The 65,736-nt window shown below is 40.3% G+C and overlaps 3 protein-coding genes and 1 long non-coding RNA gene across 8 annotated transcripts in view; 2 read left to right on the top strand and 2 right to left on the bottom strand.

Moving 5' to 3' along the window:
- Nucleotides 1-6,184: 6,184 nt before the first annotated feature.
- Nucleotides 6,185-33,612, top strand: LOC127009681 (splicing factor U2AF 26 kDa subunit-like). 3 transcript variants are annotated; one of them, XM_050883000.1, is made up of 7 exons: nucleotides 6,185-6,291; nucleotides 8,068-8,155; nucleotides 12,952-13,018; nucleotides 14,739-14,887; nucleotides 17,412-17,545; nucleotides 19,192-19,284; nucleotides 28,221-33,612. In XM_050883000.1, the coding sequence occupies exons 1-7, from the start codon at nucleotides 6,248-6,250 to the stop codon at nucleotides 28,384-28,386; spliced, it is 741 nt and encodes a 246-aa protein (XP_050738957.1). In that variant the 5' UTR covers nucleotides 6,185-6,247; the 3' UTR covers nucleotides 28,387-33,612. The 3 variants fall into 3 exon arrangements, with proteins under 3 accessions (XP_050738957.1, XP_050738956.1, XP_050738958.1); XM_050882999.1 differs by lacking the exon at nucleotides 28,221-33,612 and adding an exon at nucleotides 19,754-20,005; XM_050883001.1 differs by lacking the exons at nucleotides 14,739-14,887; nucleotides 28,221-33,612 and adding exons at nucleotides 12,238-12,293; nucleotides 19,754-20,005.
- Nucleotides 21,076-28,213, bottom strand: LOC127009682 (uncharacterized). Its single transcript, XR_007762133.1, has 2 exons — nucleotides 23,893-28,213; nucleotides 21,076-23,142 (listed from the first exon to the last, which is right to left on the bottom strand). It is a non-coding gene; the product is annotated as an uncharacterized LOC127009682 (long non-coding RNA).
- A 7,035-nt stretch (nucleotides 33,613-40,647) lies between the features above and the next one.
- On the bottom strand, nucleotides 40,648-60,563 carry LOC127009679 (adipocyte plasma membrane-associated protein Hemomucin-like). 3 transcript variants are annotated; one of them, XM_050882995.1, is made up of 9 exons: nucleotides 60,402-60,463; nucleotides 58,718-58,801; nucleotides 57,391-57,524; nucleotides 54,030-54,247; nucleotides 49,913-50,029; nucleotides 45,764-45,932; nucleotides 44,154-44,288; nucleotides 42,292-42,565; nucleotides 40,648-41,172 (listed from the first exon to the last, which is right to left on the bottom strand). In XM_050882995.1, the coding sequence occupies exons 3-9, from the start codon at nucleotides 57,513-57,515 to the stop codon at nucleotides 40,744-40,746; spliced, it is 1,467 nt and encodes a 488-aa protein (XP_050738952.1). In that variant the 5' UTR covers nucleotides 57,516-57,524; nucleotides 58,718-58,801; nucleotides 60,402-60,463; the 3' UTR covers nucleotides 40,648-40,743. The 3 variants fall into 3 exon arrangements, with proteins under 3 accessions (XP_050738952.1, XP_050738951.1, XP_050738950.1); XM_050882994.1 differs by lacking the exon at nucleotides 58,718-58,801 and having other exon boundaries at nucleotides 60,402-60,563; XM_050882993.1 differs by lacking the exons at nucleotides 58,718-58,801; nucleotides 60,402-60,463 and adding an exon at nucleotides 60,036-60,325.
- A 4,721-nt stretch (nucleotides 60,564-65,284) lies between these two features.
- LOC127009680 (rho-related GTP-binding protein RhoU-like) overlaps nucleotides 65,285-65,736 on the top strand; it is a 78,768-nt gene continuing 78,316 nt past the window's right edge. The window contains exon 1 of the mRNA XM_050882998.1: nucleotides 65,285-65,736. This exon is cut by the window's right edge and continues 223 nt beyond it. Within this exon, the coding sequence (XP_050738955.1) occupies nucleotides 65,611-65,736 (126 nt within the window). The 5' untranslated portion in view covers nucleotides 65,285-65,610.

Here is a 65,736-nt window from a genome sequence, read left to right as displayed (position 1 = left end):
CCAGATATTTTGTTTCTGATGTGAGGACTAATTGGAAGGCTCCGGACAAATCAGCAAAACATGGCCTTTAAAGTGTTTTTGTCCCCCAGTCGTAACACCTTAATGGCCTCCCCGCCACACACAAGGCCACAGGGAACGAGGCCTCCGCTGTATGGGCGAGGCGAGGGGAGGCGTCTCGCAGGCCCGCGCTCTGGTCCACTCAAATATTAGCAGGGTATTAGTGGAAAGGAGGCGGCTCAGGAGTAAAAAACGAGAAGAAATATAAAAAAAAGAAATGTAAAAGCCCATTTGGGAAAAAAAGAAAGGTTGTAGGTTCAATTAGAGGAAGGTTGAAGGAGAAACGAGAGGAAAATAAGTAGTTGGGATTTTAATTAAAGGAGGTAGCTCAAAAAAGAAGAAATGCAAAAGTCCGCTTGGGGAGAAAGAAAGGTTGTAGATTTAATTAGAGGAAGATTGAAGCAGAAACGAGAGGAAAATAACTAGCAGGGATATTAGTGTACAGGAGGCAGCTCAAGGCTAAAACACGAGAAGAAATAGAAAAAGAAATGTAAAAGCCCACTAGGGAAAAAAAGAAAGGTTGTAGGTTTAATTAGAGGAAGGTTGAAGAAGAAACGAGAGGAAAATAACTAGCTGGGATTTTAATGTAAAGGATGCAGCTCAAGAGTAAAAAACGAGAAGAAATAAAATAAAGAAGAAATGTAAAAGCCCACTAGGGAAGAAAGAAAGGTTGTAGGTTTAATTAGAGGAAGGTTGAAGAAGAAACGAGAGGAAAATAACTAGCTGGGATTTTAGCGTAAAGGATGCAACTCATGGCTGAAAAAAACAACGAGAAGACATAAAAAAGAAGAAATGCAAATGACCCAACCTCTGCGTGGCTTGTTGATGTGATGCGTTTGCTTTTGTAACAGCTGCCAAACCTTGAGGCTGGATTTCTCCTTTCTTGGGATTCATTTTCCAGGAGTGTTGGCGTCGTGTCCTCATGTGTCCTTAAGATTATGCTAGCTCGGAAATTATGGTTCTTGATGTTGTTGGTTATCTTTTTCAATGTTGTAGATTACTTACAGTTATTCGTCTTTTGCTTTCAGAGTTTTCATAATTATTTCACAGCGGTATATCAATTTCCAATGAGTACAATGCGGTCTGTCTTTTGCTTTCAGAGTTTTCATAATTATTTCACAGCGGTATATCAATTTCCAATGAGTACAATGCGGTCTGTCTTTTGCTTTCAGAGTTTTCATAATTATTTCACAGCGGTATATCAATTTCCAATGAGTACAATGCGGTCTGTCTTTTGCTTTCAGAGTTTTCATAATTATTTCACAGCGGTACGTATATTAATTTCCAATGAGTACTATGCGGTCTTTGAATAAGGTGTCTTTTTGCTCCCAGAACTTTTTGGTCCTAGATCCTTGTCAGGCATATTATCTCCTGCCTCCTTATCCTCTCAACTTATGGAGCACTCGAGGTACTTCAAAAAGGTCAGTTTGTTTTGAGGAGCCTTCCAAAACCCACACAAACTTTGCTTTTACTGCTAACTTAATTAATCCTCTGCCTTTCCTTTGCTCCCAAATCTTCACTTGACATGTCTCTTGCCTTCTCCCTCCTTTAGGTAGTTATATATTATAGTAGTTGAGGTTCTCCAAGAGAGTCGGAATACATATAAATAGATTATCATTTTCATCTTCATCACTATCATTATCAGCCTGTATCATTCCACTGCATGATATGGCCTCTCTCAACGGTTTCCACTTTTTTTTTCTATCATATGCCTCTAGTTTCTAATTGTGAGGTAAAATTTGCGTCCGTATATGCCATGAACCTTCCCAAATCCCGCAGCACAAGATTGGATACAAGGACAAGCGCCGCCTCTACGCTACCATGGACAGACTTGGCTGCAGATTTGCTCGGCTCCCCCAAGCGCTTTCTCACTATGACTGGATGATTATATACTGAGAATGCTATTTTTTTTTTTTAATTCATGACCGGTTGCGATTATTGGGGATAAAGATAGGTCACGTAGCACAGAGGCGGAAATATGCTCGATCAAAATACGCCAAAGTTTTATATGGTGGGCGAAATTCGTGCTGGGGAATTTTCATGAAAGCTATTGCCAGTTAAGCTGTTCAAGCAAAGGGATAATCTCTTGAAACATAAAAAAAAAAGAAGAGAAGCACACCTGTCTCACATTGCACAAGTTTTCCTCCCTCCCTCCCCCCCCCCCCCCTCCCCTTGCTCCTCACCCCATTCAGAAATGCCAGAAGGATCAGCAATTAGTAGGTAGCCAGCACCTTTGTGGGCCCGGGTGCTGGCCTCTAATGCATGTGCATGAGGCCACTCGCAAGACGCACCAGAGTCTGAGGGATATGATTAAAAAAAAAAAAAAGGCATCGGTATCCTGTTTTCTTGGCGGAGTGTGTTCGATAAGTCCTGTACCCGAACTCTGCAACAGCGAATTCATACGCATTAAAAGGGACACGAATTGACATGTATTCAGAGGGATACGAATTGATATGTATGTTTTTTTTGTTGTTGTTTGTTTGTTTACGGTAAAGGAAACACCTAAAGGGCAATAAACAAAGGAGGAAAAAACGCTAATTCGCTGCTCCTGCAAAGCAAACAAAAGGAGGTCAATTCCGGTTGGAGAGCGTCTTGATACTCCCCTCTTGGAAGCGTTCATGTCGTAGGCAGGAGGAAATAAAAATGGATACGTGATTTTATATGTATTCAGAGGGATTCGTGAATTGAAGTGTTCAGCTGAATGATTAGATGAATAATAAATTATGGAAGTACATAATATTGATTGAATCTAAACAAACTTGAAACAGCGGTGGAAGAAAAAAGAGTGTCGGCCTTACAGATCGACTCAACCAAAGTAACAAAGTTCTGCTGCCCTCTCAATGTAGTAGTAAGTGAACAGCAAAGAAAACTAAGCGAAGGAGTGAACAGGTATAGGAAAACAGGTCGGGAATAAAACTCTACGGCAAACAATCACATGCTTTCGATTTTTTTCTCCAAACGATTTCAATCCGGCATACGTGCATTAATACCCTTTCAAAGCGATCTGAGAACTAATATAAACACGACACAGTCACTCTCCCTGAAGCGATGCCAGATGTGCAACTTAACTAGCCTGACATTTTACACTGCACTTGTCTGAGACGCGTTGTCGGTGATCTTTGATATCAGTTTCATCTCCCCATTTTCTCATAGCAGACGCTAGGCGGGGGTACCACTGCATCGCTTCATAAAACTTAATGATAAATCGGGTCCACATATTAGTTCTGAGGTCGGTATTGTTAGACGCATAATTCCACTCCTCTAATCAACTATTGCTAAAGGTCAAAAACAAGATAGTCGAATTCTAATGAGTGTTTATTTTAGAGGTCATGGTACACAAGAAGGGTCAAACTACCACCAAGGTCATTAAACTACCCCTGGAAATGCCCACAACTCCTAGGAAAGCCTTGTCAAGCGTGTGTGTTTACGTTCCAAAATGCTTAAGAACATGCCTCCGAGTCCTCATACAAAAGTCACAAGATTAGGTGTCCACATTTACATACATCTGATGAGATATTTTCATAATGTTATGTTATAATTCTAATTGTTACTTTTTCATTTATAAACCTTTAATTTAACGTCCATTCGTTGACCAAACATGCACGTACAGTAAAGGTATATCCATGGATCACACAAAAGAGCTATTTTCAAAGATTTTTTAAACGTCCTATTATTTTTTATCAATAGTTATGTGGCTAGTATGGGTATTATTCCATTTTTGAGACATATATAGTTGATTAGAAGTGTTGGATATTCACAGAGTTAATCCGGCGCATTACAAAATCAGTCATAAAAAGGGATATATGTGTGTGTGTGTGTGTGTGTGTGTGTGTGTGTGTGTGTGTGTGTGTGTGTGTGTGTGTGTGTGTGTGTGTGTGTGTGTGTAAACATTTTCATCATAACCAACAAACCACGCCTTGAAAAACAGGTCAAAAAAGATAAATCAGCCACATTACTGTTACTGAAGATTAATACGTTTAAAAAAATTACCATATGTTTAACTAAGGCCCTTTGAAAATTATATTAAAAAAAAGTTACACGTAAGAGCAAGTAGCAGAGAGTAAAAAAAGAAAACGGGAAGAGAAAGAAAGAAAGAGAAAAAAAGAAAGAAAGAGAAAGAAGGAAAGAAAAGGGAGCGGGAAGCAGGACCAAGGGGCTAGGAACGTGTAGACATAAATAATTTACAGCATGAAAAAAAAAAAATCCAGAGAGATGAAACTGCCAGAATATGAGCATTAAAGTATATAGCCGTGAGCGTTAGGAGAGGCAGGGAGGCGAGACGGGAGGGGGAAGCTGCGAAATAGAAGAAGAAGAAAGGCTATGTGTTAATTAATGGGTTTACTTTTTCCTCCACTCTTTCGTCCTTCTCTCATTCAGCCGTACATAGACAGGCCGAGTGGCGTGGAAAGATTGGGGAGAAAAAACGAGGCACCACTTACAACACCAGAGAGAGAGAGAGAGAGAGAGAGAGAGAGAGATTTTCATAAATGTTAAGACCGCACAAACTCGACCATATACAGAGAGCCTGTGTGATCTGAACATCTTTTTTTAACTCTCTCTCTCTCTCTCTCTCTCTCTCTCTCTCTCTGTGTGTGTGTGTGTGTGTGTGTGTGTGTGTGTGTAATTCACCACCATGGCCTGATCACGTGTTGGACTCGTAATCGCCAGCAGGTACCCTCCCGACATGAGCAAGTGCTCTTTATCGTCGATCTATGGGTACTGCCAGGACTTCACACACCACACACCCCATCCCCCTTGCTATACTCTGAAAATAGGCCGAGAGTCTACATCAGAAAAACAATTCACACCCTTCACACCCCTAGCAAAACTATCAGTGCATCATCCCCTTGTTACAGCAAACATGTGGCATCATGTGGAGGCTTCTATAGCTTCATGAGATAGAATTATGATGCACGTCTACAGTTCCTGAGAGACCTCATTGGCCACACTTGAAACTCGATAACTTTCCTGTGATCCTTCCAACGATAAGACATTGCTTTTGCATGTTTTGTTGTTCATGTTTTGAGGGGTAATATCGCTGCTGAGACAGACACACGGCTTCCGTAACGCTGCGCAACGACCGGGGCTGAGACTGATCGACACCAGCCGCAAGACCAGCAGAGGCAGTGTGGCCAAACTGTTCTGAACATCGCTGTCAGCAGCCATCGTGACCACAGGTGAGGGGTCCCAGCCTGGCGAGCTAGGACCGGCACCAGGACTAAAGTTTTGAGCACCTGGCAGAGAGTGTGCGTAGAGCCATAGCAGGGGCCACTTGTCTGTTATTAGTAAAGCATTTCATCTGTTCCCTCCTTTACTATAATTTCATATCCCGCGCCGCTCAGAGATAGTTCGCAAGTTACGACGATCTAGCTTCGTGAATGCGGCGGGTCGCAAATGAGGTAGTAAGCCAACAGGCACGCATAAGCGGGGGTCCTGTGGTGACGCCGCGGCGGGGTGCAGACAGTGTTGGCATTGCATTTAATCCCTGAATCTTAACTGGACTCATGGTTTATGGTTACGGAGGACTGATTAAGCCAATGATTAAACTATCCAGAAGAGAAAATAATAAGCCCGAGTGAAGTTAATAGTTAAAGATTTAGTGTGAGCATGACATTCAATTCCAGACCCTTAGTTAGTTTCATGGTTTGAATAGGCCTACAGTGGTTACGTAAGACCGGTCAGACGGCCCCAGTAAGAGGAAATAATCTCTTGAAGTTTAGGAAGTTTAGTGAGGAGAACCATCGGCTCTGCGCTGTCAGTGTTGTAGGAATTTGCTCGCATCCACAAAATAACTCGCAGAGAGGTTCAACTTGCATACTTTTTCTATGTTTCACTCACTGCTATCGTTAACTTGTCCTGTTTTGGCTCCGTTATACGCCACAAACATCAGAGAAACACTTTTAAACCAGAGAAGACTATGTAAGAAACGAACAGGGCAGATTTTAGGGAAGAATTACCCCACGTTGATGTTCACTCGGTTCTTGCTTATTTGCTCTGTTGGTCTGGTGTGTTGTTATCTTGCGGGGAATAACAACTATAAAAAAGATCACAAGTGGACAAACTACAACAAAACCAGGCAAATTAATAGGGTTTCTCGCTGTGTGATCCCCAGTTGACATGCGCGGTGGACAGCAGAGCGACTTATTTCCGCAAGGAGGTATTTCTCGCAACGCCGGGAGTGTTTGTAAACATGGCCGAGTACCTGGCATCGATTTTTGGCACCGAGAAAGACAAGTAAGCAATATTGTGACAGGTGGGCGGCGCTTATAGTTTTGTTGACTTAGAAGTGATGGCGTTGGGGTGTCTTCGTCCCGTGACCACACCAGGGCGTCGAGTCATGACCCAGGACAGCCGGCAGGGGAGGACAAGACAGAGAGGGCGTGCAGGGGAAGCCTTGCCTACTCTGCCCCATTGCTAATTTTTGCATTTATTACACTTCCTATTATTTCACTTCCCATTATTTCTGTCTTTCGTGTGAGTTATTTGTTCGTTCTATCCATCTTCCTTCCTTCCTTCCTTTATTTTACACGGCTTTCACTTTTACTTCTGTTTGTGAATGTATGATTTATTGTGTTTTTTCCTTGTTTTTCTTTTCTTCTCCTCATTTTTTATTTATTTATTCTCAATTTCATGTACAGGTATTATATTCTCTTGTTTTATCATATCCCTCCCCAGCACAAGCTCCCCATACTTACCAATAATATAGACTCGCCTATAAAATCCATGCGGTTTACATATGATCTACATCGATCCTGTTGCCTGCCTCTATATTCATCTGTGTTTAGTGTTTGTCATATCAGTTCTTGAAAGCTACTGTGGATGTAGCATTAACTATGTTTTCTGGGAGTTAGTTCCATGTACCGGTATTGACAACTCTCTGTATGTGAAAGTGTGTTGTGTTTGTGTTTTGTTGCATCTCTTGTTTGTATATTTGTTTGGAGTGGCCACTTCAGGTTGTGTTTGTAGTCTGGAAAGTGAGTGTTTATTATTGTTTTCAATGTCACTCATTATTTTGAAAACTTCTATCAAGTCCCCTCTCCCTCTCCTATCTTCAACTTGGGAATGTCAAGTCCTTTTAGCTGCTCTTCATATGGGAGGTTCTGAAGTGATGGTACAATCTTGGTGGCTCTTCTTTGAACTTTTTCTGTTCTGTTGATGTTGACTCTACTTTGGGGCTCCACACTTGCACAGTGCATTCTAGGTGGGGACGTATGTATGTCCTGTATACACTAGCTAAACCTTTCTCTTTCCAGTGCTTGAAAGTATGTTTGAGTAGGCCTAACATGCTGTTCGCTTTTGATGTTATTTTTTCAATGTGGTGTGTAAATTTTAGATTGTCTTTGAGCAGAACACCCAGATCCATTTCTTCTGTCACTTGTTCTATGTGAACTTCTTCCATCTTGTATGGGTGTTTGTCCTTTTGATGGCCAATATGCATCACTTTACATTTTGGGATGTTACATCTTAGCAGCCATGTTTTGTGTCACAGAGTGAAGGAGAAGGAGGAGAATTCCTGAGCAACACAAATATCAGTGATTGTGGCCGCACCAATCAACCCTTTGTACATTTAGTTCATTGTCACTCACTAACGACAATTCTCAGTCACTAATAAGATGTCATTGACAAAATCATAGTGTAGAAGACTGAGCCCCTGCATAGTTGGCAGAAGACACTTTTTTTTAGAGAACATACAAAAGCACTCTTTACAAAGTGATATTAGAAAATAGGGAGGATAAAGTGTTTTTACAAATATGTTGGACAACAGCTGAGCATCAGGTTGTGTGATCATGTTATATGAGTTTTTTTACGTTAAACGTGATCTTTCATCACATTCCCACCTCGTCACTAAATGTGCTTGTGAAAACTAAGAATCCACAATGCACATAAATTTTGGAAATGGATTTTACTCTCATTGTATTTATGGAGAAATTGCTAGTGTTGCAATTTCATACCAGACTAGGTTACCCTTTGTGTACATTGATTTCTAATGTGCTGTTTTACTGTTTCCAGAGTAAACTGCAGCTTCTACTTCAAGATTGGAGCTTGCCGTCATGGAGACCGATGTTCCAGAATACATAATAAACCTACATTTAGTCAGGTATGATATTAAGACCCACATTGAGTAGCTGAGTGTAATAATTGAAGGATTGTCATTGTGTCATTTAGTGAAAGGAATTTCTCAATTGCAACAACTTTCTGCTGTGTGATTACCATTTAAGCATGATGTTATTATTATCATGTCATAAGTTTTTAAAACAGCATATCAATACAGCAATATATATTGCAAGACATCAGGAATATCCTTGTAGTAGTTTCATTCAGAACACGTGTGTTGACGGAATAGATTATTTTATATCAAAAGTCTTTAATAACTTCTTGCTAGATGGTAGATATATGATTAAACCACTTGCTAGCATGGATGTTACCATGTTAGATTGTTTTCATATATGATAGAGAAGGAAACTTAGATGCAGAGCTATAGACCATGTTTTACCAAGCTTCTATAATCACATCTTAACTGTTAGTTGGAATTAATTAACTACTGGGATCATCGTTCTCCACTAGGCTTGGAATGCAGGTCATACTCACCAATAATGTTAGGATTCTTCTGGTTTGCCTTGTTCTTCAAGGCTGTTTACAGTTTATATTGATAATGGACACATACGTATTAGTAAATAAAACTTTGCCCACTTGTTCTTTTTCATTGCAATATACAGGATGTTGAACTCCTATGAGTGAGTTGCATACAAAGATTGTACTTTAAGAAAATGGTTGCAGTTTCTCATAGACACCAGTTTCTTGTAAATAACATATGTTTCATTCAACCAATATCATATCTTAGTACTATATCTATCATCTTTTCTTGATTGCATGGATATCACTGTGTGCATGATGCTCAAAGACAACTGAATGGGATCTAGACTATTCAACCTACTATTGAATATTTGGGCTAGAAATAATTTTTGTGAAACCATAAATTCCAGTGTTTGCCATCTGTGTGCTGCAGAATAGGTATAGACTTCCTATCACAACATTAAGTTCATGCATGCAGGGTGCTCATTAACACTGTTCTGCATCATAAAGTGCAAGGAAAGAAAGGAGGGTGGTGGTGACTGAAACAGTAAAAAGGTTGGGGCTCATGAGGTCAAGCATTGACAACTTCAAGAGCATAAACCTTACAGTAGTAACTAGAATACCATTCATTTTATTTCCAGGTGTGCTCCTTAAGGGAAACATAATATCATCAATTCTTCTATTTCTCACTATGCAATGCTGACACTTTTGAAACTGGCTTATCCTTAATGTTAAATTAGTGGTTAGAAAAATTGTGTTCTGTTGATATCTATTTAAGTTTTCCAGGCCAGTACTTTTTACTATCCTTCATATCCTGGAAATCTCTACATCTGGCAACTCTCGTTTTTTCAATATTTTTGGATATGAGATCCCATACTGTTGGTCACCTTTTAAAGCTGCCCCCTGCCTCTTACCTTTTCAGTTTTCAGTGGTAGTTCTCATTTAACTCATTGTTGTGATGACTAGTTTGTGTTATGGGTTGCTTTCCACCAAGTGGGAGCAGCATAGCACAGTTTGAAGGTGCTGCTTTACAGAGAGAATAGGAAAAACAAGCATTTATAGTGTGCATGAGTATATTGGTGTTCAGTTTGTGTGAAATAGTATTGCCCTTGGTAAAGTAGTGAAATGGGGTCTGGATGGTTGTGGGTGGATGATGCCACTAGAAGTGTGATTGAAGTTGCAAAGATAAAGTAGCTAACTAACCTCCCATGACATGAACTATATGATATATGATTCTGGCTAAATTATTGTTGTTCTTTGATGTTCGTTTTTCCTTTGCATACATAATATGTGCTGCTATTACCAGGTGATTCAATTCTGTAAACACATTTAAGTAATTTGTATTGTTGAATTGGAGGGACATGATTTTGGTAAATGGTGCCATGCTGTAGTCAAACCCTTTCACCAAGTCCATTGAGGAGTTGGTTTCCGAGAGTCCTTTCCTCCCCTCTGCTGTGCCACACAGCCCCAACACTCATTTTTTCCTCACATATGTTACCTATAGGTAACATATGAGAGGAAGAGATAGGTGTAGGGACTGTGTGGCAGAGCAGAGTGGATTAAAGGACCCACGAAATCCAATGCCTCAATGGACTCAGTGAAATGGTTTGACCATAGACTGTTTTGTTGTAATGCTGGGGATGCTTCTCTAATGATGGAATGCAGGGTCTGGAGTATATATTCTGAATCATATGGATAAAATAAACATAGTCTGTGTCCTGCCAGTCCTAACATTTGGTTCAGAATGATATCTTAACTGGAAATGATGCTGCTAGCATAACTGATACCTTTACTTGTACTATATACCTCCACATTTTGCAGGGCTTGTTCTTACTGATATAAAATGTATTCTTTTATTTCTCTTTTATTACAAGTAAAAAAGCAGACATAGGGTTAAACTGTTTTTCATTTTAGTAATGACAAAACAGCTACTTCTCCAAAGAAAATAAAGGAAGATGTCAAAAAGAGGTTGTCAAATTTGATTCCAGAGATATCTTGATGCTTTCCTTTAGAAAAAAGTTTCAGTCATTGGAAGTTGGAACTACAGCTTTTATCCTTCAAATGAGTAATATTCATGGGAGAAAAGGCAAAATACAGTATTCATTTGGCAATTATATCTTGTATTTGGACCCAGCCATAACATAATAGTAGTAATTCTTCAACCGAAAAAATACATTGGTAAATGTTACTCATCCATGGTGCCTGCTTTCTAAATTTGAACTGTGTCTGATATAGTGGATTCTGAAGGTGCAGAATATTATTAACCCTTTCCTTGCGCGCGGCGTGGACACGACTATCCCCTAAGGCACAGTCGGGCACCCCAATGGGGGGTCTCTTTTAACTTCTGTATCTCAAAAACTATATTCATCACAGCTAAAAACCAAAAACACCACTGGAAAGAGGAGGTCCAGATCTATAGGAGTCGGTTATGTATGCCTCTCTTGCGAACGTACATGCACGTTCATGGAGTGTTGAATGTTAACACTTACGTCGGTGCGTGTGGGATGATCAGCCATATTGAGGTAACTGCGGACATCTCTCCTTCAGAGCATTGCCAACTGCAATATTTACAACTATTTGGTCAAAGAATCAGTCAGGTGATAGGTGAAGCTATGCAAAAATGCTGCTACATTGGGCAAGAACATCCACCAGTTACTCGTCCGTAGATTTGCCGCGATGGGCTGATATGATTTTCCACCAAATTTAGTGGGTGAAGAACCCACTCAATTGGCAATCCTGTGTTGTGAGAATTAGTGCTGGAACACTCTCATATGCGGGAGATTTGAGTGCAGGTGGAGCTCGCAGCGAGCGTTTAGCACCACCAGCAAATACGCCTAACGCTCGCTGTGAGCGTTTAGCAATGAACGGGTCAATGATGATCTCATGATTTTTTGCTTGATTTTACTTGGCAGTACACACAATATAAATTTTTCCATTATACTTGCAGTAATGCAGACATGGCAAGTTCAATATTCTCTTCTACTTTTCATTTTGGGGGGCAGTAGTTTTGTAGGTTTCTTAAAAAAAATTCCATGACTGCTTCCTCAGGTGTAAAATAGAAGTAGAGATATCAGACAAGGAAAAATGCCAAGATGTGAGGGAGTAGGTCAGAGGCATGATGAAAGGGGCAGGTGAGCAGTGAACCATTGGCAGATCATGAAGATCATAATTTGAGTTATTGTATTGTGGTGTGTGTTAGAATGGGGTAGTGTTACGATGATCAAAAGTTCAATGATTAATCCTTTAACTGGTATCCTATGCAATAAGTTCCTATTATTTGTACCATTTGAACCCATGATTCACATAGAGTGAATTAACTAAACCTTCAGATACTTGGTGTGTAGTTGTTGGCAGTTTAATTTTGTGAATGGTAACTCTGCAACTAAGTTTAGTCGTTTTTGTATATCATTGATGAAGAACATTGTTTAGTAATGACCTAATACCATTATTTTTGTAATGGAAGGCAAAGTCACTTACCTTTCTAAAAGTGTAAGAAATGCTTCATGTAGTCATGTAGTTTGTACACTGATTATATTGCTTCAGTAGCACCAAACATCTTTGTAACTATGCAAATCTCCAGTATTTACATGATGTGTTTGTTTACAGTGTGTTCCGGATATGCATTATGCAATATTCTACCTTCTTCCAGGAGATAGGCAAAGGTAACACACATACCCCATCCTGCTCCTCCTGCTGATGCTTCACCCTTAAGAGGTCTCCTTGGAGCCCCAGGACTGACTGAGGCCTTCACATTTGTTATATTTGATTATAAGACCTATGTTTATTTTCACATTGCAGATGACTGTCTGAAAGTATTTAAACTCCTTATGACTTACATTTTCATGATAGCAATAGGATGCTTGGCATAACCAAACAAATATTAACAGTTTCTTTGTTGTTGATATTATATATATATATATATATATATATATATATATATATATATATATATATATATATATATATATATATATATATATATATATATATATATAATATATATATATATATATATGCACACAACATTATTGTTAAGAATAATCTTGATACAGTTTCCCATCCATTGTTTTGCAAAGGTATATGGGTGTCAGTACATTTGGATAAAATTTTATAGTCACATAACTTCTATTATAGTTTTCATGCAATCCCCATCATCATTGAAATGTGAGTAAAATTGACAACAGATTCATAAAAGTATTCAAGCTGTATTTAACATGATTGGGGTCACATTTGAAAGGTACAGAATGCCATGTTATTTGACATTTTTAGTTGATGTGTTTCCTTTCATATGTTTATGTACTTACTGAATACATTTTACAGACTGTGCTTATCCTCAACTTGTACTGCAATCCCCAAAACTCAGCCAAGTCTGCAGACGGCTCCCACTGTGAGTATCTAGTTCAAAGCCTTAGAGATCCAATATGAGAAATAGGAAATAGAGAAAACCTCTAAGTCAATCATTGTTCTTGTGGTTCTCTTCTTGTTTCTGGTCTTCTCTTTTGACTTCTTTTTTTTATACTTCCTCTTTGTCTTGCCTCTAGACTTTTTGTCTTGCCTCTTATTACATTATCTAGTGAGGCTTCAAGTCTTCTCAATCCAGCAGCAAACCACGTTATCCACCACATGTACCACCAGTGGTACATTAATGATAAGAAAAAAGAAAAACATAATTTCAGTGATTGAATTATAAACACAGTAGAAACACATAACAGATTAATGAAATGCAAGTTTAATGATGAAAGTATCCAAAACTTTGATAATGAAAGACTTTCATTCCTACCAAAACAATGTTTTTTATCTAACAAAGAAACACTAGACGAATAAAAAAGCAATATCCTTTGAAATTCAATGAAATATTCTTTTATAATGTTGCAAAAGCAATTAGTCTAAAGAGATATAACAAATGATGAATGTTTTCGTTATTACACACCAGAGTACAGAAAAAGAACCTTTCATTTAACAAAAAAGTCTCCTATTTATGGCCACACATAAAAAGCAGTATCCTTGAAAACTCATGTAGATATTCCCTTTTTTTATGTAAAGCAACCATTCTTAAATTATATAACATTTTCCAGGCATATAATAGATAGTATTCTTGAAAAATGAGCTTTATATTCTTTACTTTTGATCTTACATAAGTACGCCCTTGGGATCCCAAAAGGTAAAATTCACGCCTTTCATATATTTATTTCAAGTCATTGTGTGGTTCAGTGAGTTCCCTTAACCCCTTTGGGACACAAAAAATAATCGACTGTGTTGGCCAGAACGCAAAAAAACGCCGATTTTCGTGTGCGCTTTCTGATGGTATATTCGGAATTTCAATTATTTCCATACTTCGCTTAGAAATCAAGGAATCAAAAAATCAAAAAATCAAAAAATAACTGAACAAAAGTTGTAGATATGAGCAAACCAAACACAGAAATGCATAGTAATTAAAAAAAAAAAAAAAATCACTCACCTACAGGAGGTTGGAGCGAATTTCTGGCGGTCACGTGTACATGCGCTCGGCTTCCTCTGTCACAAGGCAAACGACAGGAGAGGAAGTTTACAGAAGACACAGGTCATGTCAGGTGTGATGGTGGGGATGAGGGGAAGGGAGGGGGGCAGAGCGCATACCAGGGAGAAGGGTCACTGGAAAATTCCAGGCCGCCCGCCCCTCAGCCACTCCTTGTTTCCCAGCCGGCCACGTGACTCAAGGGCTCGCCTAACATCACCACTTGTGTTTAATGTTTTTTTTTCTCTTCCTAACAACACAACATGGACAAGCGCCGGTGGAAGTGGATGGCTGGGGAGAGGGTGGGGTCTCGCTTCCACCCTCCACCTGTGTGGCTAGGCGTATTTTTGTATGTCTACTGCGTGGAGGTTGCCAGAGAGTGTTTATCTGAGTAGGGAAGTGGTCAAGGACACTGAGAAAGCGAGGGAAATTTAAAGAAAATGGGCCGTCTGCAGGTGGGACGAGCGTCCTGCAACGGTAAACCACCGTTTGGCCGCAGGCGGGACGGGCGTCCCTAAGGGGTTAAGTGAATTTTTTTGTCACACTTGAAATCCCCACACATTATTTTAACATAGGTTACCTATGAAGCATTCAATGTTTTTTCTCTCCACAGCAACAGTAAGCGATGAGGAGATGCAGGAGCACTATGACAATTTCTTTGAGGAGGTGTTTGTTGAGTGTGAGGACCGTTACGGCGAGATTGAAGAAATGAATGTGTGTGACAACCTTGGTGACCATCTGGTTGGCAATGTTTATATCAAGGTAGGAGCTTCAGTCTCCTTGGTGTTTAAGACTTTCAGTATGGTGTTGGAAAGTACTGCTAGGAATCCAAAGGCCCCAAAATGTAGAGCTAGTGTTCAAGCTGAGGCTGAGAGTGTATTTACCTATTTGTAGTCTACTGGGCCAAAGCTAAGCTCTAATAGTCCCATCTCCATATCTACATTCATCCAGCCTTTCCTTCATTTGTTGGACACTGTTCACCTCCACTACCTCTTCCCACAAGCTGATCCATGTGTTAACACTTCTATATGGAAAACTATACTTTTTTTAAGTCACTCAAACAGGTTCCTTTGTTAAGTTTCTTCCTACGTCCTCTCAGCCCCTGCGTTCTCACAGTTAAAAAGAGATCATCTCTATCCACCTCATCAAACTTATTTATCATCTTCTACTGCGTGATCAGATCTCCTCTCTCCCTTCTTTGTTCCAGTGTCGTTAAATCTATCGCCTTCAGTCTGTCTTCATACGTCATAATCAAGAGTTCTGGGACCATTTTAGTTGCAATTCTCTGTATCCTTTCCATTTTTCTGATGTCCTCCTTTTTGTGAGGCAACCACACAACTGCAGCATTTTTCTAATTTTTCTCGCTTGGAGGGGCCATTAAGAAACATGATCCCCGCTGCTACCAGGTTAAACTGTGGATAGACCAACGCTTCATTCCAGTGATGATGATTTAGTAAAGACGATGATGGGAATTTATTTTTCTTGTTTATGTTAATATAGTAAAGGGGTGTGAAATAGGTAGGTGCCTATTGCCCTTTTCTTTTATGTGTTCACTTCATTTCATTAAGCAAAAGGAAAAAAGCATACATAGTAAATCTATTGAGAAAAATATTCCAAAACTGGTAAAAGGTAAAAGGATAAGTGAATATAGAGAGTAAAAGAAGTAAAACAAGTGATTTAAGAAAGGAAAAGAAAGGTAGAGGAAGATTATATAAAAAGTTATTCGGTAAAAAGTTCAGTGCGTTGTATAATTGTAATAGAAAAGAATACTTGAAGCAGTTGATGGAGAGAACAGAATGGAATAGTGGAAGTGACAATGTTTGGGATAGAAATGGAGTAATATTGAGGGAAAGAAACTTGAAAGGAGATGGAGTGAATAGTTTGAGAAGTTTCTGAAGATGGAAAACCTGGGATGGGCAATAATGGCATGTTTGGGCATGAGTGGAAGGAAAAAGACCCATGAATGAGATGGCATCAGTAGAGAAGCTAAAGAGCATTAGAAATCTATAATGTGGAATGACAGTGCTAATAACATGAAGGAGAACCGTGGTAGACTGAATTCGTCTCATATAAAGAGTGGCTTGGATTTTAGGAATGGTAGGAGACTGGACAAGGGGTATCATGTCCCAGTCTACGAATGAAAAGGAAGCAAAATTGGATCAGGAGGTCATTGAGATATTGATTTATTGAGTATATAGTAAGATCTTGCCAGTAATGATTTCCAAAATAACTTTATTGACAATGGTGGTAAGTTAGGATAAATAAAAAAAAATCTTCATTGATCTTTGGATTCTCTTTAATAACAGATTTTATTGATTTATTGAGTATATGTAAGATCTTGCCAGTAATGATTTCCAAAATAACTTTATTGGCAATAGTGGTAAGTTAGGATAAATAAAAAAAATCTGCATTGATCTTTGGATTCTCTTTAATAACAGATTTTATGCCAGTTGGAAACATCTGGGTACATTTTGAATAGCATTTGTTTGCCACTATTTTGATGACTTTGTAGCCAGACATGCATTTTGATTGCATGTATTAAGGGATTTATTGGTGCTGCCACCCCAGGATGTTAATCTGTTTTTCCTGTTAAAACCCCTCTTATCTCTATTTATTAGTTGAAATAATTATGAATTGTTATTGAATTGAAATGAGCAATATAAAACTCATTGCTTCTCATTCATTAGCATGAACTTAAAAAGGCATTATATGATGCCTAATACTAGTTTCAACTCTGACTCATGCACCTGCAAGTGAGACATGGGCATGGCTGAAAGTTGGAGATCCAGGATCTGACCCATAAAAATGAGTTATTTGAGAAGTGCTTGTGTTGTAAACAGGATGGATATGAGAACATTGAAAGTATTATTGAAGATTGGATATGTCTAGTAAGTGATGATCCCCAATAAAATGGGAAGACTGGGTGATAGAATACCTGAGAGAAAGGTGGAATAGAAGAATGTGAGGACTGGAGTATGCAAGGCTTGAGTGTATAGATAAGAGCAAATGGAGACCTTACCTGTGGCCACCCTTCAGTAGAAACTCCAAGGAACAGTTGTCAAAGGAAATAGATCACTGTTTCCGTCAATGTGAAGTGAATTAGTTCTGTAATTGTATACTGACTTATATTATTATTTAAGTGTCTAGTAACCATCCAAGTGAAAAGAAGAGACATATAGTATGTCCCATTCTTATGGGTATCTCAAATATAAAAGGACTACCTAACTGGTATTAAGCCTGTGCCTGCTATAAAATTGTCTGTTAATTTTTCTTGTCTACCACACAGTTCAAATACGAAGAGGATGCAGAGAGAGCAGTGGTGGACCTAAACAATAGATGGTTCGGTGGTCGTGCCATTAACGCTGAACTCAGTCCAGTGACGGACTTCCGAGAAGCCTGCTGTCGCCAGTATGAAATGGGGTAAACTTTACTTTAGTTGGTTCTATTGCCTGTGCTCTGTCATTAGCAGAGGGTACCTTGTGATAAGCAGCTTGTAACACAGTGCATGAAATAGTTCATAATATCAGAAATCTATGATAGTTTCAGTATATGCTTGCATCATTCTATTTTTTTTACAACAAAGGAGACGGCTCAAGGGCAACAAAAAGAGTGAAAAAATAAAGCCCGCTACTCACCACTCCCATAACAGACAAAAGTAAAGAGTAGCCAAAAGAGAGGTCAATTTCGGGTGGAGAGGTGTCTTGATACACTCTTCTTGAAAGAGGTCAAGGTATAGGCAGGAGGAAATACCAACGAAGGAAGGCTGTTCCAGAGTTTACCAGTGAAGGGGATGAAAGAATGGAGATGTTGGTTAACTTGCATAAAGGGTTTGGACAGTATAGGGATGAGCATTATATATATATATATATATATATATATATATATATATATATATATATATATATATATATATATATATATATATATATATATATATATATATATATATATATATATATATATATATATATATATATATATATATATATAGTTAGTTAGTTAGTTAGTTAGTTAGTTAGTTCAAGGGCATAAAAAAAGGTAACAAATGTGGAAAAAAACCTGCTACTCACTGCTCCTATAAAGAGTTAAAGGAGTGGCCAAAAGAGAGGTCAATTTCGGGAGGAGAGGTGTCCTGATACCCTCCTCTTGAAAGAGTTCAAGTCGTAGGCAGGAGGAAATACAGATGAAGAAAGATTGTTCCAGAGTTTACCAGCGTGAGGGATGAAAGAGTGAAGATGCTGGTTAACTCGTGCGTAAGGGGTTTGGCCAGTAAAGGGATGAGCTTGAGTAGAAAGTCGTGAGTTGCAAGGCCGCAGGAGGGGGGCATGCATGCAATTAGCAAGTTCAGAAGAGCAGTCACCATGAAAATATCGATAGAAGATAGAAAGAGAGGCAACTTGGCGGCAAAATTTAAGAGTTAGAAGGCTATCAGTAAGAGGAGCAGAGCTGATGAGACGAAGAGCCTTAGACTCCAGTAGAAAGTCGCGTGCAGCAGGGCCACGGGAGGGGGGGAGGCATGCAGTTAGCAAGTTCAGAAGAGCAGTCAGCAGAGCTACAGCATATGCCCCCAACTTAATCTTTACCTGTATCTTAATTTTCTAGTGCTTCAAAAAATTTAATGAAAACCTATGCAACTCCTAAATGGTTACCTCTTCAGACTGAGTGAATATTGGTTGCATTAGAATCACTACCTCTGTGGGTATTATGTGTATTGCTGTAAAACATGTTATTGATGTTATTATATTGTTGCAGATTGCTTGAACCATGTCTACTTTCATCACTTCTGAAACCCTTTCTTTCCTCCCTCCTCCCCTGGCCCCTTGCCTGACAACAGTATCAAATAAACTATTGGCTGACATGGAAATTTTTATTGAGCAACAATATTCTACCAATGAAAATACGGTTTGAGAGCAACACTATAGCAGGCTTTTTATTTATCTTTTTTCCCCTTAAGCTACCTTTATAGAGTAAAGAAATACCTCCAACAAATCAAAAGGAAAACAGGTGTAAAGACTAAAATTGTCTTGGGTTCCTAATCATCATCATTGTCTATTTGTTATCTTCAGAGAATGTACGAGAAGTGGATTCTGCAACTTCATGCACCTGAAACCCATCTCCAGAGAACTGAGGAGAGAATTATACAGTCGAAAAAGAAGGCGGTAAGTCATCTGGCTGATTACCTCAAGATTTCTTGGAAACTAACTTAAGAGACCCCAAAGCATCAGAAGCTTAGTGAATGAAATCTTTTTCAGACAGTATGTATGGAGTTTCTCATTTAAACAGTTTGGGTTCAATGGTCCTATAAGCTTGCAATGATTTCTCCACAACAGCAAGCTGCAAAGGTTGTGTAACTGTTTGGTCTTAGAGATCAAGTAAAAACTGAATTTATGAGGAATGTATGCTTATATGATCTAGAATTATGTAAAGGAAAATAGAACAGGATGTAAGTGATCCAGAAAAGAAAAAGTATGACTATAATGGGTACTTTAGATTTAGCACATCTCAAGATTAATGATTGCATTTCATGATATATAGGAGAATTTCTCTCAAAGGGGATATCTCCATATTTGCATTTTTATAGGATTATCTGCTATACTCTTGTCTTTTTGTAGCTCCGTTTATTTCTAGCTTACAAATGAAGTCTAAGCTAATTGTAAAAGTTGTCACGGACTGGACAGCAACTTCCTTTGGTTTGTTTCCTGTACATCCTAGGAACTGGCCCCACCACGTCACCAGCTCTACTTCTATTCTTTGTAGCTCACTTATGTCATGTAATACTAATTTCATTCCTTCATCATTAAACAGTAAAATTAATATGGACTAACAGTGTCATAAAATTCATATTGACAAAAAATGCAGTCTGGATCAATGTTATCATAAGCCTTGATATCAGTGAAGAAAGATAGTGGGGGTTCATATTTATGCTTTTTTTATTCAGTGTAGAATTTTGCACAATTATTAAAATACTGCAAAAATAATTAATGATATGTGACAGAAGTAGTTCTCCTGTAACTGATGATTTTAGAATTAAGATAATGCAGAGATGAAGGAAAGCAAGTAATTTTGTATACCGAGTTGTAGGTGTTACTGCCGATCAGAGAGACAAAGAGAGAGTGAGAGAGACAGAGAGAGTGAGTGTCGGGTCTCTCTCTGTCTTTCTCACTCTTGTCTCTCTGATCGGCGGTAACAGTAGGAAACTGCCAACTATGGCTTCACACTGTAGGGTGTATTTATCTAGTTGTAATATTTGTTGCAATATACAGGATTTATCAAAGATTATGTTGTTCCATCTCCATATTTAATTTTATCTGATTTTGAATTCATGGATGTTCTTGGCTCTAATACCTCCTGCATCCTGACCATTCGTTATTTGAACTTTATTCTTTCAATATTTGTGTTTAGATTCCTTTTTTCTTTGTTTCATCATACAGTTCCTTCCATTTCAACTTGTAATTTCAAATTGCAAATTACATTTCCACCTGGCTGCCAGTCAGTCTCAGCTTGGCTGCCTCCTCCTCTCCCCTCTATCTTTATCCAGTTACTAGGCTCCTGCCCACCATCATCAGTAAATGCCTTCAGTAAAATTTAATGATCACAGACTCACAGGGTGGCAGTGTGTGAAAGCATCATCCCCTTGCTTGCTCCTCTCAGTAGCTGCCTTTTCACTCGGTATTTCACTTTCACTATCACTTTTTACATTCTAAATGAGATTACATTTAACTAACACATTCTTCAACATTCTTTTACACTCTGCCACCTTTCTAGGTCAAACAAGTGTCAGTCTCATCAAGGAATGCCTGGGGGGCACATTAACTTTGAGACTCGTTAATCGAAAGTATAATGAGTTGCACCTGCGCCCCATATTCAGGGATTCACTATTTATAGATTTGCAAATTCGTGGATTTTCCCCCAATTGCACAAAGGCAGCCTCAAAGAAATTTTTGCAGCGCCATTCCAAACATTCACAATCTGCTTTTGGACAGTTTGGCCATTCTGAAGGAAAGGACGCTGTGTACATGCATAAATCAGCATAAAATCTCATATTTAGCATCATTCATCAGCTATACGTACTATAAACTTTTTACAAATGTTTTATCAAAATCCTCAGTGTTGCATACTCCCCATGAAGTCTTTGCCATTTTCTTTTTCAACTTGAGGTGCTTAACCCTTTGCCGGGCACTCGTAGAAATGCAGGATATATAAAAAAACTTTAAATTTGTTAAAATTGAGGCCTTTCTAAGACATTTTTACTCATATTTTTCAATTTGACACAACTATCCATTGCAAAGTTGCATCAAAGTAGACCACATGGGCTAGTGGCCCAATTAGCAGATAATTGTCAACATCTCTAAACATCCCGTCTGGGCTACTTTGCCTGTTTTGGTATAAAAAATTTCTTTCATTATTTTTATTATTTAAAAATTTGTAAATAATCTTCTTTTTATAAGAATTATTTGTCTTAGAAGTAAATCTTCCTTATAAACTGTTCTAAATGTATAATGAACTACTAGGTTGCTTTGCAGGCAAATGAAAAAAGTCCCTGCTTTTTTATCATTTATTATTATATGTACAGTTGCGATATGAAGTGATGTCGCCGCTCTCAAAATGTTTCGTACAGGAGCATTTGAAGGTAACCAAAGTGATGTGTACTTAGTGTTTATGTTATAATGTTCCCTTTTAATGATAATCTATAAGACGTTGTGATGTAAAACACGGTAAAATAACATAGTAGTACCTGAATTACAATTATACATTCAGTTGCTTTAAAAAAAGCGACTGCGAATGTCACGTGTTGTCCTCAGTACTGAAGACAACCTTGAAATGATTTAGCTCACGTCGTGTGCTTATCTTTGCAAAACAGTTGGTATATATATATATATATATATATATATATATATATATATATATATATATATATATATATATATATATATATATATATATATATATATATATATATATATATATATATATATATATATTATATAAGCTTTTGTCATCGTTATATTGACCCAGAAAGGCAATGATATTTGCGATCGGCGGCAAAGAGTGAGCTTGGAATTACAAAACACGACTGTTCTGAAGCTATTTATTCCTATTTTTCCATCTCCGACTATCCCACGGTAGTTATAGGCTGTGGGCATCTTCCCTTGATCACTATCATGCATTAGAAGTCCACGGAAAGGTTTTGTTATCGTTATGTTGACTACGAAAGGCAAAGAGTGAATCAGGGCTGAATAATAGGTTTGGTGCGTGGGCGATGACGCCATCATCATACGAGAGTTTAAATTAAATCAATTATGCCATCCTAGTTTAGGATATTGACTAATTATGCATGTCCTATATATTGTGCATATGTTAGATTTAGTGTTGTCAACAATGATCATGAAAAAATAATTTTACTTTCTGTTTGAGTAATATTTCAATATTTGGACTTCATTTGACTTGTTCCTTGGTGAACGAAAACACTTTGTGTCAAAATATTTCGACAACTCTTCGTAAGACATCACTGAATATTTCTTTTCTATTTTTTTTTCTAGCTTCTAAAATATATTTAGTTAAGTTATGATGAAGATACAGGAAAATAATGGTACTCTTGAAAATATATAACGATACTTGCGTGATCGAAAATAAACGTACATGGTGACATCACTTCATATCGCGACTGTACAGACAAAAAATAGCAATAGACGTGTCAGGTCTCCCACATTCATTGGGAAAGGTGGACATCCATTACTGGGCAGCTGATTGGGTCTGCTGGTGGAATGGAGCAGAGCAATACCTTGTGTCTGATAGACAAAGGCGGCCTGGCAGGTTGCACCTGAACAGGTGGATATCTCCCTTCTTACTGCAGTGCCTGCAGGTTTGCTACATGAGGACGTAGTGAGGCAAGTGGTGAACGGTGGTGTCCTGCCGCTCAGCGTGAGTTGGGATAGATTCCCTCTGTCACCACTTCGGTAGGGAGATATGTGGAGCAGGGGAGCTCCTGGTGGGCCTGGAGACTACTGCCTTGGTACCTTTAATGAAATTAATGAGCCACTTTAATGATATGTCTGCATCCAAAAATAATTAAATGTCATTAGTCCCTTTACCTAAATGTCTGAGTTTGTCTAAATGTGTCTGTAATTTAATGACTGAGTCACTTTTATTAGATGTCTTTAGTGCCTTAACTTAATGTCTGAGTCCATTTACTTAAATTATCTCTTCTTATTTACTTATATATTCTTATTCATTCTATGTTATTTATATTTATTCATCTATTTATATCATATTAAATTCCTGTATATCAATTTAATATTCAATTTTATTAATTTTAAGCCCCTCCCCCCCCAAAAAATGGAGCATAGGTTCCTGTTTTGTAATTCTTAACATTAAAAAGGTCACAAAGCAATTTGGGCATAAGTTTCCCTTGTTTTTTTGTAATATTTAACATCAAAAAGATCACCTAAAAAAATTAGGGTAGTTTTTTTTTTTTTTTTTTTTTTTTCCCACTGTCATCATGTGGAACAATCAAATAGATAATCACAATCACATATGGCTATCATATAACTATAATCATAATTAGGCCATATCATAATTAGAGTTACGTAAACTGGCAAAAGATCCCATGCGGGATGAGCGTGGTTACTCGCATTGAGCCCGCATGAGATACATACTAAATGTTGGCCACCAAATCACTTACTTACTTCCACCTCACACTAATTTCACTCATATCAGCATGTAGGACAACTATTTGGCTATGTCCTATAAGGTTTTGGTAAACTTACCTCCATTGTGTTAGGTGTTGGGGGAGCAAGAAGAGGAGCAGCTTTACGGAAATCCGCTCACTTCCGACTCTCGGCCCATACTGATGCATTCTCTCGCTCCCAGCATAACTGTCAGGTGGGCTAAGGAGCTGTGATTGGCTGGAGAGTGTGACGAAAGATGCTTCTATTGGCTGAGACAAACAGATGCCATGTATGTCATCAATGGGTGGCTTGAAATGCTTATGAAATCACGTGTTTAGGTATCCCGACCAGGTTTCTTGAGCGGCAAAGGGTTAAACATATAGTACCATGCGAATTATTTACTAATGAACGCTTTATTCTTTGAAAATAAGATAATAAAAACTGGATCCTAACTACAAGCACAAGTCTTCATACATGCACCCATTAAAATTACATATACGCATATGATGACTTGTTAGTATCAAAAATACTGAATACGGTACTGCACTGGTGGTACCCACTGGTATTGGTGCTGACCAGTCTGGTACTGATTCTGTGTCATATTGTTGGTACTGTCAGCACCTGTTTTGATACCAGTACCTGCCCAGCCCTCCAATGCCAATATGACCATTTTGTTTATATTTCAGCTGAACAGCTACTTGTAGTTATGATCCAGTTTTTATTACCCATTTCATATTCTTGTTGCCTGATTTTTATAGAGAGAAGCATTCATTAGTAAATAATTCACATGGTATAATATGCTTAAGCATCTGAAGTAGGAAAAGAAAATGGCAGACACTTCATGGGGAGTATGCAACAGTAAAGTGAGGATTTTTATAAGTATCTGTATTAAGCAACCACATCACAGTCACAAAATCATGTTAGTCAATCTTAGTCATTTAGTTAATCAGTCAATTATGAGGTAAGGGTCTTGATCTTGATCATGATAAATAATGCCGGACACCTCTATGGACGTCTTGAGTGTGTTGATGTATCCCACCCAGTGTTAAGGTGAGACACACAAGCACTTTTTATCCATAAAGGGCGAGACATTCTCTGCCAACTAATTAGGTAACACAAAAACTTGACAAAATTACTTGTGAAATATTATGCACTTATCTGATAATCCTGGGAGCTTAACCCGGTAGCAGCGACGGGCCAAATTTGTGGCTTTACCGCATACCAGCAATGGGCCAAATTCTTGCCTTGACATGAACCCCCCAAAGTAGAGGATACATAAACTGATCCCAAATGCATTGATACATAAATATAATGGTTTGCATAAGTGATGATTTTTTCTCATAAATTCGCTTAGAGGGGCCTTTAAGAAACATAATCCCCGCAGCTACTGTTTAACCATTACTGGACTATGGGTGTAGCTATATGACATCGGCAGCCTTGGCCATGGTTGCAGGTGTAGCTATAATATCCCGCAAGCCATTTCGTGCTGAAATATTCCAGTGAATGTAGCAAAAATAGATTGTATGGAGAAAAATACATCACATCAAACTTTAACATTTTTTTCTCCGAAACTACTGAATGATACTAAACAAACTGTACTGTGCTGAAATTGGACATTTTTCTTGATCATCAGTGTATTTTTTGCATCTGGAAATATTGAGAAACACACAGCTAATGCTCCCTCACCCACATACCCACCTCTCCTGCTCCCACTAAAGCTTGATCTCATTCTTAGTCAAGTTCCAGGCACAGGTAACTCTCAATTTACGCGAGTATTGTGTCCTTGAAGAGGTCGCGTAAATCAAAAACATTGTAAATCAAACAAGAGGTAGGTTTGTACCTTTATTGCCAACTGTATCACTCTGACTCCTCTCCCTCTCGTGGTTCCTCCTCTGGCTGCCCTTCCCCTCGTGGTAGCACAGCAGCGAGGATGTTGTTGTTGTTGAGTAGCATGGCAGCGTGGGTACTGTATTGTTGTTCAAGTGGCGCGCGGGAAGAACTGAGCTCAGCTGTGTGGCCGCGACACCATGTGAGTCCAGTAGCGTGAGACATCTGGTGGCCACTCCATAAAATATCGCGTATAAGTGAAAAAAAACGTATTTATTTCAAAAACGCGTAAACCAAACTCACGTAATTCGAGTTACCTGTAAGCTGAATCTAGTGAAACCAAAATAAATCTGATTGGAGTGATGGTTTTTGAGTAATTGACCTGAAACTAATTAACTTTAGTGCTCGGCACCTACTAAAATAACCTGTATGGCACGTGAACAAGTACTCCAAGTTTGGGGGTTAATGGAATACAAGTTCATAATTTTGTTGATATGCACATGATAAGATTTGAAAATGAAATATCATTCAAATTTAAGTCATTTAACCCTTTCATGCACAAAAAGTTTAATAAGTTTCTCCTTCCACTGCGACATCCGTCTGGGGCTTCCTAAGGGACCTCGCGAAATGGCCTGAGCATGCGGTGAAATTTTTTTTCATGTTATCGATTTCATCCACGAGTATTCTTTTTCCTGGCATTATTACATCGTTGGTTTTGGAAGAGATTATTCTGCTTTATGAAAGAAAACAATATCAAGAAATGCAAATAAATAGCGAAGTTTACCGACTCCGATAAAAACATTGATCAAAGATAAATAAAAAATCCTTACGTTCACCACCTCGTAGCTCAAAACATCCTGAATCGACTTTTTATGATTTATATGCCAATAAAAGGGTATTTTTATGAGGATTCCAACGCTATCATTAGAATTTTCATACAACCAGTAGTTCTCGAGAAAATGGAGGGAAACTATATTTTTCTATCTATTCTGTTCTCTCCAGTAGAAGAAACAGCTCAAGGGCATCAATCAAAACACAACGGGCAGGTCAAGGCGGTCAAAATAGAAGTCAATTTTGGCTGGAATAGTTTTTGATAACAATAACAAAACGATTATTTGCTGTCTGGAAGAACTTCGCCAGACGCAAAAAATAATCATAATGATTGCCTCTAAGTCTCTCTCCCTAACACTCTCTGCTGGAGTTTTTTTCACTTTTTCCATCATCACCATCACTTTCATGAGAATCATTATCATGCTCTGTACAAATGGGTCTCAAAATCTTTTCACTTGATAATTTCTAAACCATATTTTCTAATAGTAACAGTTACTGGTCCCTCTGAATATAAAACAAAATATTGTATCGCGGCACGATCACTCGACATCAAAAGTAAGAATAAATTTCACCAATTTCGTCTGACAACTATAATCTAGGCTTACCAGGCTCTGGACACAAAGGGATGACAGTCCCCGCTCACAGGCTGTCTGCCAAGAGGCAACAAAGCCACGGGCATTTATCACTTCAAATCCAACGGCATGAGAGTTGATGATTAGTTTATTTTATAGGTCAAGCTTGGATTTTTGATGCATAAAATTTTGATGCGATTCTGAAAGATACTTTTTTTGACACGATTCGAGTCAATAGCTCAGTTGTAGACGATTTCGTTTTGAAGCGAATCGCGTCATGGTACGGGACAGGGTTAATTTGTTGAGTGATTTAGGTGGTTAAATGTATGGAATGCATGGTGTGGCAGGAGAGAGAGAGAGAGAGAGAGAGAGAGAGAGAGAGAGAGAGAGAGAGAGAGAAAAATTTGTTATGATGAAGGACTGGGGTTGAGGGGGTAGAGGGGGGGGGGAAGATATTTATATGGTGCAATCCTTTGTCTGTGTGCCGGCTAGAAGCGATGGGTTATTCTTCTATACATATAAATTATATTTGTTATAGCTGATGAAGAGTTATGTTGTCCCTACAATATTAATTATTGAATTTTTGGAACAGTATAATCACATTTTTTGTGTACAATCCATGATCAACAATTTTCTCATACATAATGATTACAGTAGGATCTTGTCATCACTGATTTTCAGTATATTGTTCTTGACAATATCAGCAACTTTAAAGATATGTGAAGTCTCTATGTGTCAATTTTCTCAAAAAAAAATATTTTCTGCTGAAAGGAAGCGCCTCAGCATATCTTGTTCAGTGTTTATTTTCCACCATCTTGATGATGTGATCATTAGATTTGCATCTTGTTGGCATGAATTGAGGAATTTTTTGGTGCTGTCACCCCAAGACTTTCATCCATCTTTCACTTTTGAACCCCTCCTATCAGTGGAGTCATTCAGTCAGTCATTTATTTTATACTATAATTGCCATTATTCAATCATTTCTTTTGGGATGGTTCTCAAAATTTAATACTTTCCTAGTCTATTCTACAATTTTCTAATAATTTTCATTAAGAAATAATGAGTAGTTTTTGTTTAACCCCGCTTACAGGCAGACAAGCAACATTGAAAACATAACCTCCTTGCCATTGGCAGAGGTAAATTGCCAGAGGAATAGACGTATTAAATTCCAAGTCCTACAGCTCAATGCCTCCACAGATCACACGGCAGAAGCAACCGCCGAAGGTCAAGGTCCAGGAGCCGAAGATCTCATTCGAGGTCAAGGTCAAGGCGACGAGAATACCGGGACAACTCCACGTCAATGGAGAGGTATCGGTCCAACTCTCAGGACAAGGATCGAGAAAGCAGGTTTGGCCGGTTTTAGAACCTTGCTCAGACGCCTCTAGGTGTCATTGAGGATGACGAATGATCTCATAACTCAGTGATAAGAACATGGTATGGCACTGCTTGACATGTTCTTGGAAACTTTTTTTTTTTTTTTTTATTTTTTTTTACTGCAGCTGGTTTTATGTATTTTAATTATGGATTATTGATTTAGATGAACACAGCTTTAACCCTTAGAGTACGGGTGGTGATATATTTCTCTGGATGGTGTGCACGGGGAAAATTTAGGCATTTAAAAGAGGTGGAAATGGTGTCTTTCTTCTTTGCAATAATTGTATATTCATGTAGTATATATGGTGGTGTAATAAAACTTCTCTCCTAATAATAATAAAAAAGTTATGACAGCCGAAAATATTGCGCATTTTCTCGTGGCCATGACGTGTCGCATAGAAGCACCCCACTCTCTCTCTCTCTCTCTCTCTCTCTCTCTACAAACTTGCCCCTCCCTCCTCTGTCACTGTCACTTTGATTCGCCCGCGCTCTACTTCCGCCCGGAGCAGAGGAACTGCTTGATGCGTCACGAGACATGCCAGATGTATTCTGAACAAAAGTGGAAAATGATCTGTGGCCTTCAGTAGGCTGCGCGCTGGTAACGAATGGGAGTGTGTATGGATGCCAGACGCCTCCACCATTCTTCTGAGTCAAGAACTGGCGGTATATTTGAAACGTAGGGAGCGTAGAGTGTAATGATTATATATATGATCCCCGTACGGGTGGGGCATGTGGTAGCGCACTTATATATACAATCGCCATAATCTAAGGGTTAATACCTAAATTTACTCTGGATTCAATTTAAGTTCTAAAGTAAATATTGAGCCAAGCTCATGCAGGTATGCATATGAAATATGGAATTGGCATTAAATATACATGTTAGTAATGTTCTTAGATGAAAGCATCAATGTTACACTTAGTGGCCTGGTTCATACAAGTAGTTTTCAGCACCTGAGTTCAACACTGGGACTAATTTCCAGGAACAATCAGTGACCTGTTTGTTAAATGGAGGAGTGGTGGAGGGGAAGGACAGTGTACTGCAGCCAGACTGAGCAGTCATAGGAAGTTATTACATAACTTTTCACTGGGAAAGTTTTTTTGTTCTCAATGTCCTTATTCTTCAATACTGAAAACTAAGCCTTGCATTTTGCTTTGAGTGCAAGGATGATTAAGCAGAATATTAAAAATCTCTGAAAATTTTGCCTAAGACTGTCTTGGTTACAAGCCCCAGTAACAAGTCACCAAAAAATTGCTTGTTTGAACCAGCCTTCATTAGTGCTGATACATTTTATATGACTTAACTATTTTGAATGCTTGCAACTTTTCTGATTCCATTATAAAGCTGCATTTATGCATATTTTTAATCTAGTCTTGAATTACCTCTTGACCAGTCTAACCATATGATACTCATCGGCTGTGTGTTGTGTAATGTGAAAGTCAAGCCGGCCTGGTTCATCCAGCATACATGACGTACATTAGAGTTTGATAGCTATGCCATTGCTCATCACAATAGTTGTACAAAGCAACTTTAAAATAAGCTGAATGAATGAGTCTGACCTTGTAATGTAGAATCTCATTGACTGTATTAAGGGTGACATTTAATATGTGTTATATCTGACAAAATGAGCTTCAGAAATTACCTTGGTATTTAAATCTTGTTAAGTTAAGATTTTCTCTCAGGAATCCCATTGCTTCATGCCTGAGTCAGAATAAGAGCTTATTCACATATTTAAGTGATTTATACTAGTGTACAAACATAAGTACATGTTTATGTTGATGCTCCCAAAAGGAATGAAAGACGAGACTACTTAATAATTATTATATTCATGCAATACTTGTAACATTCCTCAGATTTATAATCAATCATAACTTACAGGTTATGGACTCAAGCCATTTGAAACTACAGTACCCTACCGAGTTTCGTGCTATCCGAGTCTCGCGATCCTCGAGTTTCACACTCCAACCTAAATTCTTACCATCCCAACTTTCGTGCATTATCGCCCTGAGTTTCATGCTGCTTTGACATGTACGGGTCACATCTACCTACCGTCGGCGTCACGTGCAATTCCTTAAGGCGGTGTCACACTGGCCGTTTTCCTCCAACCGTTGGGGCTATTGGCAACCACGGTTGCCCGTGCACCCAACCGGGAGTGAGTTATCGGTTGTCCGTACAGATGGAAAATGTTTGGGGGTACGAGCAACCACGTGGCTGTATGTAAACAAACAGACGATGGCAGTGGCTGAGGAGTGAGGAGCAGTGGAAAATGGCCAACCAAGAAACTCGTAAAGTAGACTGACATAGCTGCTTTCTTTACTATTTAATCAATACAGGGCAACTGCTTTGTTTACGTTGTGAATACGGACAACCGACCTTGGCCGTGCATGACGCACACCCGGAAAAGTTGGAGTTGCCGGTCGACCCTATCGCCAACGTGGTCGGAGGAAAAAGGCCCAGTGTAACACCAGCAGCTTAAAGGCACAGTCACACAAGCTAGTTTCTCGGGAATTTCATACTGAAATTATCTCCCTACAAATTTCTGCCGTGAATTTATCTTAAAGTTTGGTCACACAGAGGTCTGTTGCATTCTGGGATATATCAGCTGAAAAACAAAACAAACAATGGTAGCAGAGTTTGCTTTGTGGTGTTTGCTGAAGAAATAGAAAAAAAATGAAAAGAAAGCATTTGTTGGTTCATGAGTGGTTAGCTCGGAGACAAAGGGAGAGAGTGCTACGGCTTGCTACCGTTAAGTGCTACGAGAACTTAGCAGTCCAAGACCTGCTCAACCTGGTTACTCCAAATTTATCTAGCTTCGTAGAACTCATTGTGATACTGGAATAAACACGCAGATAGCTACTGAACCAATCAGCTGACATGCTCTTCTTCTTCTTTTGACCACAACTTACCAACCTCACGAGAAAATAATTGAGATGCTGGTAACTGAGTTACCCCATCACTTTTCAACACTTTCATGGACTGGGTGCTAGGCAGATTTGTGGATCATAGTCATTGTGGAGTATCTGTTGGCACTACCAGGGTCACTGACCTTGTTTTTGCCGATAATGCAGTAATCCTTGCAAAGTCACTGAAGGTTATAGTGATGGCTCTCAAGGCACTGCATGAGAAGGCAAAGCCCCTGGGACTCCAGGTCTCCTAGGCCAAGACCAAAGTACAGATGTTTGGAGGCTTGCTGGATGAAACAGTACAGTTTGTCCATGTATGAGGCAAGAACATTGTTATCTTGGAAAATTTCACATATCTTGGTAGAGTAGTTCAGAACAACGATGGGTCTCGTCAGGAAGTTTTATGGCAGATTGACTTTGCCCACAGTGTTATGGACTCGGTTCAGCATGAGTATATGGCTTTGTTGATATCTGTGCAGAAGAACAAAGATTCAGACCTCAAGTCACTTGTTCTCCCTGTCTTACTCTATGGCTGTGAGACATGAACACTGAATAGTGACTTGTAGGGACAGATTGATGCATTTAATAATAAGTGCCTATGAAGAATTATGGGATATCAGTGTGTCAAACAAGTGACTACTCCATGAGACTGATTCAACATCGAATACCTGCATAGCTCATAAATGCCAACTCAGGCACTACAGGCATGTGGCACACTACCCAAAAGTCGACCCTGCTGACCAAGTTGTTTCTATAAGAGACAACCCTGAGTGGAGGAGGCCAAGGGGATGCCCACAAAGTTTATGGGTTGAGCAAGTCAATAGATCCTATCGTGAGGTACTGGAGATTGGAAGGGGGCATACATGAAGACTTGCCCGAAGGAACCCCCAGGTTTGGTGCCGTAGGGTGGTTGAGGCAATGCAACCCCCCCTCCCACCCCTGGCATATGCCCCCATTAACTGATTGGTTGATTTTCAGACCCAAACCACATCACAGTTCAAGGCGTATATTTATTTTGTGTTCCACAAGATACTGAGGTAATGTGCTCTCAATCAAGCTTTCAAACCAGGCATTTTTACTCCCCAGAGTGGTGAAAAAGCAAAGATCACCAAAGCCTGTCAGTCATCAAATTGCTACATGATGAGGGAGCATAGCATCAAGTAGCTTTTTCTGCAGCATGAAGAAATAAGCAGTTGATCTAAACAAAAGATTAATATTCAAATTATTTTAACAACTGTTCAAAAGAAATAAGTTGGACAAAATATCTCAAAATTTAAGACAATCAACCCTGTTGTGTATCTGTGAGTGAATGAGGAAATTTAGGCACAACATGTCACAAAAATGATAGTGATATATACTGTAAGAGTGAATAATATTGTATTACTTTGATGCTTTTTCTATTTTACTAGCTATGCTGTCCCGTGGCATTCTCTTTACTTGTATACTTGTTAATTTAAGTCAGTCTAAAACATTCACTTTCTGCTTTCCCTTAAATATTAGAAGTTTTTTTAGAAATGCATGCCAAAGATGAAAGATCTAAGATATGAGATGTGCAATACTTGAATTCTTGTTTTTTCAATTCACAAGATTGTACCCAAAGAAAAGTGAAACTTTGTGCTTTGAGTCAGGCAAAGACACCACATCAACAATGAACAAAATTAAACATGCTAGTCATAAATTATATTATTATCCTTCAACCTATATATTACATCTCCCTTTTACAGAAAGTGTTACAATAAAATCACAACCTTAAATAACATTAAAAATCAAGCACTACAAATTTTCTAAAAATATTTACTTGCCCCCATTATTTGTGAGATGGCCAAAGGGACGTTCACAAAGATCATGGCTTGAACTATTCAATACATCCTGCCAGGAGGTACTTAGGATGAGAAGGGGGCCTCCATGGAGATTTGCCTAGAGGAACCTCTATGAGTTGATATTAGTTGGTGAGTGTATTGGAGAAAGTTATGAAAGGAAGAAGTGTGACCATGAAGGTAAAGAGGGGAATAAGGAATAGTATTATCCTGCCAACTCTGTCATATGTGTCAGAGACGTGGACATGGAGTGCAGCACAGCAATCGAGAATACATGCAGTGGAAATAAGTCATATAAGAGGTGCATGTGGTATGTCAGGATGGGATGGAGAAAGTAATGAAAGCGTGTATGAGCGGTTTGGTATGGGTGCAACAGCGAAAGGAGTGGAGTGTGGAGTGGGTGAAGCGTGGTGCATTGAGATGGTTTGGACACGTGATGAGAATGGGGGGAGAATGAAGTCATGAAGAGAGTGTATGAAGTAAGGATTGAGGGAAGGGGTGTAAGGGGAAGACCACCTGTGAAGTGGATCAATAGGGTGAGTAAGTATTGGAGCAAGAGAGTTGGAAGTAGCAGGATTGAATGTGCTGAGAGGGAGTGCCAGAACAGGGAGAGATGGAGACACTTCTGCCGCGGACACCCCCTAGAGGGAAGTTCCTGTGTGGGAGCAGGGCGTCGGAGATATAGATAGATAGAACCCTAAAGGATGGGCTAGAGGGCGATTTTCTGCTCACAGAGCGTGTGCCGCGTTGATAAAATTTGGCGAAATAGGAGTTCTTCAGCAATGCCCTATGTAGCACTTTCAGACAAAAACACAACAGTATATAGTGCTTTTACACTGCCAACCTTTCATTTTCATGATGAAAGAAACTAGAAGTCCTTTGGTTGCAGCACAGCGGAAATATGATGTTGGAAAGTACAAATCTTGGCGGGGAAGCAGATGACAGGAATTCCCACACCCCTCCTTTCTCCGCCTGAGCGGGAATTCCCGCCAGCCGTCCTTTAGGGGTTAAAGGAGAATATGAAAGGTGACATGATAGTGTGCAAATGTGCAAACAGGACACAGAACCTTAAACTCTGTAAAACTCATCATAACAATCGGAAGGCAGGTCATGGATTCATACACAAAAGTATACTGATTGCCAGTGGAAGAAAATTTGGCTGCCCTCCCTAATGATAAGAATGAAAGTGTTTAAATCAGCCCACATGATCTGGGAGGTATATCAGCGGCTAAGAGCACCAAACTATTTTAAAAATAGATGAGAAAGGCTAAAGACCTCATGAAGTATGTTGGGTAAATTACAATGAGGATTATTATTAAGCCTTTTTTCATATATTCAAAAAATAAAATAAAAAACATGAATTAAGATACTGGAAAGAATGCAAATTCTGTTTGCTCAAAAGAAAAGATTTATTGGACTCATTGAATCATAGATATGCTTAACAACTGCTGTAAATAAAATTCTTCACTAGTTAATAAGAAAAGTCTGGGTAGAACACACTGAAAAACATTACATGCTAACAGAGATGCAATTTGGCTTTCTTATAAGAGAATCACACACAACAAATCCAAGTTTTTATGACAGTAGTAGAAGCAGTACAGAAGTGAGGATAGTTGATCTAATAGGATCTATTTAGATTTTAAGGGCATATATCAGCCTTTTTGGCCCATTTTCTGTCAAAAATGGTGTTATGAGATATTACCTCCAAAAAATCAACCAATGTTCTGGCAATACTTTAAAGATAGTTTTAGTGTTCTGCGACCATTTTAAAGCCCCTCGGCAGCCTTTAAAGAGACATGCTTGGTGGCAACCTTCTTCTTTTTCCACTTTATGCTTGGCCTCATCATGCCAAGAACAAGTGCCTTACATAAGAAGAAGAAGGAGCCCCTTGTCAAGGCAAGAACAAGCCGCTAGAAAGACAAAAAGCAACTAGAAGCAGACGTGGCACCCCTCACCGCCACACCATCAGAAGCATTGACATGTGGCTCTCCTCGTTCCAATGTTGCGAAACGGAAGAGGCTTCTTACACGCTCATCTGAAGAGCAGTCTAAGCCATTGCCTGAAGAGGGCCATCGAGAGATGAAAGTAAGTTTATCTCTCCCACCCGAACAGCTGGAATTAGTGAAGGGAGTATATACTCGGCTTACGACGGATGACATGATGAAAAGATGTCTTCAGGGACTCAAACAAAACCCAAATGAGTCCTTCCACAGCCACATATAGCTACACTGCCCAAAACACCTCAGAGCAACAAAAAGAAAGCTCGACTTTGCAGCTTCTGTAGTGATGATGGAATGCAACCGTGGTTACGTCGCCAGCAATCTCCATCGCTGTCTCAGCCTGCCATACACATCCATTCTTGACAAGGACCTCAAGAGGAGGTACAACAGGATGGACAGGCCTCTGATGAAGATGATGAGAAACAAACGTCTCCAGAGAGATCTTTTATACTCGCCGGGAAACTTCTTATGGGTTGGAGCGCGGCGTTGCAGCGAGACTCATCTTTGCACCCCGTTTTCTACAAAGTAACTTTTTCGACTTTGCGTTTTAATATCTCCACTAATTTTAAACCAATTACCTTCATTTTTTATTTAAAGTAATTACCATTACTTATTCTAAATCGTAAACTGATTAGAATTTCTCTTTTGCCAAATCTTATAGCCAAATTTTCCCCTTTTTTTTTCACTTTTCCGATAAAAAGAAGAACACGCGAGTTTACAATTTTACTAAAAATCGCAAAAGGCTAAAGAATGAAAAATCGTCAGTTCACACTCTAAAGCATTTATCCTAGTTTTTATTAGATGTAATTAAAAGCTATTCAGGAAAGTCATAATTATGTCATTCTCTATTATGCTAGGTGACCTAAATGAGGTATTTTTCTGGTATTTATAATTTTATATTTTTGTCTTTAACAGGTATTGCCATCACATTGGGACAGCTGCTATTTAGCATTAGGACAACCTTACAATAAAATATTCAGTACGATTGAATGATTTGTATAGAAAATGGGTAAAAAGGCTGATATATGCCCTTAAGAACACATTAAACAATACCTCATTAGATGCATGTAAACTCAAACATTTAGGAAAAACTGAAACATGCAAAATTAATGGAATACCTTCTAGCAGGACCACTTCTGCCAACTGTGCATCTTTTGTTGACATGTAATACAAGTCTTCAAATAACTTATTTTAGTTAATCTTTTAGATGTGCTGCTTAAATGTGCTGGATAAAGTGTGGTAATGGGTCCAGGCCAGGTGTTGAATATTGGCAATTGCCAGACTGAGTAAACTTCTGGGAGTGGTACGTCGCCCCCGGACTGTGGTCGTTTTCTAATTTCCGTACCTTTGTGGTTTCCAGACAGGTGCTCCCCCCATTAGTAGTGGAAAACAAGGGTTGTGTACCCTTTTTTCCCTGTTATCTTTAGGAAACTCAAAAGAGAAGTTACACATTGTAAATTAACAGATGGACGAGCTTACTAGAGAAAAATCTCAAATCTATCACCTAGGCAGAGTTCAGCATGACTATTGGTATAACTTATTTCATAACTAAAACTTCCTCTGGTAACTTAAATACATGGAATTATAACACTTTGTTCTTTTCATAATGTTGCAACAAATATCTACACTTACTGGACTTTAACAGAATTGAATTCATAACTACTGTAAATACTCTTGTAAATGTCAATATCCTTTTAACACTTATATTAAGGTTAACTTATACATAAACACCATTTCTCTGAAGGCTTTAAATTTATTCCTTGGTTGTGGCTGTAGCCTTTGTAGAATAACAGATGACCTTTATAAAATCACTGAAGAACAAAACTACTTTGCTGGATAGTTCAAACCATCAAACTATTAAATTAAGGTCCTAAAATTAATTGATGGCCTAAAATTAATCGATGGGTGTCATTGCTCTATTAAATATTCTTATGCTGTATCACATTTATAAGTTCCTGCAATAATCCCCTGACTTCCCAGGTTTAAGATTTAGGCAAAAATCTGGATATTAAAATTCCACAATATCACTATTCCAAATCTGACATAATTCACTAAAAAGTTGTCCAGCATGCATGCATAGCAGCAGCATTATTTTTGTTGCTTTTGGCCATGAACATGAGGGAGTACTTTCCATGAACATCTATCCATGGTTAGTATTGTTTCAGAATTTTCTTGTGAAAGCAATAGATTCAAAACAAACAAAACAACATGAATGATGCTGGATGAGCGCTGTTATCATTTCAGCACAACCACACCAGCAGACAGCATGAAGGAACACACTCACAGCCAACCAGTACAAGGACACACATGGCACCAGCCACCTGGGCTAGCTGCCAGACATTTGTCATAGAAAAAAAATAGATTACTCCCCTACTTACAAACATAACTGTTTGCTTAGGTTTCTTACTAACTGAAATGCTCATAAGGCCAACAGTACTCTTGAAAGGATAAAGAAAATAAGAAAGAAGTCTTCAATAAAGGGATAATGGGTGGGGGGAGAGTAGGGGAGCAAAGTTAAAGTTGAGAGCCTAAACCCTAGTTGTGTGTGGCAGCAGTGCTCATCTTTGTCCCGATGGCCCTTAAGCTTGTGATGGGATAGAACCCACAGATTACCTTCCCAAAGTTTCCCTAGAAAAAGAAAGGATGAACAGCTGGGTAGGCTGCATGTTGACTGCCCAAGCCGGGATCTGAACCCAGGCCCCCACATTCATAGCTAGCACATTCGCAGCATTAACCACTGCACCACGGAGGTGGAGGTATAGGAGAGTAAGGGAGTAGCCTTTGATAGTGCCACAGCTGGAGGGGAAAAGTATGAGAGGTCTTTGAAAATGCCATGGCTGGAGGGAGAGAGTAGAAGAAAGTAGAGAAGTTTCTGATAATGCTATTTCCCTTGTGACTAGAGGTGAAAAGTATTTGATAATGCTGTTGTCGCTCATCCCTGGAGGGGGGAAGTAAGAGAAAAGTATGATAATTCTGCTCCCCCTAGCAGCAGTGGGGGGGTGTCAGGCATGAAAGGTTAAACAGGATTGTTCATATCTCTGAAATTAGAGCTTAACAAAAATTCTTAAGTAGAGGAAGCTTATGTTCACAAAAAACAAAGAGAATGAAACGACATGCAAGAAGTCAGTTGCTCCATGTAAAAATATGCATGAAGGCAGCCAGCTGTGCAAGGCTTAGTGGCAGCATTTGTTGGAGAAAATGTGGCCATTATAAAAACAACGAGAATGAAGAAACAGGCAATTGGGCAGCTGCTCCATGCAATCCCATGAACAACATGGCACTTCCTGCTCAACATGTTACTCCCTGCTCACCTCTTCATCCTTAGCTATTACTTGCTGCTTACCCCTAGTTCTGTTGGCTGTGTTCAGTTCTGTGAGTAACTTGTATTATTCTTGGAAATCAGTGCCAACTTTTACACAAGATGGAAACACAAGGAGGGACTGACTTTTGCATGATCTAACGCAAGTAAACACGATAACACAAACTTGAGCAATTCCTTGAGTATTTCTTCATATTTATCTAATTTGCATTATGCATGCTAGTAATAAGTCACAATGGCGTCCTGTGCATCAATACTTACACTTCTCTATAGTGAGCATGCTAATCAGTAAGTATTGCAAAAATAATCTTGGACTAGGGAATAAATTGCCTAGGTTCCATGTCATACAATTTTTCATTCATGAAAATACCTAAAAAGCCAGAATAAAGTCAACAAATCAATGTATGTGGGCCAGTAATTGTGCCGAGATATGATAAAAAAGTTCTGGACTGTTGCTCTTGCAGCCAAGCAGAGCACGACCTTGAAGTGCTCCCATCATAAGCAAGCAGTATCTTTCACGTATCAATATGCCATGTGAGGTCACACGGTAAACATTAGAACCCATGTTGTAGACACATTTTTGTTACCACTTATATTGTGCTCATTTATGATTTCACTATGGACCTCCAGATTCAACAGAAAAAAACATCAAATATTGTCAATCCCTGAAAATTGCCAATGAGACTAATAAGCATAGTTCTGAAACTTTTTATCACACCTCGTATCTCGGCATGAATTCTTATATATATATATATATATATATATATATATATATATATATATATATATATATATATATATATATATATATATATATATAGAGAGAGAGAGAGAGAGAGAGAGAGAGAGAGAGAGAGAGATAGATAGATATATAGATATATATATATATATAGATATCTATATATATATATATATATATATATATATATATATATATATATATATATATATATATATATTCTCTTCACTTATCTGCTCTTGTCTTCTCTCTCTCTATCACACACACACACACACACACATGCTAACACACATAAAAAAAAATAGAAAGAATACAAAGAATGGCAATAAAAATGGTTCTCGAACTGGAGGGATTGACATATGAAGAAAGATTAAAGGAAATGGACCTACCAACACTGGAACAAAGAGAAAGGGGAGGCCTAATACAAATTCATAAATTATTGAGCAAAATGGAACATGTAGATAATGAGGAGTTACTACTAAAAGAAGGAATAAACACCAGGAGCACAAGAGGACACAGTAAAAAATTGAGGAAAGGAAGATGCTTGAGACATAAAGAAATATAGCTTCCCACAAAGAAATATAGAGGTTCAGAACAGGCTAAGTGAGGATGTAGTATCGGCAAAGTGTGTGCAAAACTTTAAGGAAAAGTTGGACAAATACAGATACGGAGACAGGACCACACGAGCGTAAGCCCAGGCCCTGCAAAGCTACAACTAGGTAAATATTAGGTAAATACACACACATACACAAACATACCTGAAAAAAAAAATGCAAGAAATACATCAACAAACCACACATTCCTCCCCTTTAAAAATAACTCCTCTGCTGACTACCTGATTACTTGTATATGCTACAGCACCTGCTTCAACTTCCTACTGTTGTGGGGAGCATTTCCATTTTCCACCCTCAAAGTACACGAGTAAACAAGAAACTGATCTATTTTTAAGAATAAATCTTCCAAACATTCCACCCGTGATTTTAACCCAGCTCCACAAAATAGGAAGGCAGACACTCTAGTATCAAGCCAAAATGATTCTCAGGGCTTAAGACCTTCTGAAGTCTTATCTGTGTCTCATGGCAATTACACTACAACTTTAATTAATGTTTTTTGTACTATTTTCATTTATAATCCATGATGTACTTATTTCTTTTTTAGTTTTTGTTTTATTGAGGGAAAAAGTAATCCTTATCATGTATCTGTACCTCAAATTGTTTGCAGTGAAGCAGCTCCAGCTACCCTTTTCTAAACACCCACTGGCCACAGTTCTTATGTCTTCCTCCAAATTTCCTAATATTCATTCACTCTTTTGCACTCTTAAGTCATAAAATTAATAACTATCACTAGAAGATGATAAAAATATCCCATTGTCATTTATAAAAATCATCATCAGAATTTTCATCATTAGAATTTTCACATCCTTCCTCAACAAAAAATAAAGCCTTAAAACTGGTCTGGTAAAGTCAAAACAACCTTGTACTGTGTGAATAATACTTTCTACTCATCACAGATATTTAACAACACAAGATAAACCCCTTTCCTCGGTGAAAAAATCAAATTCTGACTATTCTTAAAGTTCTTCTTTAGTAAAATCAGTTTTGACCTCTTCATGAATCTGTTTCTCCTTAGTTTCTTTCTTTAGTTCAACTTCTTGAGAATCTTCCTTCTCTGCTTCTTTTGTAGGCTGATCTACTTTTTCTTCTGAAGGTTTGTCATCACCTAATTCATCTGCATTTTCCTCTTTTTCAACCTTCATCCTGACACCTTTTCCCTCTACTTCCATAGAGGGTGGACTGAGATCGATACGCCCAAGATACTTGTTGTATGGTGAGCCAAAGAACAGGTTATCTCCCACCTTCTGAGTTTCCGATATTTGGACAATCTTGCCAGAGTCACCCTGCAGAGAGTCCACAATCTTTCCAGCAGCATCCACCTCCACCACAATGGTCAAGTTGGACTCCTTGAGATTCATTTCACTTACGGGCTCCAGGTGTAGGGTCTGCAAGAGAAATAAAAAGTTAATTGTTATCTTTATTTCCTCATTAAAGCTATTATTACATTCTTGTTAATGGCTAATTAACATAGGTGCAATAAAATGTTGAGCATATAGGTTATGGGGTGGGGGTATTTGGAGGGGATTCTTATAATGAGAAGGGATGGTGGGTAGGAGGGGTGAGGTGTAAGAGGTGTGGGAGGGTGAGGGGATCTGGAGTAGAGAGACTGGGATTAGGGGAGTGGGGAGTAAGAGGGTTGGGACAGAGTGGTTTGGTAGTGGGTGGTGAAGAGATAGGGGGGGAAGGAGTGTGGGAAGGTAGAGTGGGTGGGGAGTGGAGTGGAGTGAGGGATGAGGGGTAGAGGTATGGGATTGAGAGGGTGAGAAGAGAGAGGTTTGGTAGAAGGGTGAAGTGAGTATGGGAAGGTAGAATGGGTGGGGGTGGGGGTTGAGGTGGGGTGAGACGGAGGAGGAGTAGAGGTACAAAGTTAAGGCAGGGGTCAAAGTTGATGTTGGGATTGGGGTTTGGGTACATGTTTGGGGTTCAGGTAGAGGTTGGGGCTGAGGGTTAGGGTCATGGCCTAAAATAGCTACTTGACTGGGGGGTGAGAGCACTGCCCAGTGGCTGGAAATTGCTGCTGAATTGGGTGGTAGATTATTTGAAATGTCAACTCATTACTTAACTACGTACTTCTACTATTATTGAGTTGACCATAAGTATAAGTGGTCTAAGCCATATACATTGCATCTTGAGGACTACCTGTATTTACTCTCACCCACCAATATTCAACATTATTGTCTCTTTGGTGTCCAAGCCTAAATCATGCATAATAAATTTCCACTATTAACCCGGTAGCAGCAGGGATCATGTTTCTTAATGGTCCCTCTAAGCGAGAAAAATGAGAAAAAATCACCCCTCACGCAAACCATTTCATAATACATATCAAAGCATTTGTGATCAGATTATGTATCATCTTTTTTGGGGGGTTTATATCATGGCACAAGTTTGGCCCGTCACTACTACACGGTAAAGCCACAAATTTGGCCCGTCGCTGCTACCGGGTTAAAATGTTCAAAATTTCTTCATAGAATATCTTATACTGTAACCATAAAAGAAAATCTTACCTTGCTGGCCATTTTTTCAATATATTGATTGGGGAAAATACTGTTGACACCTTCAAAGATTAGTTTTGTTAAAACCAGTATCCTCAGAAGCAGTTTCCTTACAAATGGTAAGGATCCCAGAGCCGAAGCAAGCTGTCTGTTGCTTTCAGAGGGAAGAGAGACCAGAGAAATGTAGTACCCTCCATCGTTCCTTGCTCGGATGTTGTCTGGGTACCCTGGCAACCGGTCCACAAAGATTTCTGTCTCGCCAGCCTTGGGACCGCTTAACCAATGCCTGAGGAAGATAAAAGATCATGTCACTGGCAAAAGATTCTCATTAAAACAAAATCATGATTTTTTTTTTTGGGGGGGGGGTGTTAGCTAATGGAGTAAATCTAAGATATTGGGGTTCTCTGCTCCTGTGTACCCTCGGCTAGCAGTTATTCCAACCTGATTTGGGTCGGTTATGGTGAAGCCTGCAACCCTTCTCTATAAAACCATTAACTTCACCAGAAACAAACTGAAAAGTAGAGGTCAGTCATAGCATGAGCCTCGACCCCAACCTTATTTCTAGAGGGAGCCCCAACCATACAAAGGGCTCCCTTGTTGCATTCACATAGAGTAGGCCTGCCACCAAATCATGGGACCCATGCATTCCAAAAGGGATAGGCCCCCTTAGCCCCTATATTTTGGAAGGGAAGACCAATGGGCTGTAGATGTGACACCGGACAATAGAACCAGGCCTGAGGTTAACCTTCACCTTGGCTCATGGAACACCCTGAGCCTCTTAAAGGATCAATGACTGTCTAATCCAAGAAGAGCCATGTTATTCACTAATTTTTTTTCATTTGGTTGAACATTTTAGAGACAGCAAGTTAAAACAACTTAACTAAAATTATTTAATTAAATTAATTAAATTGATGTTATTGATGATGATGTTGATATTGATTTATGATTTCGCTACCTAGAACTACGGCGTGATGATCGTTTTTTTTCCGTAGTGAACCGATTTTGCATGACGACTATAGCAGGGAGGTTAGAATGTTGTAATAACTGTGACTTACTGTTTGTCTTCTCTCTCTCATATATATATATCTCTTATCTTTTAAATTAAATTATTATTTATTTTTTTTTTATTAATTAATTTATATATTTTTCGAGAGCCGTGAATTGAGTCATTGCGAGCCGCCAGCGGCTCGCGAGCCGCGCAATGAATACCACTGGTCTAATCTATCAGCTAGGAAGGCTAAAATTGGATATAGGTGGACTCTAAAATGAAGCTTGGCAGTAGAAAGATCAAGAGAAGGGGTACATCTACTACTGGTCAGCATGAGCAATGGTACCTATCTTAGGGGGTTACCAAAAGCATCTCAAGCCAATAGCAGCTATTTGATATTGAGGTTAAAGTTGATTAATGTTCAATGCAAGAGAAAGTAAAGCACTCTGGTCATTATGTCTTTTATTGCAGTGTACCCTCCTATTGAGAAGTGTAAAACTGAAGAGGGGGTTTTCTATGTCAAACTCAACTCCACTTTAGACCAGTGCCACATTGTTCAGGGTGACTTTTATGCTATTACTAGGTGTGAGTTATAAGTGTGTCCCCGTGGCTCTGGTACCAGGAACACCAAAGGCTCTCTCCTTCTAAGTTGTGCATGATGCAAGATGTTGAAAATTGAAGGTTCTTGGTATAAGAACCAGACCTGTCAAGGTCTAACCTTTCCATCTCGTCAACCCTAGTTTTATATGCTCTGTTACCGCTTCAGGAGAAATTGGTCCTGCACTCCAAATCTTCAAACAATTCACACACAACTTCCTGAGTTCAAATGAAAGTGACAACTTTCATTTGCACAAAAAAAAAAAAAAAATTAATGTAAAAAACTCACCTTAGAATTCTGAACTTGAATGTCTCAGAGAAGAGAACAAAGTCATGATCTGGAGACAATTGCACTCCATTTGCAAAGTGGATGTTTCGGGCTAGTACAGTGTTGGTGCCAGTCTTGGGGTCATATTTGATGAGCCTGTTGGGCAAGACGACTTATGTGAGGAAAAATTAAAAATACAGTGAGTGTGTACCCCAATTCATTCATCCAAGAACCTAACAGACAGATGAAAGATCCAGATAATGTTGGAGGGGTGGTCCTCTACTGGGCTGGGGGTAACGGGTGGGGTGGGGCAGGGCGGCAGGGGGTGGTCCTCTACTGGGCTGGAGGTTAAGGGTGGGGTGGGGCGTGTGGCGAGGGTGGTCCTCTACAGGGCCGGGGGTAATGGGAGGTGCGGGGCGGCGGCAGGGGTGGTCCTCTACGGGGCCGGGGGTGATGGGAGGGGCGGGGCGGCGGCGAAGGTGGGCCTCTACTGGGCCGGGGGTAACGGGTGGGGCGGGGCATGGCGGCAGGGGGTGGTCCTCTAATGGGCCAGGGGTAACGGGTGGGGTGGGGCAGAACGGCAGGGGTGGTCCTCTAAAGGGCTGGGGGTAACGGGTGGGGTGGGGCAGGGCAGCAGGGGTGGTCCTCTACTGGGCTGGGAGTAACGGGTGGGGTGGGGCAGGGGGTGGTCCTCTACTGGGCTGGGGTTAACAGGTGGGGTGGTCCTCTAATGGGCTGGAGGTAACTGGCGCCACTATAAAAATTGCCTGCGCCACGACGGGCTTGGGCCGACCATCTGGCCCCTGAAGAAAGCCTACCGGCGCTTTAGGCGGGGATGTAAAAAAACGGGTGGGGTGGGGCATGGCAGCGGGGGTGGTCCTCTAATGGGCCGGGGGTAACGGGTGGGGTGGGGCAGGACAGTAGGGGTAGTCCTCTAATGGGCCAGGGGTAACGGGTGGAGTGGGGCATGGCAGCGGGGGTGGTCCTCTACGGGGCCGGGGGTAATGGGTGGGGTGGGGCAGGGCGGCAGGGGTGGTCCTCTACGGAAATACAGCTAAAGTTCAATTATAATTGAACTTTCGCTGTACTTCCTACCTGGCTTTCCCTTAGGGGCTGGCTATGCACAAAAAATATCCATTTTTACCACACAACCTGATGGACCTGGCACCCCTACCTACAGCTGACTCCATGATATGGTAAGAGGGCCAGGTCTGATGAACACAGGCTCTCCCAACCCTCAACTTTCCTTATTTACAAATATATAATGTACTTTGTCAGTTTGTCTAGACCATTTAGTTAACTGATCCCTTCATAATTTCTACATTTAATTTTGTTGCCCGAGAGAAATCAGTTGTTTCTGTGCACTCTTCTGACACTTTCCCTTTTCCCAAACCAACTTACATAACGTGCAATTACTTGCTTTCATTGACAACTGATTCAATAATTTTCAAAAACTTACCAAAAGTTTATAAAATTTACAAAGGGCATTTTCACTGGTTTATTATTTATATCTTAAGAATTAAATTCTCTTTCATTTTTTATACTACACTAAAAATTGTCTCTAATGCAACTTTTAAAAGAAATAAAATTTCTTAACCTTTCTTATTTTTCGTTTTTTTTATTCTACTAACCTTCCACTTGGGTCACTCAGCATTTCAATCACTGAATCAGAGAGATGGGACGCTGTTGATGCATCTGACCAGTAAATGTTGCCATCCTTGTCAACGTCAAGGTCGTCCGGTAACATAGGCATGGCACCCTCTATTTCTTGTTTGACGTCAAAAAGTGACTCCTTCTCCCCTGATGAAAAACGATAAATTTCAGTAAGATGATTCCTCTTTCTGTTATGGTGGTAAAGTGGGGCAGACATATCCAATCACCATCAACATCGGTGACAAAACTAGAAAATATTATACCATTTTATGTCTGTACCTTACTCTTAAAAAATTTTTTTTTTTACAACAAAGGAGACAGCTCAAGGGCACAAAAAAAAGAATACAATAACAAAAAAGAGCCCACTACTCGCTGCTCCCAAAAAAGGACCAAAAGAGGCGGCCAAAAGAAAGGTCAATCTCAGGAGGAGAGGTGTCCTGATACCCTCCTTTTGAAAGAGTTCAAGTCGTAGGCAGGAGGAAATACAGATGAAGGAAGATTGTTCCAGAGTTTACCAGCGTGAGGGATGAAAGAGTGAAGATGCTGGTTAACTCTTGCATAAGGGGTTTAGACAGTATAGGGATGAGCATGAGTAGAAAGTCGTGTGCAGCGGGGCCGCGGGAGGGGGGGAGGCATGCAATTAGCAAGTTCAGAAGAGCAGTCAGCGTGGAAACATAGATAGAAGATAGAAAGAGAGGCAACATCGCGGCGGAATTTAAGAGGTAGAAGACTATCAGTAGGAGGAGGAGAGCTGATGAGACGAAGAGCCTTAGACTCCACTCTGTCCAGAAGAGCTGTGTGAGTGAAGCCTCCCCACACGTGAGATGCATACTCCATACAAGGGCGGACAAGGCAACTGCGCGGGGGAGAAGAACTGGCGGAGACGATACAGAACGCCCAACCTCAAGGAAGCTGATTTAGCGCGAGAGGAGATATGAAGTTTCCAGTTGAGATTTTGAGTTAAGGATAGACCGAGGATGTTTAGTGTTGAAGACGGTGACAGCTGAGTGTTGTCGAAGAATAGGGGATAAGTGTTTGGAAGATTGTGTCGAGTTGATAGGTGGAGAAATTGAGTTTTTGAGGCATTGAAGGACACTAGGTTCCTTCTGCCCCAATCAGAAATGATAGCAAGGTCTGAGGTTAAGCGTTCTGCAGCCTCCAGTCTGGAGTCGTGTACTTCCTGTTGAGAGGGTCTTCTTTTGAAAGAAGTTGAATATTGCAGAGTGGAGTCGTCGGCGTATGAGTGGACAGGACAGTTTGTTATGGAAAGATCATTGATGAATAACAGGAAGAGAGTGGGTGATAGGACAGAGCCCTGTGGGACGCCACTGTTGATAGGTTTAGGGGAAGAGCAGTGACCGTCTACCACCGCAGAGATAGAACGGCCGGAAAGGAAACTGGAGATAAAGGAACAGAGAGAGGGATAGAATCCGAAAGAGGGCAGTTTAGAAAGCAAAGACTGGTGCCAGACTCTATCGAAGGCTTTCGATATGTCTAGCGCAACAGAGAAAGTTTCACCAAAACGGCTAGGAGGATGACCAAGAGTCAGTTAAGAGAGCAAGAAGATTGCCAGTAGAACGCCCCTTGTGGAATCCATACTGGCGATCAGATAGAAGGTTAGAAGTGGAAAGGTGCTTTTGAATCTTCCGGTTAAGGATTGATTCAAAAGCTTTAGATAGACAGGAGAGTAAAGCTATAGGACGGTAGTTTGAGGGATTGGAGCGGCCACCCTTCTTAGGCACAGGCTGTACAAAGGCATACTTCCAGCAGGAAGGAAAGATAGATGTTGATAGGCAGAGACGAAAGAGTTTGACCAGGCAGGGTGTCAGCACAGAAGCACAGTTTTTAAGGACAATAGGAGGCACTCCATCAAGTCCATAAGTCTTCTGAGAGTTGAGGTCAGAGGGCATAGAAAACATCATTTGGAAGAATCTTGATAACAGGCACAAAGGAGTCAGAGGGGGGATGAGTAGGAGGAATATGCCCAGAGTCGTCCAGGGTGGAGTTCTTACAGAAAGTTTGAGCGAAGAGTTCAGCCTTAGAGACAGATGAGACGGCAGTGCTGCCATCTGGGTTAAGGAGAGGAGGGAAAGAGGAAGAAGTGAAATTGGAGGAGATATTTTTGGCTAGATGCCAAAAGTCACGGGAAGAATTAGAAGAAGCAAGGTGTTGACATTTTCTATTAATGAAAGAAGTTTTGGTAAGTCGGAGAATAGATTTGGCACGATTCCGGGCTGAAATGTAAAGATCAAAGTTAGCGGGAGTTCGAAGGCTCTGGAACCTTTTGTGAGCTGCCTCTCTATCTTTAATAGCACGAGAACAAGCATGATTAAACCAAGGCTTTTTAGCATGAGGAGTAGAGAAAGTATGTGGAATGTATGCCTCCATTCCAGAGACAATCACCTCTGTGATGCGCTGAGCACACACAGAGGGGTCTCTCTCCTGGAAGCAGTAATCATTCCACGGGAAATCGGAAAAGTACATCCTCAGGTCGTCCCACCGAGCTGAAGCAAAATGCCAGAAGCATCGCCTCTTCGGTGGGTCCAGAGGATGTACAGGAGCGATAGGACAGGATACAGAAATAAGGTTATGATCAGAGGAGCCCAACAGAGAGAACAGTTTGACAGAGTAAGCAGAAGGATTAGAGGTAAGGAGATCTAGAATGTTGGGCCTGTCTCCAAGATGGTCGGGAATACGAGTAGGGTGCTGAACCAACTGCTCTAGGTCGTTAAGGAGAGCAAAGTTGTAGGCTTGTTCACCAGGCTGGTCAGTGAAAGAGGATGAAAGCCAAAGCTGGTGGTGAACATTGAAATCTCCCAAGATGGAGATTTCAGCAAAGGGAGAGTGAGTCAAGATGAGCTCCACTTTAGAGTTCAAATAGTCAAAGAATTTTACATATTGTAAACATCTTACAGTTTCATAGTATTTCTCTAATGAGTGGAAATTAAGTCATGAACAAGAAGTAAACATTAGGGGAAGGACCATTCATTATATTTTTAACCCCTTCACTGCGGCCGGGCGACAACAGCGCGCCGCCCCATATCCGATCTGGCCGCGCACGCCAGATTTCAAACGTCGCTACTGAATATCATAAGTTTTAAGTCATAAACTCAACATAATCATCATGTATTATATATAAAAATATGCAAAATTAAATGGTGCACATAAAGAAACATAAATTAATTGATAATTTTGAGATGTCTGCATCAACATACATACAGGGAAATTTGTGTTATGCGTAGATGACATGTATCTACTGAATTGTATTTCCTTATATTAGTTGTGATAAAGAAATACATTTGTGGAGGAAAGTGGAGGAGAGGGAAGGGAAGGACACAGACTTAAGATCATGGAAAATATCCCACTGATTCACCGGCAATACACACAGATTTCACGGAGTAAAAGGCTGAAAGGCCGTCCTCCCGGAGGTGGGTCTTGTGTGTGTGTGTGTGTGTGTGTGTGTGAGAGAGAGAGAGAGAGAGAGAGAGAGAGAGAGAGAAATAGTTTACCAATAAATTAACAGACTTGAGGCATTTTGTACGGTGGAGCAAAATAGGAACTCGAGAGCAATATACGGAGTTCCGAGGTACAGCCAGAACAGAATACAGGATCATTCAGCAACAACTAAAACAAAATGTAAATATGACGCAAACATAGGCGTCGTCGTATATGCTACTGACGCTTCATGACGCCGACGTCGGCATCACCGTAGGGAGAGTTAAAAGTGGGAATATCACTGTTCTGTTTTTCAACTCACCCCTGGTCCTGCTGTGAAATATTTTCTATTCAAGGTCATCCCAATGCTCTTCAACACAAACGTTAACCAATATCTGTACTCATTTGTTCCTTTCAGTTGTTAGGCTTAAAAGTTTTCCTTCCATAGTATTTCCTACCTCCTAAAGGGACATATCAAGAAACCTCTGGAATAATCTGAAATTCCTGGTTTAGATGACTTCTAACAGGAAGGACTGAATATGCTGAGGGAGTGGCAGAACAAAAAAATAGAGAAGCTTTTGCCTTGACTACCTCCTTGGGGGAAGTTCTCTGAGAGGACAGGGTGTCAAGAATGAAAAATAATAATTGGTATTAATATAATTCAAAATATCTTTAAAATTATTAATACTGACCTGTGTCAACATCAACTGAGAACAAGCCAAAGTAAGCATCAGCTACTAGCAGTTTGCCATCTGGAGCAAATCTGAGGCCTAGAGGGCGGCCACAAATATCCTCCTGCCATGGGCCATCTGAGGAGAGCAGTTTCATCAATAACATGAACACATGATAATCTTAGCAACACTATAAAAGCAGCATCACTTGCTTTAACATGAACAAGCACAAAAAGATGTTTAGAATAACAAACAAAAGTTTGAATGCTCTACTGACAGCATAGATCTTTTTAATGCAGATTGACTTAATTGTGCCATAAGTTGTTTGTACTGTATAGTAGGGTTGTCTAATGTGTGTGTGTGTTGGGGGGGAACTTAAATCTTCTTGATTAAGCCCCAGTCCCACTGACTTTATGACCTAATAACAACCTCCCGCGACCTGCACATGGTCATGAGCATAATCGTTATGTGTCTCCCTCCGTCGTACAACCGAAAAGGTTAGCTGGAGTTTTTTGGAACCTCACCAAAACCTCCAACCGACCTCTCAGGTCACTGTTGGTCGTAAAAAGGTTGCCGTCCGGTGGTCTAATGGACTGCATCTGGACGGCAACCAGACTGCCACCGGTGGTAGACATATGAGGCGTCAGGAGGTAAAGGGGCGACATCACTAAAACCTAGTTTTGAGTAAATCGCATTCAAAGTTTAGCTGTGTGTACTGCACTTTCCTCTTGACTTATCAAGTTATTGTTTGTATTCATTTTTGGCCTAGCTGTATAAGAACAATTCTTTTTTCTTTTGTATTGAAAAATAAATCAATTTTATTGCTAAATTTTTATACCCCAATTTGGAAATTGGTCATGATAATTGGAATATCCATAATGTATGTGGATTTTTTAAATCTATGTTGTTCACCTAAACTACGGTATGAACCATTTCATTTTAAACCAAAATGCTGATTTTCTATGAATTTTTATAATAATAATGCGAGGAGTCCCTGAGGACGTTTACTTCCCGGGCTTTAACTCAGATGCTCCGCTTAGTGGGCAGCACGGCCTGTGACTGGCGGAACAGCAGGTAGCACAGGAGAACCAGCTCCTCATTGGTTCTCATGCTGCTGGCGATGCCGCCTCTTTCCCTCCGACAACCACTACATGATAATAATTAAGGAATTCTTGTTCACACTTATTACTAGTACACCCTCGATTCTCTTGTTACAAGGGTCAGTATACCTTACACTGTTTTTGGAAATCATAGAAAATGCGTGTGCCTATTGCATGGTACACCGATTTGGTGATGTCATCCCTATACCTCCGAACGCCTCATATAACCTTTCACTGATGAACAGCGACCTGGTGTCAATCGGACGCCGTCCGGTTGCCATCAGGTGGTAGGTGGTCCTGATGTTTGCCATTCCTCCCCCCCTTTTTTTTTACATCTCCACCTGTGGCGCCGGTAAGCTTTCTTGGTAGGGCCTGTTGGTCGGCCCCAGCCCATTGTGGCGCAGGCAAGTGTTTATAGTGGTGCCATCTTGGTGGCTCATGCTGCCCCCAGAGTTCATCATTGATCCTCTCTTTCAGAGAGATAATCTAGAGTCTGGGTTGATAGCTAGTCTTCTGGACAGCATGTGGGTAGTCCTTTACATAATTAATTTTCAATTAACATACTTGGCTGAACTGCTAGAACAGTGTTGCCAATTTACGAAAATTTTCAACAAATTTGTGGGAAAGGCAAGTTTTTGTGTTAGCTCTTGTGGGAAGATGTTTAAAAAATTTAACATGGATTTTTTTGGTGTGAAAATATGGATTATTAATCTGTATATTAATGAGACAAATTACTAGACAATGTCACAAAGACGTGCCTAACGACACGTGCAGTACCAGGCAAGTCTGATTCCTGTAATATACTCATGTGCGTCTCCACTCTAATTTCAGCACTTAATCTGTGCTAGGCTACCCAGAGCTCACCATAGGGTTGCCTTTTAAGGACAATCTGTTCATTATGAGATCTGGATGTCCTATTCATGTTAAACAAAAATAGTCAGGCTGAATCTGTGGTCATCGTGTGAATCACAGTGTAGTGTGAACTGACATTATGTACTGCAGTGTGGCACGACATGGAAGGGTGTTAAAATATTGCATGCTGTGGCTGGGTCTATGGTGTGGCTGGGTATGATGTGTGATGCAGCTGTAGGTGTGGCTGGGTAGTATGGCATGTGGTGTTGATGGGTGTGGCATAAAGTATGGTGTAGCTGGGTCTGGTGTGTGGTGTGATGTTGCTGGGTATGGTGTGATGTGGTGTGGTGTGTGGTGTGACTGGGTGCGGTGTGAGGTGTGGTGTGGCTGAGTGTGCCGTGTGGTGTGGTGTGGCTAGGTGTGATGTGTCATGTGGTGTAGCTTGTTGGAGTGTGTGGTGTGACTGGGTGTGGTATGTGTGTGTGGTATGACTGAGTGTAGTTTGAGGTATGGTGGTGACTGGGTGTGATGTGTGGTGTAGTGTTGTGTGGTGTTGCTTGGTGTGATGTGGTGTAGTGTGGTTGGGTGTGATGTATGGTGGTGGGGCTGGATGTGATGCATGATATGATGTGGCTGGGTGTGGTGTGAGGTATGGCGTGTTGTGTAGTGTGGTGTGGTTGGGTCTGGTGTGACTGTGTGTGATGTGTGGTGAAGTGTGGTGTGGTATTGCTTGGTGTGATGTATGATGTAGTGTGCCTGGGTGTGATGTGTCCTGATACTCTCCTCTTGAAAGACTTCAAGTCATAGGCAGGAAGAAATACAGATGAAGGAAGATTGTTCCAGAGTTTACCAGCGTAAGGGATGAAAGAGTGAAGATGCTGGTTAACGCTTGCAAAAAGGTTGGTGTGACTGGCTGTGATGTGTGGTGTGGTGTGACTGGCTGTGATGTGTGGTGTGGTGTGACTGCATGTGATGTGTGGTGTGGTGTGACCGGCTGTGGTGTGGTGTAGTGTGACTGCATGTGATGTGTGGGTTGGTGTGGCGGGGTGTGATGTGTGGTGCGGTGTGGTGTGGCAGGGTGTGATGTGGCGGGGTGTGATGTGTGGTGTGGTGTGACTGCATGTGATGTGTGGGTTGGTGTGGTGGGGTGTGATGTGTGGTGCGGTGTGGTGTGGCAGGGTGTGATGTGGCGGGGTGTGATGTGTGGTGTGGTGTGACTGCATGTGATGTGTGGGTTGGTGTGGCAGGGTGTGATGTGTGGTGTGGTGTGACTGCATGTGATGTGTGGGTTGGTGTGGCGGGGTGTGATGTGTGGTGTGGTGTGACTGCATGTGATGTGTGGGTTGGTGTGGCGGGGTGTGATGTGTGGTGTGGTGGGGTGTGATGTGTGGTGTGGTGTGGTGTGATGTGTGGTGTGGTGTGGCTGTGTGTGGTATGTGGTGTGGTGTGGTGGGGTGTGATGTGTGGTGTAGTGTGGCTGTGTGTGGTATGTGGTGTGGTGTGGCTGGGTTTGATTTCCCTACCACAGTAATGCAGAAGGGGAAGGGGAGGGGTGGAGTCAGAGTCTGAATCACAACCTTAATATTTCCTGGAGTTTGAATCTGAGTTGGAATTCTTTATATCCGACTCCACACCCCTGATATAGACTGAACAGTCCACATGGAACTACACAGCCATGCCTCACAATTTCATACTTTAAGAAGCCTCAACAACTTTCCCATGAGCTTAATGTTTGCATTACTATCCTGTAAAATGCTCTTCATTTCAAATATGTACTACTAATAAGAGATTTAACTATATGTAAGAAAAACAAGTAAGGCTTCCCTCTCATGAAGCATAATGGAAAGCTGCAAGACAATACCAGGACATTAATTAATCATTCTGGATGACATGAATTCTTACAATTAGAGATCTAATTATTCTAGTAAATCAGGAACATTAAAATAAAGTTTACTGATACAATGTCCCATGATTTTTAAATCAAAGCATTTGAATAAATAAATTATTCACAAGGAATAATAGTGAACATAGTATAAGTACTGGTATTTCACAGTATAAAGCATACTTTGTAATGCCAGTGCAAAAGAATTCCTTGGTGTATTCTATACACCAAGTAATTTCCTTGTTAGTTGTTCCTCCCCTCAAATTCTCATCCTAAAATACATGTGCTAATATAGGTTTCCCACCACATCCTGGTCCAATGGAAGCCACACTCTTGAAGTGGTCAAATCTGGGTCCCCACAACCGCAGTATCTTGCCCCCATGAAGGCTCACAAAGATTTCTTCTGTTCCCCGGGCAGCTATGGACTCTGGCCCTACTATCTTCCCATCCAGGATCCTCTGTACATTGTTCAGCTTCTTGTTTCCAGCCAAAGCTCCCTCCAAAGGCAATGAAGGTGGAAGCCTATAAAAAAATTCAAGAAACATTGCTAAAAGGCATGCTTCTGATAAGCAAGCAATTTTAGTACCAAGAACCTAGTTGTTAAATATCTGATTAAATTCAACTGATCATATACTATAAGCTTTCTCCATTCTGACCTCAAAGTGATGTTTCTATCTTGTGTAATCTAATATATTCAATACTAAGGGCCAATATCACAGTCACTTCCTTTTGTTGGAATCATTGCCAGTGAAGAATGATCTCTGCCACCAACAAGAAGTCTAATTTCACAATCGTCTTTTGCAGCCTTGTTTGTTTGCATCAGTACCAGACTGAAACCTTTGGTAACACATGTCTCATAGTAGAGGGGGCTCCCCAATGGGGCTTACCAATGCAATTTATCAGCAAATAACAACTTCTTGCTCTCATATGGTTATAATATTCCTTTAAATAAATGTAAAAATTATGAAACAATACAGCAGTATATTGCAAGGCTTCAACAGTAATATGAAAAAAATAGACGATTTTGAATGCCATGAACTCACTTCACCAGCTAACCAATAAAAGCCCTGAGAACTTAAATATGCGGCACCATTATTTCACCTCACATAATAATCTAAACAGCCTGTGTATACTTAGGGCATTCATACTGTGAAATCAGCCCTATTATGTGAAGGATAAATATGAAGAATAAATGTGAAGTTTGTTAAACAGATATGAAGAATTGTTGTGATGAATAAGTGTAATGAATAGTAAATGTGAAGTCTGTCTCCCAGTAACACACCGCTCAGATTTGCTAAAATATAGAACTTCAAGACCTGTTACCATTATTTCACCTGTTATGCCTCCTGCAGTATTCTATGGTCCAACACAAATATGAAGTCCATTTAGATGGGGCCGAAGCCTCTCCACAACCCTGCTACATCACCCCCAACACATCACTTTCTCATATATATATATATATATATATATATATATATATATATATATATATATATATATATATATATATATATATATATATATATATATATATATCAGCTGAAAAGCAAAACAAACAATGGATCCAGACGTTTCAGAGTTTGCTTTGTGGTGTTTGCTGAAGAAAAAGAAAACAAATGAAAAGAAAGCATTTGTTGGTTCGTGAGTGGTTAGCTCGGAAACGAAGGGAGAGTGTGTTACTGCTTGCTACCATCAATTAAATGCCACGAAAACTTAGCAGTGAGGACCAAGACATGATAATGATGTGGCTATGCTTGGACAACACTCAAGTGCAAGACCTGCTCAACCTGGTTACTCCAAGCTTATCTAGCTTCATGGAACTCATTGTGGTACTGGAAAAAAAACACGGATAGCTTCTAAACCGATCAGCTGATACACTCTTCTTCTTGTGACCACAACTTACCAACCTCACGAGAAAATAACCGACATGCTGGTGACTGAGTTTCTGACTAGAATTTCAATGAGTTTCCCGTGAAATGCAGCCGACTTTGAATCTCTGTAAAAAATTCTCGAGAATCTTGCAGTTGGGTGACCGTGTTCACACATGTTGGGGCGAGATTCACAGAGATGCATGCTAATGTCCCGCGGTAAAAGCTACGAACTAATGATTTAATTATCAACGTCGATTTCAGATTCACAAAGCTTTCTTTTCACGATGAGCACCATCGGTGACATCATCGGACTCAGCTAATCACAAGCATGTATTCAGAAATGTCAGCCAATCGTAAGGCAGCCAGCCGCCTTCAGCTGCGGCTTCAAAACGACCCGTTTTCTCTTCACATTTTCTTCCTATTTACACGGTATGTATTTTGAGATAACAAGGGAGTAAAGTTGAAAAAAAAACAAATAAGCACTTTTTCAGTGTTTTCAATACCCCGAGTTTCGCAATCCGCGAGTTTTGCGCAATACCTGCGGAACGAAGCAAGCGCAAAACTCGGGAGGGTACTGTAGAGAAAAAAGTTTTTTGGACTGTGGTTCCACAACACAGGATGTTCTCTTATCATGTCTATCAAATAGTAAACAAAGCAGCTCTGCCAGTCCACTTTACGAGTCTCTTGGTGGGCCATCTTCCACTGCTCCTCACTCCTCAGCCACAACTGTCGTCTGTTTGTTTACATACAGCCGCGCGATACCCACAACTGTTTTCCATTCGTATGGACAACCAACAACTCGCTCCCGGTTGGGCATATGGGCAACCCCGGTAGCCCGTAGCCCCAATGGTGTATGAAAATGGCCAGTGTGACACCGCCTTTTAAGGCAGCGCGCATGACGTCGACGGCAGGCAGACGTGACCCGTACATGTCAAAGCAGTGCGAAACTCGGGGCAGTAATGCGCGAAGTCAGGATGGTGAGAATTTATGACTAAGCGCAAAACTCAGATAGCGCAAAACTCGAGAGGGTCTGTACATTCAAATAGATGTTAAATAAATTCATGGATTCATAGTTTAGGTGAGTTTAGGTTTACAGGAGCTGCCTTGTATAGGCCTGCCAGCCTGATGCAGACTCCTTATGTTCTTATGCATGCCTATATATTTTTTTAATTGTATAAATTTATAACAGGAAAAAATTATGCCTGGAGAGAGTAGACCAATGCTGAATCATGTACTGTATATCAAACAGAGGTGGGCAAGTGCGATACTTAGTGCAGTAGTGCGGTAGTACCGCATCACAAAAAAAGTACCGCACTACAGCAAAATTTCTGAAAATACCGCACTACTGCGGAGCGCACTAAAAAATCCTGCAGTACTTTTTTGCGGTACTTTGAAAACTATCAAAGACGACATTTGCAGCATTATACGTATATAAAATATGATAAATATTAAATACATTGATTCCAAAAGTGCATTTGTAGCAGTTTGATTTATTATTGCTTTTAATTTGGTAAAATCTATTGTAAATTAAGGCAATTATACTATTTTAAGCATATTTCCTTTGTTTGGATAGCCAAGATAGGCACTGAAGTATTTTTTATTTTGACTACCACTACCGCACTGGGAAAGAAAAAAATGGGACCGCACTACCGCAACCGCACTACTCTGGAAAAAGTACCGCACTACCGCAACCACACTACTGATTTTTCAGTACCACGCCCACCTCTGATATCAAATTCATTAAACCATTGTCACAAAGACTAATTCACAAAATAATGAGAAGAGCAAACTTACATTTCATAGTTGTTGTAAGTAACCTTGGGTGGTAGGCCTGGCAGCAGCACAAACACCAGCGTCAGGACCGCCAAGTCCACCACCAGACGCAGCATGCGCCTCATCAGCCAGCTCAACAGACCCATCTTCTGTACCTGTGCAGACAAAAAAGATTTTTTTACTTCTCAGTTGGAGAAAAAAATTCTCACAAAAGCACGGCAAGGAGTTAAAGCAGCCTCAAAAAGAGAAAGAAACCAAGAAAAAGGTCAACTTTCCTACACCAGAAAGGAAAAATTTGCTCCAGTGACACATTTGCCCTTTCTGGTCTCTCAGGTGGGGCCACCTCAATGGTACTTATTCAGTGTCAATAACTGAAGTACTAACCTTAAAATGTTGAACATTTTGTTTAAAAATCAGACAACTTTTTTTTTCAACAAATCATAAAAGAGCCAGAAGATAAAACCTGCTGTCAGAATGCCATCCAAGCACTTCTATCCATGTCTGTCTCACTGACAAGATATACTAAAATCTTTCTTCATTAAAACTAGCAAATCAATCTGAAATAACATACGCATGTCTAAGGAGAAGGGGAGGGAAGCATAAAGTGAGTTAAGTGGTAGGTATCAGTCGAGAGGCTTATTAAGAAAAATAAAATAATCTGACTAGAATGATAAGGGAACTAGCAATGGAGAGGATGCTTTGCATAGAAGCAAGGTATTGGAAACACATTTTTCCAATCAAAATAACACTGATATATCTCACAAAGGGAAGTGGCATGTATGCCATAGTTATGGACACAGATAAGACATACAATAGGGCCAATCGTCTTGATAATAATGATAGTAGTAGTAGTAGTAATAATAATAATAATAATAATAATAATAATAATAATAATAATAATAATAATAATAATAATAATAATAAAAATCAAAATCAAAATAATAATAATAATAATAATAATAATAATAATAATAATAATAATAATAATAATAATAACAACAACAACAATACAAACAACAACTATAACAATACTAAGTTGCTGAATTCTCAGAAGTGAATATTCTTCAAACATGTTCATTGGCACTGAACAAAAAAAAGGCATTTGTACTACAATTTCTACGGTGGCTGAATGGATAGCGAGACGGCCCCGCGTTCAGGAGGACGTGAGTTCAATCCCCGCCCGGTGCCACCAAGCTGGGATTTTTCAGCTGCCGCCGAGTGGCTTAAAACTACCCACATGCTGTCCAGAAGACCACCTATCAACCCGGACTCTAGATTCTAGGATTAAAGATGAGCTCCGGGAGGCAGCATGAGCCAATGCAAGATGGAGCCACTATAAAACACTCGCCTGCGCCAGAACGGGCTGGGCCGACCATCAGGCCCCACCGGGAAGAAGCCTTGTACCGACCATCAGGATCCACCGGGAAGAACCCTACCGGCCCAATAGGCCATGACGTAAAAAAAATAAATAAATAAATAAAATAAAAAACATCAACATCACCTATTAATTAGGTCTTGGGACATTTCTGACATGATGGGTATATATATATATATATATATATATATATATATATATATATATATATATATATATATATATATATATATATATATATATATATTTTTTGAAAGCTTAATGATCACATAATCACCACAAGAATTTTTTGATAATGGTAGGGTAACATTCAAGTGTGTTAGGGCTCTTTGAAGTGCACACTATTTTACATCTCATTTATCAGATTTTATCATGATGCATTTCACTAGAAATTTATTCTTGTATGTGTTATTTTGTAGCTAAGTACTTCTATTTCATATTTTCACGATATGTAGAATATTCAACATCACTGGACTGGCACCACCACCGCCGTTACGGACCCAAAAATTAACTTGAGTTCATCTCTGGACGGGCTCCGTGCGGGGCCCGGGCTCCGTTGATGACGTCACTGACAGTCGACGGATCCATGAAACGGAATAGTGGGAACCCCACCTTAGTCACCCCACAATATGTAGTTATATTTAGGTGTCTGAAGTTACACCATTTTGAGCCATTTTTCAACATGCCTCCATTCAAGTGACATTTACAGGTGTGTAGGATATGTTAAGCACCCCTGAATCATTCTAACTGTTCAAGTTAAGCACGTTTCCAATTGTTTTCTCTAGTTTTGATGTTGTGTGTAATACAGATTCTTCCTGCCAGAAGTTTTCCAAGGGGGGTAAATTTTACGAAATCTCAAAAACATATATTGTGCTTGTTTTCAAAACAGAAACGTGACTCAAGAAAACAACATTCTTATTCAAAAACTATAAAGCAAAAGACAAATTCTGACACTAAACTCATCTAGCTTGTTGCAACTGGCTACGAGTTATCAACATGTCAACTTTTTATCCACTTTGTCTGGTCACCCTGGTTGATGGCACTTGTTAAGCTTACATGGGGTTCGGTTCTTGTTAGTCAAAGAAAACTAAGTGGTGGCAAATGGATGTCCTACTTCTGAATATTTACTGTTGAAAGCTCCATAGTTCTGACATTTGTGGGAATGAGACAATTCATGACCTGTGCTGGACTCCGAACTACTAAACTACCTTATGACAGTAGGTTGTAAAATGACAGATGGTTGTTACAACCTTCACAATTAACTATAGCATCTAGGTAGAGCATTAAAAACCTCTCCGTGGACCATGGAACCGTCCCAACACGTAGGCGTCCCAGCGTTGGCAGGCAGTGCCAAAACAACTACGTGCAGTGTCAAGATAACAATGTGTCAGGAGGAGCCGCCACACCCAGCCTGTGCGTGGGCCTCGTCCCACGTATTGGAAAATACTGCAGCGTTGTCTCCTGTTTGTACATGAAGACAAGGCTTGTGGCTGCCGGTGCGCCGCCCCTGCACCGCTGTTCCCGGGGTGCCCGCCGTGCCTGCCCGCCCCCGCCAGGCAGGCCCCAGCTGTCCCCGGCAGCAGGCCCTCGCCCCATGCTGTCCACACACACGTGCCGCCCCGCCCCGCCGTGTAGGCAAGGGCCGCCACCGCCTCACCTGGCTGGACGGACCAAAAGTTCAAAGATGCCTCCGCCGCGTCCCGCCGGTAACTGTGCCAAGGAGGAAGGTTATTGTACTGCCGCAGCGTGCCGCAGGCGCACGGCCGCTCTAGATTATCGTTTTTCGGCCCTGCTCCTATTATCGTCCGTTATTAACTTCATTTTCAGGCAATGCGTCTAATATATATATATATATATATATATATATATATATATATATATATATATATATATATATATATATATATATATATATATATATATATATATATATTATATTTACATAAATATACATAGAAATTCAGACCACACAGACCCTATGGTAGCTATAGGTCAGTGGTTCCCAAACTGCGGGTCATGACCCCCAAAGGCCCCATGACCCTATTTCTGGGGGTCAAATCAAAGGCCCGAAACAGGTTGGATGCTGAAGCAGACAAGCGGTGTGCCTTGAGCCACACTGTGGCCCACACACAAGGCAAGTATAGAGAGGTATCGTCACTCTCATAGAACGTGAAGAACCAAATTTTGAAATGAGCTTTTTTATTAGGACCTCTCGGATGGTTTTTTTTATGTTATAAACTACTACAATAAAATAAAATAAGATGTGAATTTTTTGTTATATACCCTATGAAGCAATTATCAGTGAATAAAAAATATAAATAGAAATGTTCACGGCATCTCATCCTGGACGATGATTGGCTGGCGTCTCGATAAGCTCCGCCCCTTCCTCGAGCCTAATTAAGCCCCGCCCCATCCTCGTTGTCTGCCCAAACCGACGACTTCACACACCTCACTTCCACCCTGTTTCCTGACCCCAACATTCATTTTTACGAAAAACTGAGACCACCATCATCTTCCTGAGAAAATTCTGCATCACACTAACATAAAATTGTAACAATAATGTAAAATTACACGTACGAAAATCAGTGAACTATGGAGTACACATTTCATTGCACTTCTTTCCCTTCAACTCCTCAGTACTCAGCTGGTTTTCGTCGCATCACTTTTTTAAACCCAAGTGATTCTACAGAAAGCTCCAAAACGTTGCATTTCTACTCTAGTTAATATTAAGTTGAAGGAAGTGACGGTCGAGCTTGTTTTCAAAGGAGTCAATCATGTTACACTGGACCACTGAAGGTGGGAGCTTATTCCATTCTCGCGCTACAACGTTGGTGAAGAAAAATTTGGTGCAGTCTGAATTTACTTGCCTACATTTGAGTTTTATGCCATTGTTCCTCGTTCGCAAAGTGTCAACGATCATAAACAATTTTGCTCTGTCTACATTCGTGAAACCATTAAGTATTTTAAAACATTCGATCAGTTTTCCTCGGAGGCGACGTTTCTCAAGAGAGAACATGTTAAGGGTGGAAAGCCTTTCTTCGTAGGATTTGTTGCGCAAGGAAGGGATCATTTTTGTTGCCCGACGCTGAACACCTTCTAATTTAGCAATGTCCTTTGCATGGTAGGGAGACCAAAACTGTACCGCATATTCCAAGTGGGGTCTGACTAAACTACTGTAGAGCGGAAGTATTACATCTTTATTCTTGAATAAAAAGTTTATTTTAATGAAGCCCAACATTCTGTTCGCTTTATTTGCTGCATCGATGCATTGATGTGAGAATTTGAGGTTTGACGCGATTTTGACCCCCAGGTCCTTAACGCATTGAACGCTTATGAGTTTAACGCCGCCCATTTCGTAATCGAACATCTTATTTCTTGTTCCAACTTGAAGGACCTGACACTTGTCTACGTTAAAGGGCATCTCCCATCTATCCGACCAAGCTGAAATTTTGTGCAAATCCTCTTGGAGGCTTTACCTGTCTTCGTCAGTGAGAACCGAGTTACCAATCTTTTTGTCGTCTGCAAATTTACTAATGCGATTATTGAGTCCAACATCCACATCGTTGATGTAAATAATGAAGAGCACTGGGCCAAGAACCGAGCCCTGAGAGACGCCACTAGTGACAGGCGCCCACTCTGAGTTAAATCCGTCAATCACCACTCTTTGTTGTGTTGCTCAACCAATTCGCGATCCATTGGTTTACTTGACCGTCAATACCTATTTGCTTTAATCTATAAAGTAATTTATGATGTGGGACTTTATCAAACGCTCTCTGGAAATCAAGATAGACTACGTCCAGTGATTTGTTTACGTCATAAACTGAGAAGAGGTCGTTATAAAAGATCAAAAGGTTTGATAGGCAGGATCTTTTGTTACGGAAGCCATGTTGTGAATCTCCAATTAATGAGTGGCTTTCAAGGTAACTCACAATTTTGTCTCTAATTATGCTCTCAAGTGGCAGAGAGAGAGAGAGAGAGAGAGAGAGAGAGAGAGAGAGAGAGAGAGAGAGAGAGAGAGAGAGAGAGAGATGAAATTTCCAATCAAGATTTTAAGTTCATGAAAGACCGAGAATGTTTAATCTAGAATGTTTAACGTAGAATGGGGAGGTGGTGGCTGAGTAGTTAGAGTGCCGGCGCTGCGTCCTGGAGGACGCTTAGGATTTTGAAAAGCAAGAATTTATGATCATCGGTATATACAAGAAAGTCCATTGGGGAACTGGTACTGGCAATCAGAGAGGCCATAATAATGGAATTAAACAGTGTAATGCACAGCCACTAGGTGCAATACTACGACTGAATTCACGACAACTAAAAGCACTACAACTGAACTCACGACACCCAAGTTACACTGATGGTTGTGCCTCCTCACCCCTCCGTCTGTGATGGAGTCGGTGGGTTCGATCTCCTTAATTATTGTCTTTTTTTGTTCTTGTCTTCTTTGATTGATTTCGCTTACAGCTGGAGTCATTGGTGTGTGTGTGTGTGTGTGTGTGTGTGTGTGTGTGTGTGTGTGTGTGTGTGTGTGTGTGTGTGTGTGTGTGTGTATATATATATATATATATATATATATATATATATATATATATATATATATATATATATATATATATATATATATATATATATATATATATATATATATATATATATATATATATATATATATATATATATATATATATATATATATATATATATATATATATATATATATATATATATATATATATATATATATATATATATATATATATATATATATATATATATACACACACACACACACACACACACACACACACACACACACACACACACACACACACACACACACACACACACACAAACACATCTATATGAAAGGGGTTGGCGCGCTCCGTTCAAAAGAACATAAGAACATAAGTGATCTCTAAGAGGCTGATCATCTCCATGAGGCTGATAGGCCTATACAAGGCAGCTCCCGTAAACACAACCCCACCTAACCTCACTGTCCATGAATTTGTCTAACCTTTTCTTGAATGTATATCATATTGGCACTCATGACTACGAAGTCTGTTCCACTCTTCCAACACTATTGATAAACTAATCCTTGACTAGAGCTTTGCTGAATCTGAATTTATCTAACTTAATCCCATGTCCTACTCGGCTCTCTTGCCACCAAATCCTTATCAAAGCCCTTCATTCATTAATAAACTTCGATCTCGTCTCCTCGCATCTTTCGCCCATCTAGAGAATGCAAATGTAAATGTTTAATTAAATCTGTACTCATATAACAAGTTTCTTAATTAAGCAAAGAATCATTATTCTCATCCTCCTCTGCATATATTCTAACATCTTGATATCCACTCATTAGCAAGGGAATAAAAAATGAATCGTATAATTGTCCAGAGTTCGATTCCGGGGGAGTGGAGACGGATGGACAGACGATCGTGAGTGGTCAGCGACATTCAGCGTGTGGACTCGGGGTCCTGTAACACTAGATTAAACTCTCTAAACTTTAGAGTCTAAAGGTTATAAAAAAATGAGTTCCGAGGGCCAGCATGAGCCAGTCAAGATGGCGCCACTACAATACACTTGCCTGCACCATGATAGGCGTGGGCCGACCAGCAGACTCCAACAAGAAAGCCTACCGCCTCATAGGCTGTACGTAAAAATTAAAAAAAGTCTGCTTTAACCCGTGTCCTCTGTCAGGGCCCTTGAAATGGACGGATATAATACTGAGCATGGTTATAGTACACTGTCCCTTTTTTCTTAATTTTGATGTGCATTATATCTTAATGTGTGCTCAGTTTTCATAACTGAGAAAATCCTCATGAACCAAATCAAAGGAAATGCCGCAGTGACACGTGTTATTTCCTCCTTCACGAAACCGTTCTTTCCTTCGCCCTCCCAAGAAATCGAGAGGTATTTCAAGACTTCTCGTCCCTTGCTAATTCTAGGGCCAGCGTTATACAGCCTTCCCGCCGCTCCCATCCCTCCAAGGGATGCTGCTCGGGTCGCCTCGCACGGCAGACCTTCCTTGACATTCTTTCTCCGCCGACATTAACAATTCCATAATGTATGCAAATTCCAAGACTAAACTCACTCTCCGAAAAAAAACTGCTTCCAGGTTTTTCCTCGTATGTTTTGAGTGCATGATATCTTTCCCGGTTGTTGTTGTTTTTGTCATGGAATGTTGAGATACGAATGTATTAATTCAAATTCCAGACAACTTTTGCTAGCCGCTTCAGGGCAGTACTTGGTCTCCTTTGCTCAATTCAACAGTGAAGTAACGTGTGTTGCCTTATCATGCCGCCCCGCTCCCGTCACCCATCCCCTCAGTCTCCAGGGCAACCCCCACCCCCCAACCCCCACCCGCACACACACACACACCGCAAGCCAACGTTCCCTTTGACCTATTTCAGTCCATGTCCCTCTTTCATGATTGTAGAATATCGTAATTTGCCTCGCGGCTAATTGATACGAAGCCTCAAGTTACCTGCAAGGCTCAGTTAAGCCGGGTAGCGGGAGGCAAGAGGTGGAGGTATGTGCCTCCACCAGCACGACTGAAGAGTGCTACCTGCGCGGGACTTCCTTGTTCTGAGCCTGGCGGGCAGGTGTTGGGCCGCCCCTCCGGCTCGGGAGTCAGGATCAGCTGTTGCTCTCAGCTGCTCTCCCGGCGGCCCGTCGCCCGTAAACACCAGTCAGTTTGAGTCTGGCTGTGTGACGGGGAGGATTGCTGCGTCTGGTCCGCGCATCGGCGTTCACCATGTGTCACATATTGTCACAGTGATTTTTATGTTAGAAGTGACTTAAGGTGGCGGTGGCGGTGCGGGTGTGGGAGTGTAACAGTGTGCGGGACCCGCAGGCTGGCAGCCTCTGGCCTCATGTTGAAGAGCCTCCGGACCATCGACAGGTATACTCGTGAGGTGTTCCACTCCAGCTCCGAGTCGTGCAAGCGGCCGCCTTACAGCAGCCTGGGCGCGGGGGCTGGACACGCCGCCACCTACGAC

Source organism: Eriocheir sinensis, chromosome 41 (genome assembly GCF_024679095.1).
Source record: "Eriocheir sinensis breed Jianghai 21 chromosome 41, ASM2467909v1, whole genome shotgun sequence".
NCBI lineage: Eukaryota > Metazoa > Arthropoda > Malacostraca > Decapoda > Varunidae > Eriocheir > Eriocheir sinensis.
This window is presented reverse-complemented; position numbering and strand designations above follow the sequence as displayed.

Excerpts from the sequence above, each read along its gene's own strand:
- LOC127009681 (XM_050882999.1), top strand. The coding sequence starts at position 6,248 with ATGGCCGAGTACCTGGCATCGATTTTTGGCACCGAGAAAGACAA. Across the intron at positions 14,888-17,411 it reads TTGGCAATGTTTATATCAAG|TTCAAATACGAAGAGGATGC; the intron begins GTAGGAGCTTCA and ends TCTACCACACAG. Across the intron at positions 19,285-19,753 it reads TACAGTCGAAAAAGAAGGCG|CTTACAAATGAAGTCTAAGC; the intron begins GTAAGTCATCTG and ends GTTTATTTCTAG.
- LOC127009679 (XM_050882993.1), bottom strand. Across the intron at positions 50,030-54,029 it reads TTCCATTGGACCAGGATGTG|ATGGCCCATGGCAGGAGGAT; the intron begins GTGGGAAACCTA and ends TGCTCTCCTCAG. Across the intron at positions 45,933-49,912 it reads CTCAGTTGATGTTGACACAG|GGGAGAAGGAGTCACTTTTT; the intron begins GTCAGTATTAAT and ends GTTTTTCATCAG.